The 70,794-nt window shown below is 48.9% G+C and overlaps 3 protein-coding genes across 10 annotated transcripts; 1 reads left to right on the top strand and 2 right to left on the bottom strand.

Annotated features, from left to right (window-relative positions):
• Positions 1-35,328: 35,328 nt before the first annotated feature.
• LOC125519995 (FAD/NAD(P)-binding oxidoreductase family protein) lies at positions 35,329-37,317 on the bottom strand. Its single transcript, XM_048684777.2, has 4 exons — positions 37,072-37,317; positions 36,643-36,968; positions 36,279-36,489; positions 35,329-36,171 (listed from the first exon to the last, which is right to left on the bottom strand). The coding sequence occupies exons 1-4, from the start codon at positions 37,315-37,317 to the stop codon at positions 35,650-35,652; spliced, it is 1,305 nt and encodes a 434-aa protein (XP_048540734.1). The 3' UTR covers positions 35,329-35,649.
• Positions 37,318-37,440: 123 nt separating this feature from the next.
• On the top strand, positions 37,441-41,037 carry LOC125519994 (pentatricopeptide repeat-containing protein At1g31430). 2 transcript variants are annotated; one of them, XM_087537879.1, is made up of 3 exons: positions 37,441-39,357; positions 39,457-39,531; positions 39,730-41,037. In XM_087537879.1, the coding sequence occupies exon 1, from the start codon at positions 37,454-37,456 to the stop codon at positions 39,035-39,037; it is 1,584 nt and encodes a 527-aa protein (XP_087394005.1). In that variant the 5' UTR covers positions 37,441-37,453; the 3' UTR covers positions 39,038-39,357; positions 39,457-39,531; positions 39,730-41,037. The 2 variants fall into 2 exon arrangements, with proteins under 2 accessions (XP_087394005.1, XP_048540733.2); XM_048684776.2 differs by having other exon boundaries at positions 39,457-41,037.
• Positions 41,038-41,187: 150 nt separating this feature from the next.
• Positions 41,188-54,458, bottom strand: LOC125519993 (protein argonaute PNH1). 7 transcript variants are annotated; one of them, XM_048684773.2, is made up of 23 exons: positions 54,268-54,458; positions 47,053-47,529; positions 46,752-46,963; positions 46,503-46,649; positions 46,250-46,383; positions 46,036-46,145; positions 45,757-45,863; positions 45,275-45,413; positions 45,019-45,135; positions 44,599-44,706; positions 44,437-44,508; positions 44,215-44,337; positions 43,947-44,106; positions 43,735-43,856; positions 43,494-43,631; positions 43,262-43,404; positions 43,117-43,179; positions 42,859-42,922; positions 42,648-42,783; positions 42,272-42,345; positions 41,815-41,909; positions 41,666-41,712; positions 41,188-41,553 (listed from the first exon to the last, which is right to left on the bottom strand). In XM_048684773.2, the coding sequence occupies exons 2-23, from the start codon at positions 47,455-47,457 to the stop codon at positions 41,384-41,386; spliced, it is 2,886 nt and encodes a 961-aa protein (XP_048540730.2). In that variant the 5' UTR covers positions 47,458-47,529; positions 54,268-54,458; the 3' UTR covers positions 41,188-41,383. The 7 variants fall into 7 exon arrangements, with proteins under 7 accessions (XP_048540730.2, XP_048540732.2, XP_087394002.1 ...); XM_048684775.2 differs by having other exon boundaries at positions 41,681-41,712; positions 54,268-54,457; XM_087537876.1 differs by having other exon boundaries at positions 46,503-46,963; positions 47,053-47,606.
• Between the last annotated feature and the right edge of the window lie 16,336 nt (positions 54,459-70,794).

Below are 70,794 nucleotides of genomic sequence, written 5' to 3'. Positions count from 1 at the left end.
CCACGAGGGTGGAGGGCGCGCCTGGGGGGGTAGGCGCGCCCCCCTACCTCGTGGCTTCCTCCTTTATTTCTTGACGTAGGGTCCAAGTCTCCTGGATCATGTTCGGTGAGAAAATCACGTTCCCGAAGGTTTCATTCTGTTTGGACTCTGTTTGATATTCCTTTTCTGCTAAACTCTGAAAAAGGCAAAAAACAGCAATTCTGGGCTGGGCCTCCGGTTAATAGGTTAGTCCCAAAAATAATATAAAAGTGGATAATAAATCCCAATAATGTCCAAAACAGTAGATAATATAGCATGAAGCAATCAAAAATTATAGATACGTTGGAGACATATCAAGCATCCCCAAGCTTAATTCCTGCTCGTCCTCGAGTAGGTAAATGATAAAAAGGATAATTTTGATGCGGAGTGCTACTTGGCATAATTTTAATGTAATTCTTCTTAATTGTGGTATGAATATTCAGATCCAAAAGATTCAAGATAAAAGTTCATATTGACATAAAAATAATAATAGTTCAAGCATACTAACTAAGCAATTATGTCTTCTCAAAATAACATGGCCAAAGAAAGTTCATACCTACAAAATCATATAGTTTAGTCATGCTCCATTTTCGTCACACAAGAATGCTCTCATCATGCACAACCCCGATGACAAGCCAAGCAATTGTTTCACACTTTAGTAATCTCAAACCTATAAACTTTCACGCAATATACGAGCGCGAGCCATGGACATAGCACTATGGGTGGAATAGAATATGATGATGGGAGTTATGTGGAGAAGACAAAAAAGGAGAAAGTCTCACATCAACGAGGCTAATCAATGGGCTATGGAGATGCCCATCGATTGATGTTAATGCAAGGAGTAGGGATTGCCATGCAACGAATGCACTAGAGCTATAAATGTATGAAAGCTCAACAAAAGAAACTAAGTGGGTGTGCATCCAACTTGCTTGCTCACGAAGACCTAGGGCACTTGAGGAGGCCCATTGTTGGAATATACAAGCCAAGTTCTATAATGAAAAATTCCCACTAGTATATGAAAGTGACAAAACAAAAGACTCTCTATCATGAAGATTATGGTGCTACTTTGAAGCACAAGTGTGGCAAAGGATAGTAGCATTGTCCCTTCTCTCTTTTTCTCTCATATTTTTTTGGGCCTTCTCTTTTTTTATGGCCTTTCTCTTTTTTTTAATTCCTCCCTTGGGACAATGCTCTAGAAAATGATGATCATCGCACTTCTATTGATTTACAACTCAATGATTACAACTCAATGCTAGAACAAAAGATGACTCTATATGAATTCCTCCGGCAGTGTACCAGGATATGCAATGAACCAAGAGTGACATGTATGAAAGAATTATGAACGGTGGCTTTGCCACAAATACTATGTCAACTACATGATCATGCTAAGCAATATGACAATAATGAATGTGTCATGATAAACGGAATGGTGGAAAGTTGCATGGCAATATATATCGGAATGGCTATGGAAATGTCATAATAGGTAGGTATGGTGGCTGTTTTGAGGAAGATATAAGGAGGTTTATGTGTGAAACAGCGTATCATATCACGGGGTTTGGATGCACCGGCGAAGTTTGCACCAACTCTCAATGTGAGAAAGGGCAATGCATGGTACCGAAGAGGCTAGCAATGATGGAAGGGTGAGAGTGCGTATAATCCATGGACTCAATATTAGTCATAAAGAACTCACATACTTATTGCAAAAATCTACAAGTCATCAAAAACCAAGCACTACGCGCATGCTCCTAGGGGGGTAGATTGGTAGGAAAAGACCATCGCTCGTCCCCGACCGCCACTCGTAAGGAGGACAATCAAAGAACACCTCATGTTTCAAATTTGTTACATAATGTTTACCATACGTGCATGCTACGGGACATGCAAACTCCAACACAAGCATTTCTTCAAATTCACAACTACTCAACTAGCATGACTTTGATATTATTACCTCCATATCTCAAAACAATCATCAAGCATCAAACTTCTCTTAGTATTCAGAACACTCATAAGATTTTTTTTACTAATCTTGAATACCTAGCATATTAGGATTATTTAAGCAAATTACCATGCTATTTAAGACTCTAAAAATAATCTAAGTGAAGCATGAGAGATCAATAGTTTCTATAAAACAAATCCACCATCGTGCTCTAAAAGATATAAGTGAAGTACTAGAGCAAAACTATATAACTCAAATGATATAAGCGAAGCACATAGAGTATTCTAACAAATTCTGAATCATGTATGGCTCTCTCAAAAGGTTTGTAAAGCAAGGATTATTGTGGTAAACTAAAAAGCAAAGACTCAAATCATACAAGACGCTCCAAGCAAAACACATATCATGTGGTGAATAAAAATATAGCTCCAAGTAAAGTTACCGATAGAAGTAGACGAAAGAGGGGATGCCTTCCGGGGCATCCCCAAGCTTTGGCTTTTAGGTGTCCTTAGATTATCTTGGGTGTGCCATGGGCATCCCCAAGCTTAGGCTCTTGCCACTCCTTGTTCCATAATCTATCAAATCTTTACCCAAAACTTGAAAACTTCACAACACAAAACTTAAAGTAGAGAATCTCGTGAGCTCCGTTAGCGAAAGAAAAAAAAAGACCACTTCAAGGTACTGTAATGAACTCATTCTTTATTTATATTGGTGTTAAACCTACTGTATTCCAACTTCTCTATGATTTATAAACTATTTTACTAGCCATAGATTCATCGAAATAAGCAAACAACACACGAAAAATAGAATCTGCCAAAAACAGAACAGTCTGTAGTAATATGTAGCTAGCGCAAGATCTGGAACCCCAAAAATTCTAAAATAAATTGCTGGACGTGAGAAATTTATCTATTAATCATCTTCAAAAAGAATTAACTAAATAGCACTTTCCAAATAATAATGGCAGCAGTTCTCGTGAGCGCTAAAGTTTCTGTTTTTTTACAGCAAGATATCAAGACTTTCCCCAAGTCTTCCCAACGGTTCTACTTGGCACAAACACTAATTAAACACAAAAAACACAACCAAAACAGAGGATAGGTAAATTATTTATTACTAAAAATGAGCAAAAATCAAGGAATAAAAATAAAATTGGGTTGCCTCCCAACAAGCGCTATCGTTTAACGCCCCTAGCTAGGCATAAAAAACAAGGATAGATCTAGGTATTGCCATCTTTGGTGGTTAATTCTTCAATGAGACATCTACCATCCTTAGGAATTTTTTTCTTTTTATTGATTATCAAACTTTTAGGCACAAGATCGAAAAAATTCATTTGTAACAAATGGTTCCTTAATGATAGCAACAAGATTGGGATGAATACTTATAGATTTGAGATCCGCAGTTTCCTTACTAGAGGATTCACCCTTATTTTTAGGAACATACATAAGCTTGGCGATTTTAGTAGGAGGACTTGGAGTATTCTTTATGGAAGAAAAAGCGGTTCCCAAGTTGGTAATGATATCTTCAAGTTTATCGATCCTAGTGGAATCCTGATTTATTTTCTCATTAACTATGGGTTCCTTCTCTTTAATATTTTTCAAAGTGACTCCTACTTTAGATCCATATTGAGAGATTCGGTTGTGGATCTTTTTATCCAAATTTTCAATTAACTCTACGGTGGCAACCTTATTTTCAATAATTTCGAGCCTTTGCATTACATGCTCCAAAGTTAACATAGTTCCATTAACCAAAAGAGGTGGTGAGCCAAACAAATCTAGCATAGCATTATAAGAATCAAAAGTATGGCTACCCAAGAAGTTCCCTCTGGTAATGGTATCAAGGATATATCTGTGCCAAGGAGTAGTGCCTAAATAAAAATTGCGAAGAAGAACAGAAGCAAATTGCTTCCTGGTAGATCTATTTTGAGCATTGCAAATTCTATACCAAGCGTATTTTAGATTTTCTCCCTCCCTTTGTTTAAAATTTAGAACTTCATTCTTGGGAGATAACGGAGAGGATAGTGTCGGATTTCGGGTTCCGACAGACCCTTGAGGTTCGAACACTGGGGTGCGCGCGGAGATTTCGCTTCCTACCTACCTGCACCCCTCCGCCTCGCTAAGATCTAAGCTATGGAAAGAACAACACAAGGGACACAAGGTTTATACTGGTTCGGGCCACCGTTGTGGTGTAATACCCTACTCCAGTGTGTGGCGTGGTGGATTGCCTCTTGGGCTGATGATGATGAATGATACAAGGAAGAACAGCCTCGCGAGGGTCTGTTCTTGGCTGGGGTGATGGACTGCTGGGAGGAGTTCAGCCACCCTTCTCTCTCTGATCGAAAAACCCCCTCCTCTGAGGGTGGCTGGTCCCATTTATAGAGGCCCTGGTCCTCTTCCCAAATATCGAGCGGGAAGGGAGCCAACAATGGCGGGCTAATTTGAAGGGGGACAGCTAGTACTAGATACCCTAACAAAAGTAGTCTTCGCCTGCACAAAGCTCCGGTGGTGACGCCGTCTTGGGCTCCACAATGACCTCTGTCTTGCAGTCCTCCTGGTCTTGGTCTTGTTGCACCGAAATGGCAACCTTTGCCTGATGCCTCGGTACTCCGCGGCTGCGCTTGCCCCTTTGCACCAAAGAGGAAAGGAGGACACTGCGCGGGCTGGCACCCGCCTGGCGCCCTTGGTCATCATGGCATGCGTCATGGGCACCTCGTGAGGTACCCCGCCTTGATCTCTCCGCCTCCTCGCGAGTCAGCCTGGTGAGGCCGTGGCTGAGGAAGCTCCGTGTCGTCCGCCCCGCGAGGCTTGGCCCCTCGCGAGGGTCTTGGGTCTGTGTTGACGAAGATGGGCCGTTCTGGGCCCCTTTTAAGCCACGCCGCAGGCCGCAGGCAGGCAAGTCTGGGGACCCCGTTCCCAGAACGCCGACAGTAGCCCCCGGGCCCAAGGCGCGCCCGGGCTTGGCCGTGCAGGGAGGCGGAAGGGCAAGGGCGAAGCGCCGCGGGCCCTAACAGCCTGCGGTCTTGGGCGCCGCGTGGCGGTTGATTGGACGTGGGCGTCTCCACTTCCCCATGGCGCCTCGGCAACTGCACGGACTGGACAAGTCCCTGCATGCAAAGCGGGTCATGATTACCTGTGATAGTGGGGGCCGACAGTTGGCCCTCGCCGGCTATAAGTACGGATTGGCGCGCGCCCTTCTAGTTCATTCCCCCTTGCTTCTCCTTCTTCTTCATGGCCCCGGCGAGGAGGTTCTCGGCCGCAGAGAAGGGGAAGGCTCACCGGGTAGAGCCTGCCTCTTCCCCGCCCAAGCGCGGCCGAGGGCGCCCTCGCAAGCATCCTGTGGCCTCCACGACAGCTCCCCGCGGCCGCGGAGACGATTCCCAGCATGGTGACGGTCGGACTGCTGCGGCCGGGGGACACGCTTTGGTCGCGCGTCCCCCTAGGCCGTGCTTTCGTGCTGCAGAGGTGCTGCCGGAGTTCGTCGTGTGGTCGGCGGAGCCGACTAGCACCCGGCTTCCACTTCCTCGATTCCTCCTCGGCGAGCTTCCGACCGGTGCCCCGGGCGGCCTCTGGCTCCAGGCTGACGGCTGCTGCAGCCGGGCCTCATGGGCTTCACTGGAGGTTTCCGTAGCTGGGAGCCTGGCCTTGGCCCGCGGTTGGCAGACGTTTGCCCGCGCGCGTGGCCTGAGGCGTCGGTGCACCCTGCACTTCAAGTTTGACGGCGATGCCACCCTCTATGTGAGGGTGTTTGGGGAAGATGGTCGCCGCGCGGGGTGCTGCCCTGAGGACGACGACCGCGGCCAGGAACCCAGCTCCGACGACGATGGAGAGGACAGCGCTCGCATGCCTGGCGGCGCTCAGGGTTCCTCAAGCTTCTCCGGTTCTTCTTCAAGCGGCGACTCTTCTAGCGGTGGCCGCGGTCAGCCTCCACACCGTCGTATCTGCTTGGGGGGTGGTGGCGTGTCTGCCCGCCGTCGCGCCTCGGTGAAGCGCGAGAGGGAGTCCGCCTGAGCCCCTGGGGCGGCTCGAGTCCTCCCTGCAGGCCGGTGTGAGGCGGGCTGCGCCTGACTTGTTCTTTCTTTTCCTTTTTCCTGCGCAAAAAGACAGTAGTGTGGAGCCCCGAGGGGGCGTGTTTGGGTTATTGCTGTTAATCATCATTTGCTTCCGTTATCGTGCCTTCCGGCTTCGTGCCCGCGCGTGGGTAGCTCCCGGCCCCAGCCGTGGGGGGCGACCGACCCAGGCCCTGTGTTCGTGTCGCGGTGCCTGTGGGGCACGGACCGGAGGGGTGCTCCTGCAATGGACCCAGGTCGCGAAACCCTTGAATGACTAGGGTAGGAACACTCGCGAGGGAGCTCGGCTGCCCCCTTCCCTCGCGAGGCCTTGCAAAAGAGAAATCGAGGCAGGAGAGCGAAAAGTCGAAGAACCACAAGCCAAAGACGGCAACAACTTCAATAAAACCTCAAATGAGAAGGAACAAGCCAACTGCGGAAAGCAAATGAAAAGCCGCGTCCGGCACCTAATCTAGTCTTAGACGTCTTCTCACCAGCGCGGAGCTAAGTGCTGCCACTGGGCGTGGGAGGGAGCCCCAGGGCCTGAGGCCGGCGCTCCTGAGACTCCGGGGCGTGTACAGCCCCAACTCATTATTACGTGAGAGTGTCACGGGCGGCGAGCTTCACAGGCGTTGGCCTTCTTCACAGGCTCCAGGCCTTTTCCAAAACACGATAGCTTCACAGGTATTCGCCTTCTTCACAGGCTCCGGGCCTTTTCCAAAACGCGACAGCTTCACAGGCATTCGCCTTCTTCACAGGCTCCGGGCCTTTTCCAAAACGCGACAGCTTCATAGGCATTCGCCTTCTTCACAGGCTCCGGGCCTTTTCCAAAACGCGACAACTTCACAGGCATTCGCCTTCTTCACAAGCTCCGGGCCTGTTCCAAAACGCGACGGCTTCACAGGCATTCGCCTTCTTCACAGGCTCCGGGCCTTTTCCAAAACGCGGCGGCTTCGCCTTCTTCACAGGCTCTGGGCCTTTTTAGGGGTAGAACCTCCGGAGGTGCTGGATGTTCCATGCGTTCTGGACTGGCGCCCCCTCCTGAGTCTCCAACCGCGCGGAGTCGGGCCTGGAAACATGAACAACTTTGAACGGGCCCTCCCACATGGGAGAGAGCTTGTGCAGCCCCTCCCTGGAGAGAAACCGCCTAAGCACGAGGTCTCCTACCTCGAGAGTTCTGGGGCGGATGTTGCGGCAGTGATATCGCCGCAGTGCTTGTTGGTACCTCGCCGCTCGCAGCACGGCTTCTCGGCGACGTTCCTCCCCCAGCATGAGGTCCATCCCCCGCATGGCGTCCTGCTGCGCCTCGTCGAACGCCAGGACCCGCGCGGAGCGACGTCTGACCTCGTGAGGGAGGACCGCTTTGGCTCCGTAGACCAGGAAGAACGGGGTCTCTCCAGTCGGCTTGGTCGTGGTTGTGCGGATGGACCACAACACGGACTGAAGCTCGTCGTACCAACCTCTGCCGCAGGCCTCCAGCTTCTTCTTGAACGTCCTGGTCTTGAGGCCCCTCAGGACCTCCGCGTTGGCTCGCTCGGCCTGGCCGTTGCTTCGGGGGTGCGCCACCGAAGCGTAGCATATCTGCGTTCCAAGGTTAGCACAGTATGTTTTGAAGAGGTTACTGGTGAACTGCGAACCGTTGTCTGTGATGATGCGGTTCGGCACCTCGAACCGGCTCACGATGCCCTTGATGAACTTGACCGCGGAGCCCGCGGGAATGGTGCGGACAGCCTCTACTTCAGCCCACTTGGTGAACTTGTCCACGGCGACGTAGAGGTAGCGGTAGCCCCCTGGCGCCCGAGGAAACGGGACCAAGATGTCCAGCCCCCAGACTGCGAATGGCCACGAAAGGGGTATAGTCTGCAGGCCTCCTGCTGGCTGATGGATCTGCTTGGCATGGAACTGGCAGGCCTCACAAGCTTTCACTAGTTCGACGGCGTCATTGAGCGTGGTGGGCCAATAAAACCCACTGCGGAACGCCTTGCCGACGAGGGTCCGTGATGATGAATGATGCCCACAGTCTCCGCCGTGTATATCTTCCAGCAGTTCCTTCCCTTGCTCCCTAGAGATGCAGCGCAGGGATACATCGTTTGGTCGCTTCCGGTAGAGCTCTCCGTCCTTGATGCAGTATGCCGTGGCCTGGCGTGCTACTCGCTCCGCTTCCTCCTCCTTCTCCGGCAGAGTCCCTTGTGTTAAGTAACTCCGGAGCTCCGTGATCCAACATCCCTCCTGAGGTTCCATCGTCAGGAGCAGGCGTGCTCCTGAGGCCGGGCCACAGGCCGGGGCTCCTGAGGCAGGTGGCTGGGGGAGCTCCTCCCGGGGCTGAGCCGTGTTTGATAATGACGGCAGGGCCGAGGGCTTGAAGAGCCGCTCTTCGAAAATGCCAGGCTCCTGAGGTAGCTGCCTGGACGCCCGTTTGGCGATGTCATTAGCCTCCTGATTGGTGCCACGGGGCACATGCTGCAACTCCAACCCCCAGAACTGCTTCTCCATCCTGCGGACCTCCGCAAGGTAGGCCTCCATGTGCTCATCCTTCGGCTCGTATACCTTGTTGGAGAAATTGACAAGGAGCTGCGAATCGCCCTTGATGGTGAGGCATTTCACCCCCAGGGTAGCTGCGGCCTTCAAGCCCGCTATTAATCCTTCATACTCCGCTATGTTGTTGGAGACCTTTTCACCTTGCTGGAAAAAGAGCTGCACAGCGCAGTAGAGCTTGTCCTGAGTGGGCGATATAAGCACCGCCCCAGCCCCAGCGCCATGCCTGGAGAACGCTCCATCGAAGTACATGACCCAGCCTTCTGGCGCCTCGCTTCCCGGGGAGAGGGACCGATCCTCGTCGACCTTGAGGCCTGGTGCCTCTGTCCATTCTGCCACAAAATCCGCCAACGCTGCTCCCTTGATGACTCTGGTCGTGCTGAATTCAAGCTGAAACGCTTGCAGTTCTATGTTCCACTCAGCGACCCTTCCAGCTGAGTTAGGGCTCCTGAGCACTCTCTCCAGGGGGTATGACGAGACGACCTTGATGGGGTGACCCTGAAAATAGTGCCGCAGCTTGCGCGAGGCCACCAGTAGCGCGAGGAGGAGTTTCTGAGGCATGGGGTACCGCGCCCTCGCATCCCGCAACACCGTGCTGACGAAGTACACCGGGTGCTCTATGAGGTTGGGTGCGTCAGTATCGGTGGCTCCCTTCGGAGACCACGGCGCCTCTTGAGGCGATGAGGCCTTCCGAGGCTGGCCATCTGGGGGAGGGGCCTCTTCCGCCTCTGATGCACTGCTCTGCGGCGGCTGATCCTCCTCAGCCGCGGTGGCGGTTTCTGTGGGTCTTCCTTGTTCCTGCTTTGCCTTGTTCCGGGCTGCTGTTGCGGTTTTGATTCGACGCTCCTCTCTAACCGCCACCAGGGCTGCGCTGGCGGAGTACGGAGTGGCGGCGAGGTAAAGCACCAGGAGCTCTTGAGGGCGCGGAGCCACCATGAACGGTGGGCTGGTCAGGTATCTCTTGAGATCCTGGAACGCCTTGTCGACCTCTTCAGTCCACTCAAAGGGCCCCTTTTTCTTCATTAGCTGGAAGAAGGGCAGCGCTCGTTCCCCCAACTTGGAGATGAAGCGCCCTAGCGCGGTCACGCGCCCAGTGAGCTTCTGCATTTATCTGAGGGTCTTCGGAGGGCTCATGTCTTCCACCTCCTTGACCTTTTCCGGGTTAGCCTCGATGCCTCGGTGGGACACGAGGAAACCCAAGAGCTTGCCCGTGGGGACTCCGAACACACACTTCTCTGGGTTGAGCCATTGGTTCACTGCGTTGAGGCTCGCGAAGGTTTCCTCCAGGTCTTGTATCAGGGTCCTGGCCTCCCGAGACTTTACCACAATGTCATCGACGTGAGCTTCAACATGCTTCCCGAGCTGCAGGCCCAAGGTGATGTGCATCAGCCGCTGAAAGGTCGCCCCAGCGTTACGCAGCCCGAACGGCATGCACGTGTAGCAGTACACCCCACACGGGGTTAGGAAGGCTGTCGTTTCGACGTCTTCTACCGCCATCTTGATCTGGTGATACCCAGAAAAGGCATCCAAGAAGCATAGCAGGTCGCATTCTGCGGTGGAATCGACGATCTGGTCGATGCGGGGAAGCGGGAACGGATCTTGCGGGCATGCTTTGTTGAGGTTGGTGAAGTCGACACACATGCGCTCCTTCCCTCCCTTCTTTGGCACAACGACAGGGTTGGACAACCAATCCGGGTATCGGACCTCGCGAATGACCCCAACGGCTTCTAATTTGTGGGTCTCTTGGACGATGAAGGCTTGCTTTTCTGTGGACTGCCGCCTGGCCTTCTGCTTCACACAGCGCACGTTGGGGCACACGTTGAGGTGAGCTCGATTACTCTCCTAGGGATCCCTGCCAACTAGTCAGGCTCCCAAGCGAATACCTTCTCGTTTGCGTGCAGGAACCCGACCAGGGCCTCCTCCTGCTCGGGTTCGAGGTTGGCGCCTATGGTGAAAGTGGCGTTGGTGGACCCGTACTCATCGACGGGTATCTGCTTGGTTTTTGCCTTGTCCTGGGTGAACAACTATTTCTTCTTGGCGGGTGCAGCCCCCTTGGGCTCGGGGGTCTCCAAGTCGGCGGGCCGCGCCGCCGCCGCCGTCTTGAAGGCGAGCTTGAGCACCCGCGGCGCGTCTCCGGTGTCCCCGTGCACGGTGAGGACACCGCTGCTCCCGGGCATCTTCATGAGGTTGTGCGCCGGGTGCGTCGCGGCCATGAATTGGGCCAGTGTTGGGTAGCCGAGGATGGCGTTGTAGGGGAGGCCGATGGGGGCGATGTCGAAGTTGACCAGCTCCGTGCGGAAGTTGTTGTAGGTGCCGAAGGTTACTGGGAGCCGGATCTATCCCAAGGAGCTGGATGATCCGCCCCCAATGCCTAAGAAGGGCTGGCTGGGTTGCAGCCGTTCCAGGGGTATGCAGAGGAGGTCGAAGGCCTCAACCGAGAGCACGCTGAGGCCTGCACCGCCGTCGATGAGAGTTCTGGTGACGGCCACCTGGCAGATGGTGGGGGTGCACAGCATGGGGAGCGCACCCGAGCAGGCCGAGTTGGGGGGTGGTCCTCCGAGCTGAAGGTCAGGCCGGCCTTGGGCGCCGCCCGGTCCGGGAGAGCCCCCTGCCGCATGGAAGCGGCGCTGACCCGGCGGATGAACGGCTTGACGTGGTGACTTGTAGGCGGCGCCTGCGAGCCGCCCAGAAGGGCCGCGACGACCGGGGGTGTTGCTGTAGCGCGATGGGCGAGGAAGAGGCCGCGGGGCTCTTCCCAAGAGGCCACGGAGGCTGCCGGCGGGTGGAGCAGCCATGTGCGCGGAGCGCAGGTGGGGGCCATGGAGAGCCAGTTGGCCATGACCCTATCGTCACCTCCAGCTTCGAGGAGGGCCTCCTCGCTCGCCGGCAAGAAGGCCAGTGGATCTGTCGCGCCGCCATAGCGCGGCGGCTTCGTTGGCTTGAACTTGTCCGGCCACCGTACCCATTGCAGGGCTGGGGCCAGGGCTCGGAGCCCCCTGGCCCCCGTGCTGGCACCGGCGGCCGGAGCGGGCGACGCGCTGCTCATCGCGAGGCAGGTCATGGCGGTGGCGGAAGAGAAAACTCCGGTGCACCCCCTACCTGGCGCGTCAAATGTCGGATTTCGGGTTCCGGCAGACCCTTGAGGTTCGAACACTGGGGTGCGCGCAGAGATTTCTCTTCCTACCTACCTGCACCCCTCCGCCTCGCTAAGATCTAAGCTATGGAAAGAACAACACAAGGGACACAAGGTTTATACTGGTTCGGGCCACCGTTGTGGTGTAATACCCTACTCTAGTGTGTGGCGTGGTGGATTGCCTCTTGGGCTGATGATGATGAATGATACAAGGAAGAACAGCCTTGCGAGGGTCTGTTCTTGGCTGGGGTGATGGACTGTTGGGAGGAGTTCAGCCACCCTTCTCTCTCTCTGATCGAAAAACCCCCTCCTCTGAGGGTGGCTGGTCCCATTTATAGAGGCCCTGGTCCTCTTCCCAAATATCGAGCGGGAAGGGAGCCAACAATGGCGGGTTAATTTGAAGGGGGACAGCTAGTACTAGATACCCTGACAAAAGTAGTCTTCGCCTGCACAAAGCTCTGGTGGTGACGCCGTCTTGGGCTCCACAATGACCTCCGTCTTGCAGTCCTCCTGGTCTTGGTCTTGTTGCACCAAAATGGCAACCTTTGCCTGATGCCTCGGTACTCCCTTTGCACCAAAGAGGAAAGGAGGACATTGCGCGGGCTGGCACCCGTCTGGCGCCCTTGGTCGTCATGGCATGCGTCATGGGCACCTCGTGAGGTACCCCGCCTTGATCTCTCCGCCTCCTCGCGAGTCAGCCTGGTGAGGCCGTGCGTGAGGAAGCTCCGTGTCGTCCGCCCCGCGAGGCTTGGCCCCTCGCGAGGGTCTTGGGTCTGTGTTGACGAAGATGGGCCGTGCTGGGCCCCCTTTTAAGCCACGCCGCAGGCTGCAGGCAGGCAAGTCTGGGGACCCCCGTTCCCAGAACGCCGACAGATAGAGGACTAGCCATAACGACAAGCAAGCAATCCAACACACAAGCAAACAAAAAGCAAGCGGGCAAAAAGAGGCAAATAGAGAAAGAGAGGGAGGATAGAGAGAGGGCGAATAAAACGGCAAGGGTGAAGTGGGGGAGAGGAAAGCGAGAGGAAAATGGCAAATAATGTAATGCGGGAGATAAGGGTTATAATGGGTACTTGGTATGTTGACTTTTGCGTAGACTCCCCGGCAACGGCGCCAGAAATGGCTTGTTGCTGGGAGTCAAATCTTGACTTGCGTGAACCTCCCCGGCAACGGCGCCAGAAATTCTTCTTGCTACCTCTTGAGAACTGCGTTGGATTTCCTTAAAGAGGAAAGGATGATGCAGCAAAGTAGCGTAAGTATTTCCCTCAGTTTTTGAGAACCAAGGTATCAATCCAGTAGGAGGCTGCGCGCGAGGCCCTAGTACCTGCACAAAACAAATAACTCCTCGCAACCAACGCGATAAGGGGTTGTCAATCCCTTCACGGTCACTTACGAGAGTGAAATCTGATAGATATGATAAGATAATATTTTTGGTATTTTTATGATAAAGATGCAAAGTAAAATAAAAGCAAAGTAAAAAAGCAAATGAAATAACTAAGTATTGGAAGATTAATATGATGAAGATAGACCCGGGGGCCATAGGTTTCACTAGTGGCTTCTCTTAAGAGCATAAGTATTTTACGGTGGGTGAACGAATTACTGTTGAGCAATTGACAGAATTGGGCATAGTTATGAGAATATCTAGGTATGATCATGTATATAGGCATCACGTCCGAGACAAGTAGACCGACTCCTGCCTGCATCTACTACTATTACTCCACTCATCAACCGCTATCCAGCATGCATCTAGAGTATTAAGTTCATGAAAATAGAGTAACGCCTTAAGCAAGATGACATGATGTAGAGGGATAAATTCATGCAATATGATAAAAAAACCATCTTGTTATCCTCGATGGCAACAATACAATACGTGCCTTGCTGCCCCTACTGTCACTGGGAAAGGACACCGCAAGATTGAACCCAAAGCTAAGCACTTCTCCCATTGCAAGAAAGATCAATCTAGTAGGCCAAACCAAACTGATAATTCGAAGAGACTTGCAAAGATAACCAATCATACATAAAATAATTCAGAGAAGATTCAAATATTGTTCATAGATAATCTTGATCATAAACCCACAATTCATCGGTCTCAACAAACACACCGCAAAAAGAAGATTACATCGAATAGATCTCCACAAGAGAGGGGGAGAACATTGTATTGAGATCCAAAAAGAGAGAAGAAGCCATCTAGCTAATAACTATGGAGCCGAAGGTCTGAGGTAAACTACTCACACTTCATCGGAGAGGCTATGGTGTTGATGTAGAAGCCCTCCGTGATGGATGCCCCCTCCGGCGGAGGTCCGGAACAGGCCCCAAGATGGGATCTCGCGGATACAAAAAATTACGGCGATGGAATTAGGGTTTTGGCTCCATATCTGATCGTTTGGGGGTACGTAGGTATATATAGGAGGAAGGAGTACGTCGGTGGAGCAACAGGGGGCCCACGAGGGTGGAGGGCGCGCCCCCCTACCTCGTGGCTTCCTCCTTTATTTCTTGACGTAGGGTCCAAGTCTCCTGGATCATGTTCGGTGAGAAAATCACGTTCCCGAAGGTTTCATTCCGTTTGGACTCCGTTTGATATTCCTTTTCTGTGAAACTCTGAAATAGGCAAAACAACAGCAATTCTAGGCTGGGCCTCTGGTTAATAGGTTAGTCCCAAAAATAATATAAAAGTGGATAATAAAGCCCAATAATGTCCAAAACAGTAGATAATATAGCATGGAGCAATCAAAAATTATAGATACGTTGGAGACGTATCAGGGGCCCACGAGGGTGGGGGGCACGCCTACCCCCCTGGATGCGCCCTCCTGCCTTGTGGAGTTCCAGACTTCGACTCCAAGTCTTCTGGATTACTTTCGGTCCAAGAAAGATCATCGCGAAGGTTTCATTCCGTTTGGAATCCGTTTGGTATTCCTTTTTGCGAAACTATAAAATAGGCAAAAAAATGGTATCTGGCACTGGGCCTCCGGTTAATAGGTTAGTCCCAAAAATAATATACAAGAGCATATTAAAGCCCATTAAACATCCAAAACATATAATATAATAGCATGGAACAATCAAAAATTATAGATACGTTGGAGACGTATCAGGCGCTTAACCATGCTAGCTGGAAGCACAATCCGAGTGGTTCTTCCTTTGCACACCTAGACGAACAAAGCGGAACGTAGGAGGCAAGCACAGGAGCCGGGCAACCCAACTATTGACCGAAGACACAATTCGAAACTGATGCATATAAAGCAATATCCGAGAACATTTTGCCGAGGACTCCTCGAAGTACCTTGGCTTTTGGTGGGTTCGGCTCAAGTCGCCGCCCCCGTTGATATTGTCAATGCTTAAAAAGTGTCCGGCAGTGTACTGCGGGACTTATGCTCGGACCCAACATTGAGGTGCAAGTCGGCAGTAAAAATGCCGAACTATGGGTCAAAAAATATTTCCCAAGCTGGATTGTTACGCAGGGTACCTCGGTCAAGAGGATGTCCCGCCTCATAAAATAAAAATAGACAAATAGATCAAAAGTGCCATAAGCTTAAAAAACCAAAAAACTTATGCGGGAACTTTTCATCCGAACTAAATCAAGTTATTTGGTGCCAATCCGAAAATTGGTCTCAAAATTTTTGTGATTCTGTCGTGCTCTAACATGACACATCCGATCTCTGGACTTCAAGTGGATCAGCCTTCGGCTTCAACCTCCCTATCCCGAAGGCGGAGTGCGTTTCCAAGGCCAGTTTAGCAAACTAAACTCGAGCAGCTTTAGAGAGAAACTAGGCCATCTGGCGATTGACCAGACACTCGAATCGAGAAAGGAGTGGTAGAAAAAGACTTTGCAACGACTTAAAAGAAGAATACTTATCATAAAACAGCTCATATAAATTTACGAGCTCCCAGTTAACTTGGGTAAGAGAAGTGTTTTTACCAAATACCGTATGTGAGCATGGTCGAACCGAACACAAATAAAAAATTTAAAAACTTTGAGCATAAAAGCGGCTTAGCTGGTTAATGTGTTCGGCATTGATGACGCAGTCCGAGCTTACGGCGGGACGAGGTCCCAGCCTCCAAGCCGGTCCCGAGGAGGCAGAGCGAAGAGCTCGACACTCCAAAGTGGCGACATAGCACGGCCGATGCAGGCCGGCAGTGTGATGCCGAAGTATCCGGCATGGGTTAATGAAGTTATGATGAAGCCCCAGGTCCAGCCGAGGTGACGTGGTATGTCGATACGCCGGGGTGACAACACTGCCCAATCCGGATCATCTACCTATGCACAGAAAATAGTGCAAGCTAGAGATAATAGTAGTAATAATATTATTTTTAAAAGTTGCATGATTAATAATTTATGCAAAGTGAGTAATAAAAGAAATATGGTCCGTGCACCGAGCACCCAACGAGGTAGGACCCTCTTGATGATGCTGAAGTCCCCGAGGCAACCGAACATGTCGGTATGGCAATTCAATCAACAAGTTGATCATGCGAGCCGATTTATGCCAATTGGGACGATGGCGTGATAACCCACAAGTATAGGGGATCGCAACAGTCTTCGAGGGTAGAGTATTTAACCCAAATTTATTGATTCGACACAAGGGGAGCCAAAGAATATTCTCAAGTATTAGCAGCTGAGTTGTCAATTCAACCACACCTGGAAACTTAATATCTACAGCAAGGTATTTAGTAGCAAAGTAATATGATAGTAGTGGTAACGGTAGCAAAAGTAATATTTTTAGGTTTTGTAGTGATTGTGACAGTATCAACGGAAAAGTAAATAAGCGAAGAACAATATATGGAAAGCTCGTAGGCAATGGATCGGTGATGGAGAATTATGCCGGATGCGATTATTCATGCAATAGTTATAACATAGGTGACACAGAACTAGCTCCAATTCATCAATGTAATGTAGACATGTATTCCGAATATAGTCATACGTGCTTATGGAAAAGAACTTGCATGACATCTTTTGTCCTACCCTCTCGTGGCAGCGGGGTCCTATTGGAAACTAAGGGATATTAAGGCCTCCTTTTAATAGAGTACCGGACCAAAGCATTAACATATAGTGAATACATGAACTCCTCAAATTACGGTCATCGCCGGGAGTGGTCCCGATTATTGTCACTTCGGGGTTGCCGGATCATAACACATAGTAGGTGACTATAGACTTGCAAGATAGGATCAAGAACTCACATATATTCATGAAAACATAATAGGTTCAGAGCTGAAATCATGGCACTCGGGCCCTAGTGACAAGCATTAAGCATAGCAAAGTCATAGCAACATCAATCTCAGAACATAGTGGATACTAGGGATCAAACCCTAACAAAACTAACTCGATTACATGATAAATCTCATCCAACCCATCACCGTCCAGCAAGCCTACGATGGAATTACTCACGCATGGCCGTGACCATCATGGAATTGGTGATGGAGGAAGGTTGATGATGACGATGGAGACGGATTCCCCTCTCCGGAGCCCCGAATGGACTCCAGATCAGCCCTCTCGAGAGAGTTTAGGGCTTGGCGGCGGCTCTGTATCGTAAAACACGATGAATCCTTCTCTCTGATTTTTTTCTCCCCAAACATGAATATATGGAGTTGGAGTTGAGGTCGATGGAGCGTCAGGGGGCCCACGAGGTAGGGGGCGCGCCCAGGGGGTAGGCATGCCCCCCACCCTCGTGGACAGGGTGTGGGGCCCCTGACGTGGATTCTTCTTCCAGTATTTTTTATATATTCCAAAAATAATCTCCGTTGATTTTCATGTCATTCCGAGAACTTTTATTTCTACACAAAAATAACACCATGGCAATTCTGCTAAAAACAGCGTCAGTCCGGGTTAGTTCCATTCAAATCATGCAAGTTAGAGTCCAAAACAAGGGCAAAAGTGTTTGGAAAAGTTGATACGACGGAGACGTATCAACTCCCCCAAGCTTAAACCTTTGCTTGTCCTCAAGCAATTCAGTTGATAAACTGAAAGTGATAAAGAAAAACTTTTACAAACTCTGTTTGCTCTTGTTGTTGTAAATATGTAAAGCCAGCATTCAAGTTTTTAGCAAAGATTATTAACTAACCACATTCGCAATAACATTTAGGTCTCATGTTTACTCATATCAATGGCATAATCAACTAGCGAGCAATAATAATAGATCTCGGATGACAACACTTTCTCAAAATAATCATAATATGATATAACAAGATGGTATCTCGCTAGCCCTTTCAAAGACTGCAAAACATAAATGCAGAGCACCTTTAAAGATCAAGGACTGACTAGGCATTGTAATTCATGGTAAAAGAGATCCAGTCAAGTCATACTCAATGTAAACTAACAGTAATGGATGCAAATGACAGCGGTGCTCTCCAACTGGTGCTTTTTAATAAGAGGATGATGAGTCAACACAAAAGTAAATGGATAAGCCCTTCGCGGAGGGGAGCATGGATTTGTAGAGGTGCCAGAGCTCGGTTTTGAAATAGATATGAATAATATTTTGAGCGGTATACTTACATTGTCAACATAACAACCGAGAGATCTCGATATCTTCCATGCTACACACATTATATGCGGTTCCCAAACAGAATGGTAAAGTTTATACTCCCCCTCCACCAACAAGCATCAATCCATGGCTTGCTCGAAACAACGAGTGCCTCCAACTAACAAGAGTCCCGTGGGAGTTTTGTTTGCAATTATTTCGATTTAATTTGCTTAAAGCATGGGACTGGGCATCCCGGTGACCAGCCATTTTCTCGTGAGTGAGGAGCGGAGTCCACTCCTCTTGAGAATAACCCACCTAGCATGGAAGATACAGACAGCCCTAGTTGATACATGAGCTATTCGAGCATACAAAACAGAATGTTTATTTGAAGGTTTAGAGTTTGGCACATACAAATTTACTTGGAACGGCAGGTAGATACCGTATATAGGTAGGTATGGTGGACTCATATGGAACAACTTTGGGGTTTATGGAGTTGGATGCACAAGCAGTATTCCCGCTTAGTACAAGTGAAGGCTAGAAAAAGACTGGGAAGCGACCAGCTAGAGAGCGACAACAGTCATAAACATGCATTAAAATTAATCAACACCGAATGCAAGCATGAGTAGGATATAATTCACCATGAACATAAATATCGTAGAGGCTATGTTGATTTTGTTTCAACTACATGCATGAACATGTGCCAAGTCAAGCCACTCAAATCGTTCAAAGGAGGATACCACCCTATCATACCACATCACAACCATTTTAATATCATGTTGGCACGCAAGGTAAACCATTATAAACTCCTAGCTAATTAAGCATGGCATAAGCAACTACAATCTCTAATTGTCATTGCAAATATGTTTCTTTCATAATAGGCTGAATCAGGAACGATGGACTAATCATATTTACAAAAACAAGAGAGGTCGAGTTCATACCAGCTTTCCTCATCTCAATAAGTTCATCATATAATCATCATTATTGCCTTTCACTTGCACGACCGAATAGTGTGGATAATAATAATAGTGCACGTGCATTGGACTAAGCTGGAATCTGCAAGCATTCAATTCAAGAGAGAAGAGAAGGTAATATGGGCTCTTTGTTAGATCAACAATAATGCATATGAGAGCCACTCAACATTTTCATCATGGTCTTCTCCTCTCGACCCCCAAAGGAAAGAAAAGAAACAAAACTATTTACACGGGAAAGCTCCCAACAAGCAAAAGAAGAATGGGAAATCTTTTTGGGTTTTCTTTTTAATTACTACTACAGGCATAGAAAGTAAACTAGCTAAAAGCTACAACTAATTTTTTTGGTTTTTCTTAAGGTTTTTCAAGGCACACAAGAAGAAAACTAAAAAGGAAATAAACTATCATGGATGATACAGTGAAAAAGTATGAGCACTGACAACTAGCATGAGTGTGTGAACATGAATGTAATGTCGGTGAGAGATATGTACTCCCCCAAGATTAGGCTTTTAGCCTAAGTTGGTCTATGCCCATGGATGGCCTGGTGGATATCCAAAGTTGAAGCTGGGGTCGTACTGAGATGCATCAGCTATTGCCTGACGAGCTGCAGCTTGGAGGCGAGCTGCCTCCGTCCTCCTCTCGTACTCGGTCGCCTCCTCCCTGGTTATGACATATCTCCCCTTTGCCTGAAAGTCAAAGAAGACAGGAGTAGGGAGAGCGACGTGATAGGTGCGTCGTCTATCAAAGATTAGTCGGTACTGGAGGAACTGATTGTTCCTCTCAACAAACTGATGACGAACCATGGCATTATAATCTAAATAAGCAGGAGGCAACTCAATATCATCTCCACGTATGGGTATCTCAAGAAAATCAGCTAAACGGGTTGCGTAAATTCCACCAAAGAAATCTCCATTAATTTTGTTATTATGCAACCTGCGTGCAACAATGGCCCCCAAGTTTTGTCTATCTCCTAATACAACACTCTTGAGAACACTAAGATCTGGCACACACATGTGACATGCCTTATCCTTACCATTTATGCATCTACCTATAAAGAGAGCAAAATAATATATGGCAGGAAAATGAATGCTCCCTATGGTAGCTTGCGTGATTTCCCTAGATTCCCCCAAAGTTATACTAGCAAGGAAGTCTCTATATTCAGATTTGCGAGGTTCACTAACATTACCCCACTTTGGGAGTTTACAAGCAGTGTTAAAATCTTCTAAGTCCATGGTATAAGATTTATCATAAAGATTAAACAGGACAGTTTGAGAATTGCGTGATGATGAAAATTCAAACCTTCTCACAAAGGAATCAGTGAGGTAGTGGTATTGATGGCACTTATTTGCCACGAAGCTCTCAAGATCGGCGTTACGCACATATGCGTCAAATTCCTCCTTGATTCCTGCTTGGACCATGAAATCTTTTGACGGCCATTCACAAGGTGGCACTTGAGCGTCCCTCGGTGGTTCATCGTCCGGCTCAAGCATCGCGGGCCTGGGTCCTTGCTTCCTTGAAGAACCACCTAGTTACATTTTCCTAAACATATTTCCTCCTCTGAATAATTTCTGAAATTTTTAGTAACTTCGAAATAAAAGTGAACCAAACTCAACAAAATTGATAGCAACTACTCCTACAAGTGCTTAGAGGCCATATCATGCATTAAAACTACTTTTACCACATAAATTTGACATGCAAGCTCAAGAACAGGGTCGCCTAAGCAGCAAAAATTTGCAATGAATAAAGCACTAGAACAAGAACTAATTGGACCATTGGAGGAGTCACATACCAAAGAACAATCCCCCAAAGCAGTTTTGTGAATGGAGCTTTGAGCTAGGAGATCGAAAATGGAAGCAAGATGAGCTAGAACTCGTGCTTGAGCTGGTTGGTGATTTTTTCGGGGAGGAAGGAGTGTGTGGTGGCTGGAATAAGTGGAGGGGGGCCACCAGGGGCCCACGAGGCAGGGGGCGCGCCCTGGACTCTCGTGGCCAGGTGTTGGCTCCCCTGATGTGTTCTCAGTGCCAGATATTCTCAAATATTCTAAAAAATCATATTAAATTTTCAGGGCATTTCGAGAACTTTTATTTTTTGCTTTATTTAATATAAATAATAGAAAGTAAAAAGAGGGTACAGAAGGTTGTGCCTTCTGTTGGGGAACGTTGCAGAAAACAAAAAATTTCCTACGGTTTCACCAAGATCCATCTATGAGTTCATCTAGCAACGAGTGATCGGATGCATCTACATACCTTTGTAGATCGCGAGCGGAAGCGTTCAAAGAACGGGGATGAGGTAGTCGAACACGACGTGATCCAAATCACCGGAGATCCTAGCACCGAACGGACGGCACCTCCGCGTTCAACACACGTACGGTCAGCGTAACGTCTCCTTCTTCTTGATCCAGCAAGAGGGAAGGAGAGGTTGAGGAAGATGGCTCCAGCAGCAGCACGACGGCTTGGTGGTGATGGAGCTGCAGTACTCCGTCAGGGCTTTGCCAAGCACTATGGAGGAGGAGGAGGTGTTGGAGAGGGAGAAGGAAGCAACCAAAGGTGTGTATGAAAAGCCCTCCTTCCCCCACTATATATAGGAGGGCCAAGGGGGGGGGGCGGCCCTAGGAGATCCAATCTCCTAGGGGGGGCGGCGGCCAAGGGAGGTTTCCCTCCCCCCCCCCCAAGGCACCTAGGAGGTGCCTTCCCCTCCTAGGACTCTTCCCCCTTGAAACCCTAGGCGCATGGGCCTCTTGGGGCTGGTGCCCTTGGCCCATGTAGGCCAAGGCGCACCCCTTACAGCCCATGTGGCCCCCCGGGACAGGTGGCCCCACCCGGTGGACCCCCAGGACCCTTCCGGTGGTCCCGGTACAATACCGATGACCCCGAAACTTGTCCCGATGGCCGAAACAGGACTTCACATATATAAATCTTTACCTCCGGACCATTCCGGAACTCCTCGTGACGTCCGGGATCTCATCCGGGACTCCGAACAACATTCGGGTTACTGCATATACATATCCCTACAACCCTAGCGTCACCGAACCTTAAGTGTGTAGACCCTACGGGTTCGGGAGACATGTAGACATGACCGAGACGACTCTCCGGTCAATAACCAACAGCGGGATCTGGATACCCATGTTGGCTCCCACATGCTCCACGATGATCTCATCGGATGAACCACGATGTCGAGGATTCAATCAACCCCGTATGCAATTCCCTTTGTCAATCGATATGTTACTTGCCTGAGATTCGATCGTCGGTATCCCAATACCTTGTTCAATCTCGTTACCAGCAAGTCACTTTACTCATACCGTAATGCATGATCCCGTGACTAGACACTTGGTCACTTTGAGCTCATTATGATGATGCATTACCGAGTGGGCCCGGTGATACCTCTCCGTCTCACGGAGTGACAAATCCCAGTCTTGATCCGTGTCAACCCAACAAACACTTTCGGAGATACCCGTAGTATACCTTTATAGTCACCTAGTTACGTTGTGACATTTGGTACACCCAAAGCACTCCTACGGTATCCGGGAGTTACACGATCTCATGGTCTAAGGAAAGGATACTTGACATTGGAAAAACTCTAGCAAACGAACTACACGATCTTTATGCTATGTTTAGGATTGGGTCTTGTCCATCACATCATTCTCCTAATGATGTGATCCCGTTATCAATGACATCCAATGTTCATAGTCAGGAAATCATGACTATCTGTTGATCAACGAGCTAGTCGACTAGAGGCTTACTAGGGACATGTTGGTGTCTATTATTCACACATGTATTACGATTTCCGGATAATACAATTATAGCATGAATAAAGACAATTATCATGAACAAAGAAATATAATAATAATGCTTTTATTATTGCCTCTAGGGCATATTTCCAACAGTCTCCCACTTGCACTAGAGTCAATAATCTAGTTACATTGTGATGAATCGAACACCCATGGAATTCTGGTGTTGATCATGTTTTGCCCTAGGGAGAGGTTTAGTCAACGGATCTGCTACATTCAGGTCCGTATGTACTTTACAAATCTCTATGTCTCCATCTTGAACATTTTCACGAATGGAGTTGAAGCGATGCTTGATGTGCCTTGTCTTCTTGTGAAACCTGGGCTCCTTGGCAAGTGCAATAGCTCCAGTGTTGTCACAAAAGAGTTTGATTGGCCCCGACGCATTGGGTATGACTCCTAGGTCGGTGATGAACTCCTTCACCCATATTGCTTCATGTGCTGCCTCCGAGGCTGCCATGTACTACGCTTCACATGTAGATCCCGCCACGACGCTCTGCTTGCAACTGCACCAGCTTACTGCCCCACCATTCAAAATATACACGTATCCGGTCTGTGACTTAGAGTCATCCAGATCTGTGTCGAAGCTAGCGTCGACGTAACCCTTTACGACGAGCTCTTCGTCACCTCCATAAACGAGAAACATTTCCTTAGTCCTTTTTAGGTACTTCAGGATATTTTTGACCGTTGTCCAGTGTTCCTTGCCGGGATTACTTTGGTACCTTCCTACCAAACTTACGGCAAGGTTTACATCAGGTCTGGTACACAGCATGGCATACATAATAGAACCTATGGCTGAGGCATAGGGGATGACACTCATCTCTTCTATATCTTCTACCGTGGTCAGACATTGAGCTGAGCTCAATTTCACACCTTGCAACACAGGCAAGAACCCCTTCTTAGACTGATCCATATTGAACTTCTTCAATATCTTATCAAGGTATGTGCTTTGTGAAAGACCTATGAGGCGTCTTGATCTATCTCTATAGATCTTGATGCCTAATATATAAGCAGCTTTACCAAGGTCCTTCATTGAAAAACTCTTATTCAAGTAGGCCTTGATGCTGTCCAAGAGTTCTATATCATTTCCCATCAAAAGTATGTCATCTACATATAGTATGAGAAATGCTACAGAGCTCCCACTCACTTTCTTGTAAACGCAGGCTTCTCCATAAGTCTGCGTAAACCCAAACGCTTTGATCATCTCATCAAAGCGAATGTTCCAACTCCGAGATGCTTGCACCAGCCCATAAATTGAGCGTTGGAGCTTGCACACCTTGTTAGCATTCTTAGGATCGACAAAACCTTCCGGCTGCATCGTATACAATTCTTCCTTAAGGAAACCATTAAGGAATGCCGTTTTGACGTCCATTTGCCATATTTCATAATCGTAGAATGTGGAAATTGCTAACATGATTCGGACGGACTTCAGCTCCGCTACCGGTGAGAAAGTCTCATCGTAGTCAACCCCTTGAACTTGTCGATAACACTTAGCGACAAGCTGAGCTTTATAGATGGTCACATTACCATCCGCGTCTGTCTTCTTTCTTAAAGATCCATTTATTTTCTATGGCTCGCCTTTCAACGGGCAAGTCAGTCAAAGTCCATACTTCGTTTTCATACATGGATCCTATCTCGGATTTCATGGCTTCTGGCCATTTGTCGGAATCCGGGCCCGCCATCGCTTCTTCATAGTTCGAAGGTTCACCGTTGTCTAACAACATGATTTCCATGACAGGGTTGCCGTACCACTCTGGTGCGGAACGTGTCCTTGTGGACCTTCGAATTTCAGTAGGATCTTGATCAGAAGTATCTTGATCATCATCAATAACTTCCTCTCTAGTTGGTGCAGGCACTTCAGGAACATTTTCTTGAGTTGTGCCATTTTCCGGTTCAAGAGGTAACACTTCATCAAGTTCTACTTTCCTCCCACTTACTTCTTTCGAGAGAAACTCTTTCTCTAGAAAGAATCCATTCTTGGCAACAAAGATCTTGCCTTCGGATCTGAGGTACAAGGTATACCCAACAGTTTCTTTAGGGTATCCTATGAAGACGCATTTTTCCGACTTGGGTTCGAGCTTTTCAGGTTGAAGTTTCTTGACATAAGCATCACATCCCCAAACTTTTAGAAACGACAACTTAGGTTTCTTACCAAACCATAATTCAAACGGTGTCGTCTCAACGGATTTCGACGGAGCCCTATTTAAAGTGAATGCGGCAGTCCCTAAAGCATAGCCCCAAAAGGATAGCGGTAAATCGGTAAGAGACATCATAGATCGCACCATATCTAATAGAGTGCGATTACGACGTTCGGACACACCATTACGCTGAGGTGTTCCAGGCGGCGTGAGTTGTGAAACTATTCCACATTTTCTTAAGTGTGTGCCAAATTCGTGACTCAAGTATTCTCCTCCACGATCTGATCGTAGAAACTTGATTTTCCTGTCACGTTGATTCTCAACTTCACTCTGAAATTCCTTGAACTTTTCAAAGGTTTCAGACTTGTGTTTCATTAAGTAGACATACCCATATCTACTCAAGTCATCAGTGAGGGTGAGAACATAACGATAGCCACCGCGAGCCTCAACACTCATTGGACCGCACACATCAGTATGTATGATTTCCAATAAGTTGGTTGCTCGCTCCATTGTTCCTGAGAATGGAGTCTTGGTCATTTTACCCATGAGGCATGGTTCGCACGTGTCAAATGATTCATAATCAAGAGACTCTAAAAGTCCATCTGCATGGAACTTCTTCATGCGTTTGACACCTATGTGACCAAGGTGGCAGTGCCACAAGTATGTGGGACTATCATTATCAACCTTACATCTTTTGGTACTCACACTATGAATATGTGTAGCAATACGCTCGAGATTCATTAAGAATAAACCATTCACCATAGGAGCATGACCATAAAACATATCTCTCATATAAATGGAACAACCATTATTCTCGGATTTAAATGAGTAGCCATCTCGAATTAAACGAGATCCCGATACAATGTTCATGCTCAAAGCTGGCACTAAATAACAATTATTGAGGTTTAAAACTAATCCGGTAGGTAAATGTAGAGGCAGCGTGCCGACGGCGATCACATCGACCTTGGAACCATTCCCGACGCGCATCGTCACCTCGTCCTTCGCCAGTCTCCGCTTATTCCGCAGCTCCTGCTTTGAGTTACAAATGTGAGCAACTGCACCGGTATCAAATACCCAAGAGCTACTGCGAGTACTGGTAAGGTACACATCAATTACATGTATATCACATATACCTTTTGTTTTGCCGGCCTTCTTGTCCGCTAAGTATTTGGGGCAGTTCCGCTTCCAGTGACCACTTCCCTTGCAATAAAAGCACTCAGTCTCGGGCTTGGGTCCATTCTTTGGCTTCTTCCCGGCAGCTTTCTTGCCAGGCGCGGCAACTTCCTTGCCGTCCTTCTTGGAGTTCTTTTTACCCTTGCCCTTCTTGAACTTAGTGGTTCTATTGACCATCAACACTTGATGTTCCTTCTTGACTTCTACCTCTGCTGATTTCAGCATAGCAAATACTTCAGGAATGGTCTTTTCCATCCCCTGCATATTGAAGTTCATCACAAAGCTCTTGTAGCTTGCTGGAAGCGACTGGAGGATTCTGTCAATGACCGCGTCATCCGGGAGATTAACTCCCAGCTGAGTCAAGCGGTTATGTAACCCATACATAGTGAGTATGTGCTCACTGACAGAACTATTTTCCTCCATCTTACAGCTGAAGAACTTGTCGGAGACCTCATATCTCTCGATTCGGGCATGAGCTTGAAAAACCATTTTCAGCTCTTCGAACATCTCATATGCTCCATGTCTCTCAAAACACTTTTGGAGCCCCGGCTCTAAGCTGTAAAGCATGCCGCACTGAACGAGGGAGTAGTCATCAGCACGTGTCTGCCAAGCGTTCATAACGTCTTGGTTCTGTGGGATGGGTGGATCACCTAGCGGTGCTTGTAGGACATAATCTTTCTTGGCAGCTATGAGGATGATCCTCAGGTTCCAGACCCAGTCCGTATAGTTGCTGCCATCGTCTTTCAGCTTGGTTTTCTCTAGGAACGCGTTGAAGTTGAGGACTACGTTGGCCATTTGATCTACAAGACATATTGCAAAGATTTTAGACTAAGTTCATGATAATTAAGTTCATCTAATCAAATTATAATGAACTCCCACTTAGATAGACATCCCTCTTCTAGTCATCTAAGTATAACATGATCCGAGTTAGCTAGGCCGTGTCCGATCATCACGTGAGACGGACTAGTCAACGTCGGTGAACATCTTCATGTTGATCGTATCTTCTATACGACTCATGATCGACCTTTCGGTCTTCTGTGTTCCGAGGCCATGTCTATACACATGCTAGGATCGTCAAGTCAACCTAAGTGTATTGCGTGTGTAAATCTGTCTTACACCCGTTGTATGTGAACGTTAGAATCTATCACACCCGATCATCACGTGGTGCTTCGAAACAACGAACTGTCGCAACGGTGCACAGTTAGGGGGAACACTTTCTTGAAATTATTATGAGGGATCATCTTATTTACTACCGTCGTTCTAAGAAAACAAGATGAAAAACATGATAAACATCACATGCAATCAAATAATAATAGTGACATGATATGGCCAATATCACATAGCTCCTTTGATCTCCATCTTGGGGCTCCATGATCATCTTGTCACCGGCATGACACCATGATCTCCATCATCATGATCTCCATCATTGTGTCTCCATGAAGTTGCTCGCCAACTATTACTTCTACTACTATGGCTAACGCATTTAGCAATAAAGTAAAGTAATTTACATGGCGTTTCTCAATGACACGCAGGTCATACAAAAAATAAAGACAACTCCTATGGCTCCTGTCGGTTGTCATACTCATCGACATGCAAGTCGTGATTCCTATTACAATAGCATGAACATCTCATACATCACATATATGTCATTCATCATTCATCACAACTTTGGCCATATCATATCACAAAGCACTTGCTGCAAAAACAAGTTAGACGTCCTCTAATTGTTGTTGCAAGTTTTACGTGGCTAAAGTAGGGTTCTAGCAAGAACGTTTTCTTACCTACGTGAAAGCCACAACGTGATTTGTCAACTTCTATTTACCCTTCATAAGGACCCTGTTCATCGAATCCGCTCCAACTAAAGTAGGAGGGACAGACACCCGCCAGCCACCTTATGCAACTTGTGCATGTTAGTTGGTGGAACCGGTCTCACGTAAGCGTACGTGTAAGGTTGGTCCGGGCCGCTTCATCCCACAATACCGTTGAAGCAATATAAGACTAGTAACGGCAAGAAATTTGACAACATCTACGCCCACAACAAATTGTGTTCTACTCGCGCAATAAGAACTACGCATAGACCTAGCTCATGATGCCACTGTTGGGGAACGTTGCAGAAAACAAAAAAATTCCTACGGTTTCACCAAGATCCATCTATGAGTTCATCTAGCAACGAGTGATCGGATGCATCTACATACCTTTGTAGATCGCGAGCGGAAGCGTTCAAATAACGGGGATGAGGTAGTCGAACACGACGTGATCCAAATCACCGGAGATCCTAGCACCGAACGGACGGCACCTCCGCGTTCAACACACGTACGGTCAGCGTAACGTCTCCTTCTTCTTGATCCAGCAAGAGGGAAGGAGAGGTTGAGGAAGATGGCTCCAGCAGCAGCACGATGGCTTGGTGGTGATGGAGCTGCAGTACTCCGTCAGGGCTTTGCCAAGCACTATGGAGGAGGAGGAGGTGTTGGAGAGGGAGAAGGAAGCAACCAAAGGTGTGTATGAAAAGCCCTCCTTCCCCCACTATATATAGGAGGGCCAAGGGGGGGCGCCGTCCCTAGGAGATCCAATCTCCTAGGGGGGGCGGCGGCCAAGGGAGGTTTCCCTCCCCCCCCAAGGCACCTAGGAGGTGCCTTCCCCTCCTAGGACTCTTCCCCCTTGAAACCCTAGGCGCATGGGCCTCTTGGGGCTGGTGCCCTTGGCCCATGTAGGCCAAGGCGCACCCCCTACAGCCCATGTGCCCCCCCGGGACAGGTGGCCCCACCCGGTGGACCCCCGGGACCCTTCCGGTAGTCCCGGTACAATACCGATGACCCCGAAACTTGTCCCGATGGCCGAAACAGGACTTCCCATATATAAATCTTTACCTCCGGACCATTCCGGAACTCCTCGTGACGTCCGGGAGCTCATCCGGGACTCCGAACAACATTCGGGTTACTGCATATACATATCCCTACAACCCTAGCGTCACCGAACCTTAAGTGTGTAGACCCTACGGGTTCGGGAGACATGTAGACATGACCGAGACGACTCTCCGGTCAATAACCAACAGCGGGATCTGGATACCCATGTTGGCTCCCACATGCTCCACGATGATCTCATCGGATGAACCACGATGTCGAGGATTCAATCAACCTCGTATGCAATTCCCTTTGTCAATCGATATGTTACTTGCCCGAGATTCGATCGTCGGTATCCCAATACCTCGTTCAATCTCGTTACCGGCAAGTCACTTTACTCATACCGTAATGCATGATCCCGTGACCAGACACTTGGTCACTTTGAGCTCATTATGATGATGCATTACCGAGTGGGCCCAGTGATACCTCTCCATCTCACGGAGTGACAAATCCCAGTCTTGATCCGTGTCAACCCAACAGACACTTTCGGAGATACCCGTAGTATACCTTTATAGTCACCCAGTTACATTGTGACGTTTGGTACACCCAAAGCACTCCTACGGTATCCGGGAGTTACACGATCTCATGGTCTAAGGAAAGGATACTTGACATTGGAAAAACTCTAGCAAACGAACTACACGATCTTTATGCTATGTTTAGGATTGGGTCTTGTCCATCACATCATTCTCCTAATGATGTGATCCCGTTATCAATGGCATCCAATGTCCATATTCAGGAAATCATGACTATCTGTTGATCAACGATCTAGTCAACTAGAGGCTTACTAGGGACATGTTGGTGTCTATTATTCACACATGTATTACGATTTCCGCATAATACAATTATAGCATGAATAAAGACAATTATCATGAACAAAGAAATATAATAATAATGCTTTTATTATTGCCTCTAGGGCATATTTCCAACACCTTCTAACTTCATCCATCTCATGTTCTTCAAAAGGAATCCACTAACAAGGTTGATCAAGTCTTGTTAACAAACTCATTCCGAATAACATAGAACCGGAGAAATTTCGAATAACACTAGGTTACCTCAACGGGGATATGCATGTCCCCAACAATAAGAATATCATATTTCTTCTTAAGAGTAGGAAGAGGAAATTCAAAACCTCCAATAGTGATTGTTGAAATTTTTCCAATAGAATTGATACTATGGACTTGAGGTTGTTTCCTTGAAAAGTGTACCTTATGCTCATTACCATTAACATGAAAAGTGGCATTGCCTTTGTTGCAATCAATAACAGCCCCTGCAGTATTCAAAAAGGATCTTCCAAGAATAATAGACATACTATCGTCCTCGGGAATATCAAGAATAACAAAGTCCGTTAAAATAGTAACGTTTACAACCACAACAGGCACATCCTCACAAATACCGACAGGTATAGCAGTTGATTTGTCAGCCATTTGCAAAGATATTTCAGTAGATGTCAACTTATTCAAATCAAGTCTACGATATAAAGAGAGAGGCATAACACTAACACCGGCTCCAAGATCACATAAAGCAGTTTTAACATAGTTTCTTTTAATAGAGCATGGTATAGTTGGTACTCCTGGATCTCCAAGTTTCTTTGGTATTCCACCCTTAAAAGTATAATTAGCAAGCATGGTGGAAATTTCAGCTTCCGGTATTTTTCTCTTATTAGTAACTATATCCTTCATATACTTAGCATAAAGATTCATTTTAAGCATATCGTCATACGCATACGCAAAAAGATAGGTCTAATCATTCCAGCAAAGCGCTCAAAATCCTCATCATCCTTTTTCTTGGATGGTTTAGGAGGAAAAGGCATGGGTTTCTGAACCCATGGTTCTCTTTCTTTACCGTGCTTCCTAGCAACAAAGTCTCTCTTATTATAACGTTGATTCTTTGATTGTGGGTTATCAAGATCAGCAACAGGTTCAATTTCTACATCATTATTATTGCTAGGTTGAGCATCAATATGAACATCATCATTAACATTATCACTAGGTTCATGTTCATTACCAGATTGTGTTTCACCATCAGAAATAGAAATATCATTAGGATTCTCAGGTGTGTCTACAACAGGTTCACTAGAAGCATGCAAAGTCCTATCATTTTTCTTTTTCTTCCTCTTAGAAGGACTAGGTGCATCAATGTTATTTCTCTAAGAATCCTGCTCAATTCTCTTAGGGTGGGCCTCAGGATACAAAGGTCCTGAGTTACTTTACCTCCTCTAGTTGCAACTCTAACAGCAAAGTCATTATTCTTACTATTCAATTCATTAAGCAAATCATTCTGAGCTTTAAGCACTTGTTCTACTTGAGTGGTGACCATAGAAGCATGTTTACTAATGAGTTTAAATTCACCTTTAACACTAGCCATATAATCACTCAAGTGTTCAATCATATAAGCATTATGTTTCAATTGTCTACCAACATAAGCATTGAAGTTTTCTTGTTTAACCATAAAGTTATCAAATTCATCCAAACATTGGCTAGCAAACTTAGCAGGAGGGATTTTAGCTTTATCATATCTATAGAGAGAGTTTACCTTTACTACCTGTGTCGGGTTATCAAGACCGTGTGTTTCTTCAATAGGTGATGAATTAAGACCATGTATTTCTTCAACAGGAGGTAAATTCTTAACATCTTCAGCTTTTATACCTTTTTATTTCATAGATTTATTTGCCTCTTGCATATCTTCAGGACTGAGAAATAGAATATCCCTTTTCTTTGGAGTTGGCTTAGGAGTTGGTTCAGGAAGTGTCCAATTATTTTCATTGGTGAACATATTATTCAATAGAATTTCAGCCTGATAAATTGTTCTTTCCCTGAAAACACAACCAGCACAACTATCCAGGTGGTCTCTGGAAGCATCAGTTAGTCCATTATAAAAGATATCAAGTATTTCATTTTTCTTGAGAGGATGATCAGGCAAAGCATTAAGTAATTGGAGAAGCCTCCCCCAAACTTGTGGGAGACTCTCTTCTTCAATTTGCACAAAATTATATATTTCCCTTAAAGCAGCTTGCTTCTTATGAGCGGGGAAATGTTTAGCAAAGAAGTAGTAAATCATATCCTGGGGACTACGCACACAACCAGGATCAAGAGAATTAAACCATATCTTAGCATCACCCTTTAATGAGAATGGAAATAATTTAAGGATATAATAGTAGCGAGTTTTCTCATCATTAGGAACAGGGTAGCTATATCATTTAATTTAGTAAGATGTGCCACAACAGTTTCAGACTCTATTAAAAGGAGGCCTTAATATCCCAATAGGAACTCAGGCTGGATTCATATTCGCGCAGAAAACATATCCGAAAAGTGATGCACTAATTGGAAGGTTCCCGGAGTTTGGACGGTCGGATCGAGCTAAAATTTTGAGAGGTGGTAGATATAGGAATTCCACAGCCGATCAACGGTTGGATCTTTCAAAGGATGTCCGAGCTAGATGTTGGACACCACGCTCCAAACTCGTCCAGATTCGACAGGGCTCCGGTATATCGGAGATTGGCGAAGATTGCTCCATCAGAACGCGACGAAATTTTACAGTGTTGTTGTAGACTCAATTCTGCACAATTCCACTAAAGGAATCGTCAAAGCGATGCTCGAGGAGGTGGTGGTGGCGGTTACAAGTTCGATGTTCGAAAAAAACAACACGGTCGCCCGAGGGCAATGTTGACGTTGAGCCCCCGAGCTACATGGATGATTCCTTCATGATCATGATAGAGATTGGAGTTGATGTTGATGAAGGCCCTTGTCCGAACATGATGATTGGAGGCAGGGCACAGTCCTTGGTCAAGCCAAGGTGACCAGTCGAGCCGGCGACGAAGATGCTGCTGTCGTAGTTGATTTGCAGGCGAGCCATTGATCTTTTGCCGATCACACAGCGAAACTCTCAATGAAAGCACCATTGTCGGTGTCAAAACCGGCAGATCTCGGGTAGGGGGTCCCGAACTATGCGTCTGTGGATCAACGGTAACAGGAACGAAGGAGACGATATTTTACCCAGGTTCGGGCCCTCTTAATGGAGGTAAGACCCTACGTCCCGCTCTTGTTTATATTGATGGAATATCAAGTACAGAGTTGATCTACCTCGAGATCATATGTTGTGGTCTAAAACCTTAGGGTATGATGAATAATGTCATGATCTATCGACTAGCCTGGCCCTGGCTTATATAATGTACCAGAGGCCTAGGATAACAAGAGTCCTAGTCGAATACGTTGGTGGAGAGGAGTCCTTGTCTTGATCACCAAGCCTTGTGGAATCTTCCTCGTGTGCGGCATGGGCTGCCCGAAGTGGCCCATGAGTGAACCGCCATGGGGGTCCTCGGCCCGATCCACCTGGTCGGGAGACGGCGTGGTGAGTACCCCCAAGTACAGGACACCGTCAGTGGGCGGCGAGAGCAGCGGGGCGGCGGGGGGTCAACGGCGTCGGGGGCGCAGGCCGGTGGGGGGTCGGAGTGGCGTGGGTGAGGTGAGGGAGAGAGAAAGAGGGGTGGGGCGCGGGACCGACCGTTTTTAGTTAGGTTTAATTTCTTTACCGTCTGCTAGCAAACGGCAAAGAGCGTAGCTAGTAGGGTGGGGTCAGGAGGGACGGCCATTAGGTTGGCTATTCTCTTTGTCGTCTTCTCGCGGACGGCAAACACACTCTTTGTCGTCAGTTTTCTGTATGCTGATGGCAAAGACCTCCTTTGCCGTCAGGTAGCAGACGGCAAAAAACTAGCTGATGGCAAAGATCCTGATTTCAGTAGTGAGTTTACCTTAGCCGCCAAGGGATAGGGAGGAGAGAAACCCTAGATCCTTCCAGTTGTGTTAATCGTAGATTACGCAACATACAAGTTGAGATCGTATGATTTTCTTTTACCTTGAAGTTAAACTAGCCCCATAGCCTAAAATCTTAGCAATAGTGGCATATTTGTGATTCCCTCAATACATGAAGAAAATCATATTTATGTGACTCCAAAGTTCATTTTTTCTAAAATATGCAAGAGCGTGCATATCATATATTGATAGAAGAAAAAGGTAAGGAGACCCCCACCAAGGTATGCAAAGACCTGATCTTACATCGCTGCTAATGCAGCCTCCACCTATACAACCTTACTGACTACTCGGTACTAGCCCACCTTGATAACCCACCGAAGAAGAAGTCCACCTCTCCTTTTAGAAGAGCTACAGTTCTCCAGGTTCTGCCCTCACGGGCTATGTTACTGATCACACGTTGAGGAGACGTTGAAGCTCCATCGAAGATGACGTTGTTCCTATGTTTCCATAACTCCCATAGCCCTAGTGTGATGATTGCCTTTAGGTCTTTTGGTGAGCATCTCTTGCAGCTCTTGGTGGTGCACCACTGCACCAACGTATTAGCTGCCGTGGACATTTGGTCGTGTTAGCTCCTGGTGGTGCACCACTGCACCAATGTATTATAAATTGTAGAAATGATATAATACATTAGACATTTCTTGGAAATAAATATGTATCTTGTCTTTTACATGAGTGAATGATCTATTTTATATGTACTAACCTATCTCACGAGTTTCTGTTAAATTTTGTGTGAATGAAGTTTTTAAGTTTTGGATGAGATAGCGATGTGAGGAGAATAAGGAGCGGCAAGAACCTATGCTTGGGGATGCCCAAGGCACCCCAAGGTAATATCTAAGGAAGACTCGAGATGTTAAGCTTGGGGATGTCTCGGATGTCATTTTTTCTTTTGTCTTTAAAAATGTCGGTATATCTTACTTGGAGCTATATTTTAATTCTTCACATGATATGTGTTTTACTTGGAGCATCATTTGCTTTTATTTGCTGGTCTTCACAATCATTGTTTTCTGATCACACATATTAATAGAGGCACACATTCACCTTACTTTTTAGAATGTTCATTTGTTGTGTTTTAAAAAAAGAATGTTCAATTGTTCTTCACTTATATCCATTTGAGTAGAGGCGTTTATAGAATTGCTATGGTCCTCCACTTCAATATGTTAGAGCACGGTGTTAAATTATATTTTTGTAGAAAAAATCAGGACTCTATTGCCTCACTTAAATCTTTTTAGAGAATTGAATAAGAATAATTTGCATGAATTATGTGGTTGGTCTAAAAATGATGGGTATATGTGAGTGGCATAATCTCATATAAACATTACGTGTGTGATAAGTAGATCATTAATCCAACTACATCTACTACTAATACTTCACTTCAAAACCGCTATGCAGCATGCATTTCAAGGTAATAAGTTTACAATAAACAAAGTATCGCAATAAGTAAAATGACATAATGTAGACATGAAGAAGTCAATCAATATGGCAAAATCTCGTCGTTTTATCCTTAATGGCAACAATACTATACATATTTTTGACGTGGCGGGCATTATACCGCGGTTGAAAATGATGACCTGCCTTGGCTCTGATTGCAGACTCTTGTGTTGCTGGGGTTTTCTCGGAAGGTTTACTCTGGTTCTGTAAGGCTGTGCTTGTACGGTCAAGGACCTTGTATTATTTGGTGATTTGAATACAAACATACTTTTGAAAGAAAAAAAATACACAAATGAGATATAGATTTGTGTCCATTCACCGGCAGTCCAGCATCACAATTCGTAACTCACAAACTACCGCCGTCAACAGTCGGCGCGCCGCCAAAATACGGCATGCCCCTCTGCCGCAACTGCAGAGCATCCTCCGCCGTTGCCGCCCACGCGTCGAAAGCCCCGGCGTCACCGTCCTCCACCGGCAGGCCCTGCTTCAGCCGCCCGAGCCTGCGGGCGTGCAGCACCTGCGCCGCCACGACCGGCAGCCGCGCGGCCTCGTACTCGGCCAGAGCGCGTGGCGGCGGCGTCTGCCCCCACCTCGCGAGGCACTCCCCGAGCACGCGGGCGTCGTGGACGGACATGTTGGTGCTCCGCAGCCCGTGCGGGGTGGTCGGGTGCGCCGCGTCGCCGACCAGCGCCACGCTGCCGCCCGCCCACGACAGCCGCGGCAGCGGGTCCGCGTCGTAGATCACGTTCACGAAGGGTTCCGCCGTCTCCCTGATCAGCCGCGCCAGCTCCGGCGACCAGACGCGCTCGGCGTCCTCCTGCATCCCTGCCAGCGTGGCGTCGCTCACCTTCATCGTCACCGAGCTCCCCTGTTAATTAGCCACAGCCCGACCGATCCCCCAGTCCGTCAGACAAAAAATCATCAATGGTTTCTCATGGTTAGCAACTGGGCAAGCAGACAAGGGATCGCCATTACCGTGAGCTCTGGCTCTGGGCCGTTGATGTACCACAGCCAGTTGAGCCTGTTCCCGGGCAACTCGTAGAGCACGGCGTGAGTCTTCTCGGCCAGATCGAAGTACAGGCAGCTGCCGAGCTCTGGGTACGCTCTTCGGATGCCGGTGATGATGCCAGAGCTTTCCTTCCCGGTGAAATCGAACACGCCTCGCCATGCGCAGTACCCGGAGTACCTGCACATTGGCCGCAAAAACAAGAAACGGTGTCGTCTGTGATGAACTTATAATGTCCTAAAGACGAGCTGATCAACTACTGAAAACGTGAGATTCTTTGTTGCCTCCTAAATTGCTGTCAGATCATAAGTGTCGAAGAGATTTGTAACTCACCTGAGCTTGAGGTCAGGGAGGAAGCGCCGGCGGATCGACGACGTGCAGCCATCCGCCGCGACCAGCAAATCCCCGGCGACCTCCACCGTTTCACCGGTTCCGAGCAGGCGAGCCGTGGCGACGACCCCGCCGCGTTTGCCACCACCGTCGTCCGAGTCCGACACCTCGAACGAAAGGAACTGGTGGCCCCAGTGCACGGTCACCGCGGCCGGCAGAGCCTCGTGAAGCCGCCGGTGCAGCTCGCCCCAGTGCGCCGCGCGGAAGTCGAACCCCTCGTCCCTCGTCAGCGTCCGCGCCGCCTTCGTCTCGCTGTCCGTTGCCCTGTTCTGCGATTGCGGCACAACAGGGGTGCTCAACCCATGCCCACACCGCAAGGAACGCAACGAAGAAGCAAAGCTTGCGATTTGCCGGGAGGACGGACGGGCTTACCAGGTCGACGGCGAGCGGCAGCGTGGCCGCGTCGAGACCCCACCCAGGGATCCAGCGGGCGAGGGTCTCCATAGACTGCGCGTCCAGGCCCAGCCCGGCGCCCGTGCCGCCTCCGGCCGCCGGGCCCGCCGCCTTCTCCAGCACCACCGCCTTCCACCCCGCCGCCGCCACCGCGTGCGCGCAGGCCAGGCCGGCCACGCTCCCTCCCACCACGACGGCCACCCGCCCACCCATCTCAGGAGCCATCGCTTCTCCCAACTCCGCGAGGGCCTCTTATCGCTCACTGCTATCTCTACACGGCACCTGGCTAAAAGTGTAGTATTCCATCTTGGCCGGCCCGCGCGCGCCTCCACGCGTCCCGCGTCGCCGCCACACGCCCAGGATGGCGACGGCGCGCCGCCGCGGCATGCCGCTGCGCGAGTGCAACCTGCTGATCAGGACCCTGGCGAGGCGCGGCAGCCACGCCGATGTCATGGCGGTCTACTACGACCTCCGCGGACGCGGTCTCGTGGCGGACAGCTTCACCTACCCGTTCGTGCTCAGGGCCATCGGGGTCCTCAAGGTACCCGTCGAGGGGCGCAAGGCGCACGCGGCGGCCCTCAAGACCGGTTTCCGGTGGGATGCCTACACCGCGAGCTCGCTCATGGACATGTACACGACGGTGGACCGTCCGGAAGTCGCGCGGAAGGTGTTCGACGAAATGCCGCAGAGGGCGCTGGTCGTGTGGAATATGATGATCAGGTGCTATGTCAGGAGTGGCCGAAACACAGACGCGGTTGCTTTGGCTGAGGAGATGGAAAGGGGCGGCCTCACACCCGACAGGGTGACGTTGCTGACCGCACTCACCGCCTGCTCCAGAGCCGGTGACCTGAGCTTAGGAAGGAGAATTCATGCCTACATGGATGGAGTCACTGGGTTCAGCCTCCCAGTTGCAAATGCACTGCTGGACATGTACACGAAGAATGCTTGCTTGGAAGAGGCAGTGAAGCTGTTCGAACAGATGCCAGCGAGGAACATCATTTCCTGGACCATACTTGTGTCGGGATATGCCTTGGCCGGACAGGTGGACAAGGCGAGATTACTCTTCCACCAATGCACAGAGAAGGATCTAATCATGTGGACTGCTATGATCAACGCGTATGCGCAACATGGATGCTTCGTGGAGGCATTGTCGTTGTTTCGAGACATGCTGATGCATCAAGTTGAGCCAGACAGGTTCACTGTTGTCACTCTCCTGACATGCTGTGCCAATCTTGGCGCGCTCGATCAAGGTGAGTGGATCCACCAGCTTGCTGAAGGTAAGAAGATGAAGCTTGATGCAGTTCTTGGCACCGCATTGATCGACATGTATGCCAAGTGTGGGTATGTAGAGAAGTCAGTGGAGGTCTTTGAACGAATGGAAGGCAGAGACACTACGGCCTGGACAGCCATTATCTGCGGCCTGGCCACAAATGGTCAGGCAAGTAGAGCCCTCGAATTGTTTGAGGATATGGAGAGAAGCAGCGCTAGGCCTGACAGCGTTACCTTCATTGGGGTGCTGAGCGCATGTTGCCATGGTGGCTTGGTTGATGAAGGGCGGAAACAGTTTCGTGCTATGAAGGAGGTTTATCGGATACGACCAAGAGTTGAACATTATGGTTGCCTTGTCAATCTTTTAGGTCGTGCTGGTCAACTTGATGAAGCTGAGAAGTTGATCAAGGGTATACCAATTGACAAGGACGCTATGCCGCTGTTTGGTGCACTCCTCACTGCTTGCAAGGCTCAAGGCAATGTCGAGATGAGCGAAAGGCTGACCAAACGAATAGGCAAGCAAGGCTACCAAATTCCCGATGTGGATTTGCTCATGTCTAATGTGTATGCAACTGCAAGTCGATGGGAGGATGTAGTAAGAGTAAGGAGCAAGATCGCACACCCCAGTGTCAAGAAAAATGCAGGGCGCAGCTTGATCGAGGTGAAGGGATACTGAAGATGGCAGTTAGCACTTGCACATCTAGTGCTTCAACATAGGAATGGCTAAAACATCCATTAGTCTGAGTAATTTTTCCTAGAGATCCATTGATCTGAGTTGATTGCATTGATATAACCAAAATATTATGGTCAATTTAGCTGCGGTGACTCGGTTGGTTAACAATTAAAAAGGTGCTCAAAATTCCACCTGTTTTTTACCTCCTTGAGACCCCGGGACTAAAATTTTCAGAACAGAGGTGTTCAATTGCACTGTCTTCTGCAGTTGGTTGATTTGATCCTTGATAACGATCACTACTTATTTTCAGGAACCGATCACAGGTATGATCCACAGTTTACTTGGTGGAGCTTGTTTCTTCCTATTGCTTTGTTTGCGAGCCATCTCTTCTATCTGTTATTAATTTGTTTGAACATTTTCAGCGAGACTTGTGAAATTACTATTTATTTAACTCCTGCAATGAAATGACATACATTTCTGGAAACGAAGAAATCAAGGTTAGTTACCAAGCCAATGGTATCTTTCATCTATTTCTGTTGCAGATGAATATACCTATGGGCTAATATGCACCTTGACACTCTCGATAATGTACCAAATTCTAGTGTGACCATTTGTAATCTTATGATGAGACCGTATGACTTTGGTCGTTTAATCGACTAGCTAATACTTGGCTTGCACTTGTTGATGGATTTCAGCCTGAACTGACCGACACCCAGAATTTCATTGACCCTAATGCAGTACATTATCTTCAGAACGTTGTTCAGGAGATCACATAAGTTGGCTGCCTCCCAACATCTTGAAAATATCTCTTGTAAGTTCATCCGCTAGTTACAAAATATCAATTCAAGCCACTGTTTGGGTTCGGTGAATTAACTAAACAAGAATTCAGTTTACCACATGAGGCAAAAATCAAGGCTTGTAGCCGGTGACAATATAGCAGTTTTCTGGCTGTATTTGCATTTTCAGTTGCGTTCATTTCATAGTTTTGGTGCTACTTGTGGAAGAAAATCAGAATGACACACTATAAACTGATAATCTTTCTTTCTCACGGAGGTAACCTGCTAGTACTGCCTATTACCTTCATTTTGTGTGGATATTTCAGCTACGCATAACCTTAATTATGAGTACAAAAAAGAAAGCCCCGTTAAGTCCGTTGATAACATCTAGGACATATTATGGTTCCAGCCCTAAAAATAGCAGTACAGATAGGCATAAAAAGGTTCTTAATATTTTTTGAAAATATGATGCAAAACCAACCTATCATATCATAGAATTTCACATCTATGAAAAGGAAACTTGGAGTAGCCCAGAAGGTACTATATGATAAATAAAAACCAGAAGGTACTATTAACTGAAATTATCGTTATACTCCTACATCTCATTATTCAGAATAATATTTTCAGGTTACTTTATTACATCATACCTTATCAAACAAAGAAAAAATCATGTTTTTTCATGATCACTAGCGCTGCTATTTCGACGTTGGAGTACAGTTCCACCTTAGGCTAGTATCGCTAGATATGTTCTTGTTCCAGGGGAAATACCCTTTGGCTCTCGCATGTATATACACCCTATATGGGATATTTTTTAAAAATAATTAAACAAGAAGTCAAAATAGTTCAAAAGTATTTTTAGATTAAACTTGACTTATTTGCGCACTAGTATATAAGTTTTCACCAAAAAAGAACCAATGTTGACTTCACAGCGAAAAAGAAAAAATTTATTTGCTATTATAGGTCACTATTCACGATATTTTGACCGAAAATTTGTCTTTTTCAAAAAGAAGTCAAAGAGGAATTTTCCTTTTGTGAAACTTTTCTCACTAGTACAATGAAGGTCAAGTTTATTTCAAAAATATTGTCAGAGATTTTTGACTTTTTATTGAATTGCTAAAAAAAATCCATATAGGGTACATATGTACCCAAGAACCAAACGTTCCCCTCCCTTGTTCCAGTCCATTTCAAACTCCAGCTTTGGAGAAGTGTAGTAGCTCCAACTTACATCTATACTCTTTGATTATGTTCTATTGAGATCTTTCGTATTATTGTCATGGGAAAGCATCAGAGCAGTTATATCAGATGCACTGGCCAGAAGCATGCAAGTCAGTTATGCTGGTGAGTTTAAACATTGCTGCTCAGGAACTGGATGACATCTGACCCAAGCAAGAACTACTATTATACATGCTTTCTGAATACTTTACAGAGGTAGTCGAGAGATTGTTCAGGGGTCCAAAATGCAGAAATGATCTTCTCTTCTCTTCCTTTCCGGGAGAAAGCTAACCTAACCCTCTAGTGCTAAATTCTACAGTGTTAGGCACATAACTGTGAGTAGTTAAAACTAGTCCCTCTGTCAACAGTAGAACATCACCCTCTTCACCTTCTCTTTCACAGCGGGCAAAGGCTTCACCGAGGTACCATTCGTCCCACTGGAGCTCTTCGACGTGTGGTTCTCCGACAGCTCCGGCTCCATGTAGAACCGCGCCCGGAACGCAGCCAGATGCGCGTAATACGCAGGTGGGACTGTTGGAGCAGCAAAGACAAAGACACCATGGTTCAGATTTGCGACATACGTAGGTACGAGAACTTACAATGTTTGCAGATAAACAGAGAAGCTGAAGAATGCTTCGGTTACCACGGAAGAACATACCGACGGAAACGGAGCGCGTGCACCGTGCGTAACTGCAAAATCAGCATAACAGAATCAGATCAGTCACTTCTTAGAAGATCCAGGTGTGAAGAGCAAGAGACAAAACATAACACAAAGCAGTCATCATGCCGTACGTGTAGCAAAGGTTGTTTGTCAACGTCTGCATTTCGTCTGCCGAGAAGTTGTTCTCATCCCAGAGGACATGGTAGTGAGCTGGCCTACTTGTTCCCTGGTGACAGAACTCACACATCAGTCATTTCATCAAATCACAAGAGGGTGGAGAATCTGGGGTAAAATATTCCCATACTTCTAGTACAACACTTTTGCAGGTACAGTACAATCTTTTCCAAAAGAAGTGGAAGTTTTCATGTGTTTGTACATTCACATGATCTAAATTTTTTGGCATACTGTCAGTTAGTTTATTCTTTTTACCATGTCTCCTCTGCTAGGTACTAGCTAGGCGCAGTGAGAGCTTTGTTGAAAAGAGAACACCAAGTCTATTCAAATGCTTGACCACAAGGCACGGGACCCGAGCAACGACAAATTCAGTGTATGTCAGCCTTCAGCAAGGGACCAGTACAATATTCTTACCTGGATTCCAGCGTGACTACAGAGGTAGAAATCAAACTCCGTTGGGTGGCATATCTTCGAATCAACAACAGTTCCTGTAATTTTTGCAAGCAATTAGTCCTTGTATTATTACCAAGACAATGGAATCACATATTACATACAGTATGCTATACCGGAAAAAATACAGTATCCTACAATGAGCATACCCAAATTTCCTTTCTGAAAATATTTAGCTTACCCAAATTGTGTTTTAATATTTTCAATAATAGCATGAAAAAAATGGTATCATATAAAAAAACAGTTAAATACTAAAAAGTTCACAATATGTTAGTGGACGTAATAATGTGCACTACATCCCATGGCTTCAAACATATAGAGGCCATGACTAGATGATTACCAGGTAAAATATTTCCACTTTTGTCCATGCTACTTCTGTCTTTGTGATTGTTTGCAAACAGTCTTGTATGGTGACGCTTTTGAACCACCACAAACGTTACAGGAGGTTGGTAATTTGGTTCTAGGGACGCACAAGCCTAGAAGAAAGCATTTGTTAGAAAATGTCTGAAGTGGTTAGAAGATCTACATTAGAAAACACAAGTGTATCCTACCTTACGGATAGCATCCAACTCATAAAGGAGAACTTGGTAGAATTGGCCTTCACTAACGCCATCCCTGGATGAAAGATGGTGTTAAAAAAATTGCGGGGAAGATATAGTGTTAATTTATAGAATTACCAGATAAGCTAGTTTAATTGCCACATAAAAAGGCCTTGAAATGTTCTTTTTACTCCGCTCTACAAAAGATGCCAAACCTAAACATTATTGTGTTTGACTATCTATTATCTTATAGCTTTTTCACTAGCTCACCGATAGAAAATTATCCTCAATGGTTTCTGTCCCGTGGCCTTCCTGAATGATATTAAGAGTTCCCTGCACAGCAAAATAAACACATCAAGTATCTCATTGAAAAAGTTATTTTACTAGTTTTCAAGAAGTGTTCCTTGATAAATACCTGACCATGCCTCCTGTTACGGTGCCTCTCTGAGGATCATGCCATGTTTTGTAAAGGTCCTGAATGAGCTCTTGTCGGTGTGCCTGTGCACACACCAATCCAGCATATTTTGTAACTTCCGGCCAGTCTTGAGAAGCCACAACCTGCAAGCAGCTAATTAGAAAAGGGCTAGATAATATATGTATGTATGGAGAGTGATGTGGAATAAGCAGAACAGGTCTCTAAGACTTACTGCAGCAATGGATGGACTAGAGTCCTCCCCAGTTTCAGGATGTGTTACATCTGCACCAAATATAATAGTTGGTATGTCACTGACCAACGGAATCCTCCAACTTAGCGCATCCACGAGCACGGTGTTTCTTCCTCCCATCTGAATTTAATCATATCAACATGTCATAAATTAGCATGGTAGCAAATTACTAGATTATTGGTCTACAGTATGTTTGTTGTAAATAAGGTGATAAAGTTAGTACCTTAACATTGATTTTTAGTGAGACATTTGCCAAATATTGCTTGCTGATCTTAAAAACATGTTTCGTTAAGCAACATTGCGATATCAAGCCCAAATCGGTTTCGCAGATACGCTTGATGTCACCTGCAAAAATAGAGTTTATGATTCAAACCAATATAAGAGAATTCAGAAGAAATGAGAATACACGGGGTAATTAGCATGATTGGCACTTACCATATAAAGCTCCATTATTGTCTGGGAGGATGGCCAAAAGAAGTTCAAGTTCTTTACCCTTGAGTTTGTGTAGTGCAACATTATACACATGCTTTAGTGCCTTCGCTACTTGATCTGGTCTAGCTGAATATATTGGAAGCACAGGTTCACTGTTGAATTCCTGCAATAACAGCAGAGATCAAACTAAACAACATGCTACGCATGAAAGTTTACAATGGCCTCTCGGCCATGTCAAAATTTTTTTTATCAGAAATGAGGGTTACACTACCATGCCCGAAATTTGACACATTTGTGCCAACTCTTGGCAGAATCCGCGTGCAGTGGTTTCTTGAACACTCCTTGAGAAGTTTATACAAGCCCAGTGACTTACCTTGCCCCCATTGATCACTTTCTGAAAAAGTTGAGTTTATTTTAGTTGTAAACAAAGTGTGATCCGCACCATGATAAATAGGACATGAGGCGTGCAACTACTGCAGAAATAGAATCTAACCTTGTTCACCATGTTCCATTGACCAACCTGTGGCAGGCACTCCTTTTCCTTTCCAGCATCATGATATTTCAGCTGTACTCCACAAAAAACCATGTCCGCATTATTAGCAAAGAGTATCAGCTAACTATAGACAAGAATAACACTGTACGATCATAATTGTACCCAAGGTGCAGGAAGGACCCGCGCTTCAACGGATGTTAGCTTCTCACTTATGTTGATCCCAAATTCCTTTGCGTAAGGATCTTGGTCATATCCGTTTTGATGAACTGTCTGAAAACAAATTCATTTAGACACCTGAGCTCTATTTACCAACAGCATTGATCAGCAAAATTCTTCCATGAAGAAAAACCCTAGTACTAGCATGTATTGCATGGGAAGTTTGGACCACAGGCAAATAAAAACAAGCACTTAAGGATAGGACAATTAATGAGCATGAGCATGCTGCATGCATGTGTGGCAATGCACAGGACTTGTTTTAACAAGACCATCAGCTTCGTTGGAACAAAAACCTAGCACATCTAACCCTACCCAACATGTAAATGTATATGCAGTTATTCATGTGATTAGGAGAAAACTCTGGACCTGTAGAATATCCATTTCCTTTTCTCTAGGCCTTTGGCATGTAACCTTTAGCAGTGATGTGATCTGCTTTTCGTTCAACCTCTTTGTGTATCTCTGACCCTCAACAATCTTGCAGGCCTGGTAAGAAAAGTCACAAAAACACAATCGACCGATGTAACACTGATACTAACATTACAATTCGTACCGAGGAAGTAAAAAACATTACTCCAATATACAAATTGGCCAGCTAACAGGACTTGCGATTTGCCAAGCTTACCTCCATTGGTAGATAGTTTGCCTTCTTTTGGTTTCCAACCATAAGGCAAGGAAGATGTGATTGCTGAATGGTAAACCCATACATTTCCTTGAAATACTCCACGACAGACTTCATATTCATTTGATCGTCAATTGGGAAACTGTCAAAAGAAGCAAAATCAACCACAGTTGGGCACTTTGTAGCAATCAGGCTCCCATGTATATATAATTAGGCTCACTCTATCTACGGATTAGATCCAATCAATATATTGAAGTACGCGGTTTGAATTTTAAGGTAGGAATCAAGAGGGTGTGCTATTAGGCCTTTGTGCTTGCTGAAAAGCTTGGTGTAGACATCTGCCAAACAATGGCACTTTTTTTTTTGTTTTTTTTTTTTTTGAAAAAGGGGAATGCCCCGGCCTCTGCATCAGAACGATGCATACGGCCCTAACCAAACAATGGCACTACATGGGAGCAACGGAATGAAGCACAGTCTAAACTTACATGAGTTCATGAGTTGGCTGTGCAGTCACCCCCGAAATGCGGTACTTCCGCCTCACATTTTCCCGGTGAGTAACCTCGACTTTGACGCCCCGCAACGCTTTCTTGATCTGCTTGGCATTTAGGAAAATATCTTCGTTAGGCAACGCGGCACAATCAGAAGGACATGAACGAACCAGCTAACAGTCTGTAACCAATACAGTAGCAAGCAAATAGCATCTGGCACATGGCCAGTGCAGCAGTACTATGCCAGATTCCTTGCTCCCCACAGCGACGATTTACCTTAATTCTGTTTGCATCCGACAATGGCCTTGACATGACATCCTTCCCTAGTATCTGGGCCACGAAGTCGATCACCGGCAGCGCCTCGATGAACGCGGTGGACGACATATCTGGCATCAACATCAGTCACCGTGTAAGCGAGCAGCAAGCACAGGGCCAGGGCAGGAGATCACATGCATGGGGGGGCACAAGATGTTCGAGCATCTCATCTCACCTATGTTGAGCGACAGGCCCATCTGTGTCGGCCGGAGGCTCTGGTAGAAGCCGCACCACGACTGCAGGCCGTCGCCGAGCCGCTGCGGCTTCCTTATGTCCGGCGAGTAGAACGACCGCCCTATCGCCACGTGCCTGCCATTGCACAGGAGACGCCATCAGCTCAGCTCCATCCAATAAGCTTGAATGAAATTGCAATGGATGATGCGTGCTGTGCGTCCTAATTTGAATGCAGGCGCCGAGTGAGTGAATACCTCTGGCTGGCGAGCTCCCGGAGGACGATGTCGAGGACCTGGACGGCCTCCTGCGGCGCGTCGGCCTGCCGGCCGGCGATGAACTGCCGGAGGTGGTGGAGGTCGGCGCGCGCGGCGAACTTGATGGCGACCCTGTACTCCCTCTCGCTGCAGCACCGTCGTCGACCAGGCAAGTAGCAAGACATGAGTTGGCTGCCATCAAGAAGGAGGGCGTAACAAGAGAAGAAATGCCGAAATGCGGGCGCGTACCGTGGGGGCACGCCGGTGCCGCTGTCGTGGTCGGTGAGGCGGACGACGAACTCGCGCGCGTCGAACGGGAGGGCGCCCGCGGTGTAGAGGCTCTTGCGGCCGTCGTAGGCCGGGAGGCGCATTCCGAGGTCGGACTCCCGGTAGAGGCGCACCAGCTCGGCGATGATGGCCCGGTTCACGCACCGGGAGGTCACCTCCGGCGTGATCTTGACCTGCAAGGACGCCAACAAAGCCAGCATTTTTATTCTTCCATCTCGACCGCGCTCTGGGAGCGGGAATGGCGGGGGGGACGAGCACTTACGTCGTACTGGGTGAGGTCCTTGTCGGGAATCTCGGCGAGGAAGTGGTTGGCCTTGACGACGCAGCGCGCGCCCACGGTCCCGAACCCCGGCCGCCGGCAGAAGGACAGCCCCTTGCCGGGCACGGGCGGGCCAATGACGGCGCGCGTGGCCGCCGCCGCCGCCGCCACGGGCCCCGGCGCCGGCCGCGGCTCCTCCGCGGGCCTGGCGCGCCCGCGGCCGCCGCGCCGCTTCCCGCCGCACCTCTTGGCTCCCTCTGGCGGCGGCGGCTGCGGCGGCTCCGCCTTGGGCTGCGCGACGCTGCTCTGCAGCGGCTGCTTCCTCCCACCGCCGCCGCCGCCGCCCCCTCTGGGCTGGCGCCGGGGCTGCTGCTGCGGCGGCGGCGTCATCTCCAGCACCTCCAGCATGTGAGCAAGCGGCTGGCGACGCGCTGGTTACCCGACAAGGCGGTCGCTGGCAGGACCGGAGCGGGCGGCCCCCTGCACGGCGCCTTATAATGTTACCACAGTAGCCTGCGCGATCAGCAGCAAGGAGCAAAGCAAGAAGAACCCACCCACTGTAAAAACGAAGGAGAGGAGCGGGGTAAGGAGGGAAGAGAAGAGAGAGGATGGGTTAATGGGGGCGCGCGGGACAGAAAGGCATTAGAACCGGCACGGCACTGATGCGGCAACAGCAGCAGGTTTGACCTCTTGTGGCCGCAGTCGCAGGCACGCAGGCAGGCACGCGTTCCCTTCCGTGATAAATACATCCTCTGCGGTGCGGCGCGCGGCGCTCCAATTAATCCATCCTCCGTCCGGGATGGGGTTTACAAAGGTGGCAGGCGTCGTAGAAAGAAAGGAGACGGTAGCATTTATTCGTAGCATGGGTATGGGCCGTGTGGATGGATTAATCGGGGCGCGAGATACTCTAGTGGGGAGGTGAGCTTCGGATGGATGGTGGCACCGGAGGAGTAGGTCGGATGATGGGGATTTTCATTGAAAAGTGCATCGCATGTTCGTGCGCCTGGCCGCTAGTGCCTTGTACTCTACTATTATTGTTGTTCATCGCACCCAGGAGCGGAGGTCGTAGACTGTTTGTTTATTTACAAAAGAATGAGGAGCTAGTACTTTGTGTCTTTATTGTTAGTAGTATATAATACTCCCTCCGCTCCTTTTTACTAGTTCACTTTGTGTCCTTGTTGAATAATCAATAAAGTGGCCGTATGCATCTCCCAGATGCAGAGGCCGGGGGTCATCCTCCTTTTCTAAAAAAATATATAATATTTATCTGGAGTCAAACCTTGTAAACTTTGGCCAAGTTTATAGAAAAAAATATCAACATTTCAAATATGAAATCAACAACATTAGATGCATCGTGACATTAGTTTTCATATTATATAAATTTAGCTTTGTAGATGTTGATGTTTTTTCATATAAATATGATCAAACTTTCCAAAGTTTGACCTCAGACAATTCTTATATGCAGAGGACCGGGGGAGTAAATAATCCTTCAAAAGGAGAGCGTGTGCTGCATGATGCGGTGGTGCGCATACTGTAAAAAACTGTGGGCTCTAATCCGTAGTGAATTGCCTGTAAGAGTAGCATTTCTCCTCTCACACTGTACTCCTGGACGTGCTTCTTTCTTACACAGCCCCAACTTTCAGATGGTTTTTGCACAGAATACTTGAAAATGGCACCAAATTAACATACGAGCAACATGAATTAACCGAATCGTTTGGAAGCCATACCACTACTACTTGTGGATTAGCAAGGGGTTCTCAGGTTGCTGGTGATGGTCCCGTGAGTGGCACTACCGTAAACCTGACGCTAGGCTACCCCTAAACAAACAAGGCAACCAGGGCTACTCTACTCTGCTCCACTAGTCGTACAAAGCAGCGGCAAACGTCGTCCACCAACAGCCTCGGTGGCCGCGCGTACGCTTTGGCAGCGTGCCGCCCGACAGCAAGGAAGAAGCCGCCCCGCTGTTCCAGAATAGAACCCTCAATCCTCATGGCCCGAACGCATTCTATATTCCTTCATCCGTCTCTGGCACGCGCACGGCCCCAAACACTGCCGCACGACGGCAGCGCCAGCCCAGCCAAGCCGGAGAATGAGCACACATAGGCATGGCCCGGCCTTCGGCGTTCAACGTCGTGGGCGCGGCCACGGCGGCGGGCGACGGCGCGCCGGCCGAGGCGTCGTTCCTGTTCCGCTCCGAGGGAGACAAAGCGGAGCGTTCGACCAGAGGCTACAGGCCGCGCGAGTGGAGTGGAGGAGGCAGCAGCGGGAGCAGCGGCTGCGGCACGAACCAACTGGCCCAGTGCCCACCCACCGTACCGCCCCGCGCCAGCCTGCCCCGCCGTCGCCGCTGCCGCTGTGCGTGAGTGGGGTTAATGCCTGTGCCTGCGCGCGCATGGCATGGCATGGCAGCGGCTGCGTGCGCGTGCTGCTTGCTTGCTATACTATTGCGTGCAGAGTTCAGGGCCAGGCCTCTGCGGCCCGGCTGCTGCGGCATGGCCTCGTTAGTGCGTTTTGTTTTGTTTTGGGCCCGTCGCCTCCTCCATTACTTATACTTGCTAGAAAGGCGCCATCACGCACTACGTCTACGGCGGCCGGGGCCCCGGAGTTTCTTTTGAGTCGGCCGGAGGGAGGATCGGAACAGATTCCCTGGCCGCCGTCTCCGCGATGGATTTGGATTACGGATGCATCGGCGGGAACGCGTTGGCATCGAGCTATTAGGGGAACTCGTACGGATTGAGCAGCGACATGGCGGCAACTTGGTACAGTACTACTAGACGTTTGGAATGTCTCGTGGAAACCGTTGCACTACTTGTACTACGTGATTAATTAAGGGCAGACACCATCTCGTAATGGCGTTACCCTAATCGAGGTCTAATGCTGAAGCGTCCGTGCCAGATTCCTCGTCACTGTCACGCACCTCTTGCCGCGCAGACTCGTCTCCCTCCTCCTCTGTGGAGGCCTGTTCTGGTCAATAAAGCTGTGCCGCGTCGCACGGAGAGATGCCGGGCATGGCGCAAGGCTGAGGCAGAAACAGAAACAGGAACAGGTGGTGATCGCGCCCATAATCTGCATGGTGCGGCGCCAGATTGTGCGGCGTGGGGACGCGCGGCAGGGCCATGCCGCGCCCGGCCCAGCCGAGTGCAACGCCCACTACGGCGTCGCGTCGCTCGATCGGGGCTCGATGGAGGAGTTGACCGGCGGGCGGGAGGAGATGCGATGCGACATCCACGCCGTGCGTACGGAGGTGGTGGGGAGCGGAGAAAAGCCATCATTGACGGTGTGGTGCAGGCAGCGCACCAGGTGTGGTACGCAGCAGTCCTGCCGCCGCTGATGGCGAGGGCAGAGAGAGTATCATGGCGGCGTTGAAGCTGGGAACGGGCCATGATGCTCGCTCGGCCCTGCATGCACACATGCACACATGCGTTCCCATCCGAGAGACGGAAGGGAGGAAGATTTTTTGGAAGCACCATGGCTAGAGCCTAGAGGAGCGCGCACGTGAATGGCATGCGGGTGCTACTGTGCCATGGTATTATCACGAGAACGGAGATGGCCTCGATCGGTCCGAAGCCGAGGCAAAACGCACGCCAACAGGGATACCAACGAACGACAGAGAGACAGGCCACACGGTGCCGTCCCGATCGCCGGCGTCTTTTGCCCCGGGCGTGGGCGTGGGCGTGGGCGGGACAGCGACGCGGCGTGCGAGCCGCGCCGGAGCCATGCGACCACCAAGCGGCGCGGGGAAAGGCAGCGGATGGAGGCGAGACAGCCAGCCCATGCGCTGCGTGCGCGCGCTCCCGGGGTGGAAGGGGCCCCGTCGGCGTGCGCGCTTGGCCGTTCGCCCACGCGGGGGCGCGTACGGGCGTGAACGCCGCAGACACACGGAGGCTGGCGGCACGCGCGCACGCGGGATGGTAATAGGTGCTGGTCCCGATCGAGACGGAGACGGGAGGAGCCATGCACGCACGCGCGCGTGGAGTGGGGGGAACGGAAAATGGTCCGGTTTTATGTTTTTGTCCCTCTTTTTCGGAGCAACGGTTTCTTTCACTTGTATAGATATAGACGACTACGGAGTACTTTTTTTCGTGCGCAAGGGGGAATATAGCTCGTCTGTCACTACGAACATATAATTGTGGTGTGCCACCCAGAGAAGCTAGATGAAGATGCCGTTGATTTTTGTGTTAAATAAGTGTGTGTGTGTGTGTGTACAACAGCGGTCGAATTTGTACTGGCATGTCGGCAAAAATATTTGTATTTGTGTCTTTGTTTTGATGTAAATGTCGGTACACCATAAAAAATGTGTTATACGGCTCAGAAAAAAATTATATTGACAACAAGACAAGCAACTATATAGAGATGCCGTGTTTGGTCCAAGATAGACTAGATGAAACTGATCGCCATGGTCGTGTGATGACAAGAAAGATTGTCTAGATTCCTAGCTGGCTCAGTATTCATTCCATGGCTTTTCATTCCCCGGTATAATGTCGATGGGTTCTTTTGCTCACCGCAGATCGATCTCACATGGTGTCGGTCATCTCCAATTTGTCGATAGCCTCGACTAGAGACCCTATTTTTGGTATTATTTTTCAATATGGCACGCAGCATTTGCCTTGTTTGCGTGAAACCTAACATTGAGTGGGTGGTTTTTACAGACGGGCTTAATTTGCAAAGCAAGCCAGAAAATGCCAGGCTCTGATTCGGCCTAGGACTTGAGAAAATATTATTTTTAATGTTAAATAACTCATTGTCGAGATTAAATGATAGAATCATATTCCTACTTCCATCTATAAATCCTAAAAGCATGTTTCTCGGTTCTTTTCTAGGGTTTCAGACTAGGTTTTAGCCCTAGATAGCGGGATTTTGAGACATGCCCGCCCAGTCGGGTTGTCCATGCCCCAGTTTAGTTTCCGCAACATTTTAATATTGCACAGGAAAACGTGTTTGTGTTGTGCATTATGTGTATATGTCAAGAGCATATGCGGTCTTAAAACACATAGCGCAATTCAAGTTCTATCACAAGCCATAAAAATGCCTAAAACACATACATACATGTTTGTTAAAATGTGTTTGCCAAGCGCATGAATTTTCTTTTAAAAGTCTCAGGCGCATCTTTTGTTCAATTTAGTTCTAGACTGTTTTGCAGAGTGATTTGTGGAGTATCGATGTCATTTTTTTTATCAAGTTTCATATTTTAAAATTCTCAGCCACCTATTATTATTATTTGGTTGTTTCATGTCTATAAGTTTTGCAGCACTCCTTTGTTCCAATTACCCTTTGGTGGTGGGACACGTAAGCGACCAAAAACTCCCGGAATCTGCAGCTCATCTATCACGCGTCTTGAAATACTTTTATTTCCATCCGAAATTACGTGTCCTAGATTTAGATACATTCGTATCTAGACGAATCTAAGACAAATAATTGACTGAGAGAGTATTATTCTCGTTTGTTTCTCTCGCCGGAGAAGTGTCCCCGGACGGACGGCCGAGTTATGAACACCTTTGGCGCAACCGCCCGATTTGGGTTAAAAAAAGGTACTGCTACGCACACCAAGCTTGCACGCATGAAAATGAAAGTGGGAGGCGTGCTGCCGCGGCGCGCACAAGCCCGGCAGAGCCGGCACGCGCATCTTCATCAAGCCACGCCAAGCAACACAGCACAGTGGCTGACGCACGCGGTGGGGCCGCCTGCCGCGGCCGTACGGGCAGCGCGACGCGTGCACGTAAAATCTACCCGTCACGTCGGTCGCCCGGCGGGGCGCCACCGCCGCCGCGCCCTCCCTGCCGGAGGAAGGAGCCGGGCGAGCGGTCGCGGTGATCGGATCGAACGTACGCACCGCGCCGGTGAGGTGACACCGGCCGGCATTCTCCCTACGGACGGACGGACGGATGGATGGACGGGCGACGTGCCGGCAGGCAAGCACCCACCGGTAGGATGATAGCTAGATAGGGCCACTCGCTGAGTCTCCACAGAGCTCCACTGCGTAGCAGCTGGCTGGCTCTATCTTTTTTTTACCCTGGTCGACGGGTGAAAGGAAGAGAAAAGGGCCGCAAATGCTCTGCGGAAAGAGGCTTTTGGCACGGACCCATGAAAGCTAGCCGGGTTGTTTTTTTCACCGCTGTCGTGGATAAAAGAGACCTGCTTGCTTTGAGACCTCATTTCTTTTTCTAAACGGAGATGCTATTCGTCTACGCTGTCGCCCACTCGCCCCAGCATGCGTGTGCTGTTTTTTGCAGCAAAATGAAATGTAGTTTTTTTTTACTTTACTGCTCATAATACTACCGTTTTCACCCTGGGGCTGGAATGAAGTGCGCTCACATGAGTTGGTAGACTAGAAAAAGAGTGGCAGTAGCAGAAAAAATCTACGGGAGATAGGGTGCCCACTCATTCGCCTACGTGGTGTCCACTCACTAGCCAGCCACATGTAACCTGCCAGGCTCAAGAATAATTTTCGTCGTCGATGGTGTGCTATCAAGTATCAATCTAGCATGGCAGGACAAGTAGATGAACACGGCCTACTGTGCTGCTTTCATGGAAGGGAAAAAGGACCGAGGATCAGCCAGCCTAGGGCGCCCTACCGCGGAGGCAAGAAGGAGAGTCGGAGGAAGACGACGAGCGGGAAGCCTACAAGCGACGCAATCATGAGTTGTTCCGCCCAAGTTTGAAGAAGTGGATCGCGTGCATGCTGCATGCATGCGTCCATTTAATGGCCGGCAGAGGATGGATGGAGAGAGAGAGAGAGAGAGAGGAGAGGCAGAAGAGACGGGCGTACATGGCCGTGATGTGTGACTGGGATCTCGACAGTGCGGTTTTGGCTCGACGCCATGGCCGCGCGGCTACGCTACGGGCCGACGGGAAAGCCGGTTTCCCCTCTCTTGCTGTTGCTGGCTAGCCGTGCATGCGGCCGGCCGGCCGGACGCCTCGGAAGCGCCGCCGACGGACCCGACCAAGGCCGCATGGCATCGAAAGGAAGGAGACGCAGAGCGAGCGTCCGAGCGAATCCGCGGCAAAGTGTGATGTGCGCCGGTACTTGCTGGATGAATGTGCAGCGGCGGAGCAGTGCTCCGTGCACAGTGCCGCTCCGCTGCAATGCTTGTTGGGCTGCGAGTACTGTAGTGTGTATTTACTGCTACGGTACGTTGTTGCTGGAAGAAACGTACGCGTAATAAATTGGATCGGAGGATGTGAGCTAGGCAACGACCACCGGAAGCTACCGTAGCGTACCTGAGCGATGCGTGGTGATAGAAGCCTCAGGGAAGCGCGCTCCTGGCTGCTATCCAAGCTAGCTTCCTCTCGGCTGCTCCCTTGGCAATGGCAACGGTGGGTAGTCGCAGTGAGCAACGGCTAAGTGTAGAGGATAGTAATAAGCAGGCAGGCAAAGATCCGGTCCAAAGTGGCATGAGGCGCCGGAGGGGCGCTGCGCTTATATAAAGCCGCGGGAAAAGCAAAACTAAAAGGCAAAGCAAAGCAAAGCTAGTAGCCGGGGGCCACGCCATTGCCATGCCATGCCATGCACGCAGCCTAGCCCGAGCTAAAGCAGAGCCAGTGCTCACGCACGCACAACACAAAAGCGGCGGCCGTCTTTTCACGCACCCCGCCCGCTTCCTTCTTTTTACCCCTGCGATTACTAATCTGCCTCTCCCTCTCTTTTACCTCTCGTCTTTAGGCGAGGCCTTTGGTGGAACGTAGAACGTTACGGTTTTCCTGATTTACCGCGTGGCTTTTTACGCACGGTGAAAACACGAGAAACACGGCGTGGCGACCTCTAAGTGTAGAGAACGTTTTCTTTTCATTTTTTGCCCCGGACAGATTATGTGTTGGGTAGACATTCCGTCGCCGGCCTCGAAACAAGGCGTGCGCCGGCCGGCGCGGCGGCGAGGCGTCGTGGTCGTACGTCGTACGTCGGTCCGAGCAAAGCGATCAAGGGGAAAAGCAGCGCATGCAAATGCACGCGACGGACCGAGAGCTACAAAGCGGCTTGCTCGCCGGCCGCCGCCCGAAAAAGAGACGGGGGCGCTGAGGGGGAAATCTCACGCACCTCTTTCGTTTTCTTTCGAGAGAGAGGAGAGAAAAGAAACTTGGCGCTGGCTTTGCGCGCGTTTTACATGACCGGGCGCGGTCACCGAGCCGGTGCGTTTTCTGTTGTTCCGGTGGGGTGGAGCAGCTGACTGACGGTGGATGGAGCCTCAGGAAACTGTTGACGGGCAGGGAACCACTGGACCACTGCTATTTAGCTGTAGCTTGGGGTTGGGGAGTTTCGTTTGAACCTGCGGACCGGTGATACAGTTTTGGGTTTCAATTTGCGCCGAACGATGCATGCGGAGGGAAGGCACAGTGGTGCAGTGAGGAGGCATACAGTGAAGTCCGCTTTGTACTCCCTGCGGCACTGTTCACGGCAAGTGCTGCGCTTGGTTTGTTTGCTTTGAGGTGAACGTACTTGGTTCGAAAACGAAATACCCATCTATACCCTGTTTGAAATTCCCATTTTTCCTTTTGACTTTTTTAAGAATCAAAAGTTGTGCATAGATTTATAGTAGATATTGTGAAGTAAAAACATGATTTTTAAAAATCTGGAAATTTAAAATGTTCATGGATTTAGAACAATGTTCTGAAATTGGAAAAAAGGGTTGCAAGTTTTAACATGCTCATGAACTTTAAAAATGTTCTTGTATTTGAATTTTTTTTATGATTTTTAAAATGGTCTGAATTAAATGTTAAAAAATAAAAAAAGGTAAATAACAAGGGGAAAGAGAATAAGAAATGGAAAAAAGGGAAATGATAATAAATACAAACAGGAAAAAAGCAAAAGAAAAACTGTTAAAACCTATAGAAAAAATGCAGAAAAGAAAGAGAAAACAAAATGTCAGTCAATACCTTCTAGAACCTTCTCAAAACAGCCGACCATTACGGCTATATGGATGTGTGTTACTCTCAACCAGCTACACACCCCCTTACAAGCAGGCCCCATAGCAATCCCCAGAGCTCCCGACTCACTAGAGGCTTCAAATCTTGGGAGTTTAGTTCAGGAACTTCTAAAATATTCATATATTTGAAAAAAGTGTTCACAGTTTCTAAAATGTCGATGAATTTAAAAAAATTAAACGAAAAATGAAAGGAGGGAAAGAGAATAAGAAATGAAAAATGGAAATGATAATAAACACAAAAACAAAAGAAAAACTGTTAAAATCTGTGAGAAAACACAGAAAAGAAAGAAAAGCAAAATGTCAGTCAATACCTTCTAGAACCTTCTCAAAACCGGCCAATCCATTACGACTATATTCGTATGTATGGATGTGCGTTACACTCAACCAGTGACAACCCCCCCCCCCCCCCTACAAGCGGGCCTACCAATCCCCACAACTCCCGACGCACTAGAGGCTTTAAATCTTGGGGGCTTAGTATCTAAATAGATAGATGATGCAAGAAAAAAAAGACTTAAGACACCAAAGAACTATGTTTTTATCCAAAAAAATTACTTTTGTGTACACCATCACCAGAAAGCAATATTTATGAAATTTGTGCATAAATTTTTTTAACAGAACCTCGTTGGAGGGTATGATGTTCCTATAGCAAAAAAGTACAGAGTGATCCGAACCAGATGATGGAGGTAGAGCAAGGTGTGCGTCAGACTGAGGCCACACCGCAACGTCGCCCTCGTGGATGAACGTCGCGTCAGCGGGAAGTGCGACACCAGGATGAGTCACCCATGGAGCTTTGAGTTAACCCGAATCTATGAGAAAAATTGTCACAAGGGGTCGCGCTCATGCCATGCTTCGCATGGGCTTCACCTGGCAGTGTCCTTCAACGGCGGCGATGGGAAGGAGGAGCGAAGAAGGGGGTGGTGCCGCGGGGGAGGAGCGGGTTTGAGTTGTGGTTTGATTGATCGGTGTTAAATATTTTATATCAGCACTGTAATGTTTCTTGTGTCATCCATGCATCTTCTTGTGAATGTTTTCCACGATCTTCTTGTTTCGGTCTTTTGTGATTTGAAAACACGGTAGCACCCCATGTTTGGGGGTAATTTAGCTTCAACAGCATGTGACACCCCTGGCTATCGCGGGGTCTTTTTTAACGGCCTTGGCAAGGCCATTATATGTGAACTTGATGAATGGAAGATAATTCTTTCAATTCATGCCGAAAGATATAACACATACTTTGAACATGTCTTCGAGAATTTGATTGTCTCTATCTACTTGACCACTAGATTGGGAGTCATAAGCCGTGCTAAAAGGAAAAATGAGTTCTCATAGCCTTCTGAAAGCATTCTATAGGGCTTGCAGTATTAGATTCTTTTTCTTTTTGAAATAGGGGTAAAAACTTTGCCTCATCACATTAATTAAGAAGAATTTACAAACAAAATGCAACCATACAATAGGGGCTACAACCAATTACTCTGGTGGGCTCGTGGCATCAAAGATCCTAGATCTTTAGCCCCTGTCTTCTCCCATACAAGAGCTTCCCTCTAAATCTTGGTAAGCACGGTTCCTAGCATGGATGAATTATTTCTAAAAACCTGGAATTTTCTTCTCGCACAAAATCTCCCACGATGTCAGTATCGTTAGGAATAGTAACTTAATATTACCTTGAGGCCAAAGCCAATATTTTTTTCCGAAACCGAGGCAAAAGATTTGCCTCATCTATTAAATAAGAAGAGGATAGAGTTTGTTACAAGGGCACACTTTTACACGGCATGGAAGATTACTCACACAAAATAATGTTCCCTAATTTTTTTGCTCCGGCGGTGATTCAAAGGTTTGCCTCGCAGATGATGTTGTTTAGCAAGATTGGTGGTGGAGCACTCTTGTTTCGGAAAATATGGGCATTCCGCTCGTTCCAAATGGTCCATGACACGGGCATGGTTAGAGAGGCCATGGCCTTCCTGTTGGGGACTCCGGCGCCGGTCCTATTTGTCCACCATTCCTTGACTGAACTCTCAAGATGCCACATAGAGGTGTCCATATAATGAAGCCCAAATTTTGCAATGACCAAGTTCCATAGCCTAATGGTGAAGCGGCATTTGAAGAAAAGATGCGGTCCACTTTCTTGCTCTGCTTGCAAAGGGTGCAAAGACCACAATTTGGCCATCCACGTTTTTTTAGTCTATCTGCAGTCCAAATTCTGTCTTGGATAGCCAACCAAGCGAAGAATTTAGCCTTTTGATGACGCCCAAGTTTTCCAAACCATTTGGTCCACGGGAGAGAGAACCAAGCCAACGAATTGGGCCTTGTAGACGGAGGCCAATATATATACAAGTACATGTGGGAGGCCAAAGGACAAAATACAAAACCTCAAAGGGCATCATAAATATAATTCTAACAAGTATAACAAGGGAAGCTAGTCCCTTACGAGTGCTTTCACTGACATTTATCATGGAGTGTTGTCAACCCTTTACCGAGTTGAAGTTGCTCCGGTCATCGATGTTCACTTGTTGCAAGTTGCAGCCCAAGCCATCTTTGAATGTCGACCCAAATGCCTAGTGTATCTACACATAAAAAGATGCACAGACATAGCCCACAATTTCATCATCTTCGTTGTAGCCGGTCTGCAATCCACAAACTATATTGTATGCCAGGCCAAACAAGAAAATTAAGCTTCGATGGTGCCCAGATATTCCAAACTTCCGGCTTCACAAGCGAGGCCCCAACATTTGTGTTGTCAAGTTGTGCCAAGTAGGCCGGAGAGGTGGTGCACTCGCCGGAGGTCGTGCTTTTCCAAACAATAGCATGTGTGACGTCGTCGTTACTCCTTGTAACTCCGACCAAAGATCCACAAACTCGATAAGGTGCTCCACTGTGAGATCTGAGCCTGAGTTTATGTGCTCAGTGGAGAGGTCATGCCCCAAGGCCTTCTCCAAAGATTTGCTCTTGCCTTTGAATGTGGCAAATATGGACGGAACAATTAATGTCTTTCGGTTTCGACCTTGAAGCGAAGGTGAGTGCCAGAATGGATTTGTCTTGCTGCCTTCCCGAATGGTGATCGTCGTCAAGTGATGGAAGAGGTTCGTATCCTTCTCGTCGCAGGGATGGCCAAGCCCCACCCACGGCGGCTCAGGTTTCTCCATGCAAGCCACAACCACCCCCTGTGAATATTTTTCAGGAGCTTCCTATCTCGGGCTGCGCTGATTTGAAAACACGTTGAGGTGATTTTGCCTCGGCAGCATGCAGTTGCACCCATAGCTACGTGGGGGTCGCGGTGACGGGCCCTGGCCGTTACAAGAGAAAAGACGATGATGGTGGGTATTTCGACCGGGGGCATCCGCATCCGGAGCCGGATCCTTTTGAGCACTCGGAGCTTGTACGAGCGAGCTTTCACGCACGCTAAAGAAGCTGAGCCACGCATGTCGATCTAAAGTGGCCCGGTCGGCAAAGCTACATTAAGGGCCTGTTTGGTTCCAATAAGTCACCTGATTTATAAGTCAGGTGACTTAAAATCAGTGACTTATAAGTCATGTCTGTTTGGTTGTCACCTGACTTATAAGTCACCTGAGCACACCTTTTCATCTTGTTTTTTAATGTAAAGATGGTGGGATCCATGCAAAAGGGGATGACTTATAAGTTTTAAGTTGGGATGGAGCAACTTATGACTTATAAGTTGGGGTGACTTATAAATTAGGTCTATTTGGCAAAATAAGTCACTTTTTGCACTTTTCGACTTATAAATTGGTGATTTATTTAAAACCAAACAGAGCCTAACCTAGTTCTCCCCGTCCCCTCCTCCATCTGGAGTTGTTCCCAGGAGTTTGGTCCATTTCAACAACTTGGGTGGTTCATATAATATCTGTAGGTCCGTGTAACAAAGCAATAAAGCTAAAATCTGTAGGTCCAGACACAAGCCTGATGTAGCAAGCGTAGCTTTGAATCATGCGGTGATAATTGTATCCCGCCGGTGCAGATTTGACAGCAGCTTAGCCTGAATATAAGTGTTCTCGGTGCTTAGAGCATCTATAATCGGATGTCCCAAACCCGCCTCAAACGCTCGGGCGGGCGGCCCGATCACTGACCGATCATGAAAAATTGATCCAGGTGGACGCTTTAAACGAACCTCAAACTCCCGGCTGACCGGCAACCCTCATATCCAGCTCAAATATGGACCGAGTATGGGATGTCTGCGTTGGACCTAGCCTACGCTGGTCTACCCGAACCCACATATATTTCTCTCCATCCGCTCGTCGGATCAAACTCTAGCCACTTCACTCTACTTCACTCCACTCCACTCTCCTCTGCCGCCCAAGCTCTCGTCCGGCATCTCCGACCTTCTCCAGCATGGCGGGCAGCGGATCTGACTTCGACCAGTCCGGATCCGTCGACCGGGTGTCATCCCATACGGGTTGAAAAAGGCAATGGCCGTCCGTATTACACTTCGCCGCTCTCGGAGGATAGCGCCCGACCGAAGGCACAATTTGTCCGGCGCGATTCCATAACGTTGGTGCATCGGGCACTCAGATCCTCCGGCCCTGGATCATCGCGGTCCCAAGAGCCTTCAAATATCCTCTTCCCTATTACCGCTTCGACGCAGTATGACTCCCACCAGGACCGGTGTGCCCCGCTGTGGGAAGGAGAGGGTAAGGCCGCATCAGCCGCCTCCGCTGCCGACATGACGGCAGCAGAGGGCAGTCGTAGAGCAGGAAGCCATCCGCTTCCGCGTTGTAAAGAAGCGGCAGCGGAGGAATACACGTGCCCTTGCCCAAGAGCAGAATCAGGCGGTCCGTGCAATGGCCGGAATGCCACCCAAGGAGGAGGACAACGACGGGTTGGACAGCTCGGGCGACGAGTAGATTCGGCTCGATCCCTACTGCGTCATCGACCGATACTTCCGCGACAAGGACGACAAGGGCAGCTGTGGATGATCTTCTCCACCATAGCCAAACATGCCAAATTTTGATAGTCTGATGGCATGTTAGTGATGTAGTAGTCGGACGATGTGTGTAATGCATCGACTAGCTGCATGCGTTTATATGGATTTGAGGTATGATAATTGAGGTGTCTAGCTGTGAGAAGGAAAATTTGACTATGGGAGTTTTCGAGATCGGATTTGTCAAATCCAGATGCTCTTATATACACTATATCTGCTGTAGAACTGAGGTCAGGTTTGCACTCCTATGATAGCACGATTTCTTCTTCTTTTACACTATCCCTACGTATTTTGAAAACGGAAAAGCTAATTTCCTGCCGACTGGCATTTAGCGAGATATCCGCACGACTCGGATGCCGTCCATCTTAAAATTGTGCGCTCGCGCGCGTCCAAGGCGGTAGACTTCGCGATTTGCGGATCTGCTGTTTTTTCTGCACGTACAGCTCTCGATGGTGCGTGATTTTCTCGAGCGATCGGTTGGATCCGTTTTTTTCGGGACTCGATGGTGCGTGATTTTCTCGAGCGATCGGTTGGATCCGTTTTTTTCGGGATGTGATGATGTTTGGCAATGCGCCAGCGCCTCCTCTGATTCTGTTTCTTCGATGACTTTTAAAGTGCTAAAAAATGAGGAGGTGGGGATTTGAACCTACAACCTCATGCTACACCACACCCATCCTTTACCACTTTAACTAGATCAAGTCCTTATATTTATGTTGAGGTTAGGTACTATTTCTAGATCTACTAACCTAACGTAAAGAAAAGCACAGTCCAAAGAAACACAACAATACCTTATTAACTTGTCTCCTCTTCTATGTTTGCACAACAGTTAATGCAATGCCCAATGTTTTCCGCACTTAAGTAGACTATTTTTACCAACTCATCTACAGTTGATGACACCGTGGTAATTTTGCCGACCAGGTGGGATACTCCCCGGTCACTTTTGTGTGAATATCAGGATAACTCTCATATCACAGACCTGATAACTTATATAACTCATTCCTGATAACTTTGGCGTAGGGATGGTTGTTGAAGAAATATCCCCCGTATCTTTTGATGTGAATAGCATGGTAACCCATACATCGGAGACCTGATAACTTATGCAACCCGATCATGATAACTTTGACGAATAGAGGTGATGAAATATACCCCCGATAACTTTTATGCGAATGTCACGGTAACTCACACATCGCTGACCTGATGACTTATGTACCTAGATCTTGGTAAATTTGGCGACTGGGTGGAGGGAGGCACGTTGATCAATACCCTCAGTTATTTTTTATGCGAATAGTTTGATAACTCACACATCGCAGGCCTGATAATTAATGAGAGAAAAAGATGTGGAAACAAATCTTGATGCTAATAGCTTCCATATTGCAGTTTTATAGCCTAAAAATTCATGCTGAAGCTAAGAATTGAAGACAAGACTTCAATATTGAGATCTTAACACAATAGCCAACTCACCCACTACTTGGCTCCTGACAAATTCAAATAAAATACCACTTTTTTACCATCCGAGGTGAAAAACTTGTTAAAATAAACCACCCGATAACTTTTGTGTAAATAAGATGATAACTTACGTGCAATTAACCTGATAGCTTACATATAAACGCATTGATAATTTTTCACCGTGGGCGAAAAGTTCTAGAAATATGCCCTGATAACCTAGTGCAAATAGCACGGTAATTTACGCATCACACACCCGATAACTTACATACAACACATTTTGATAACTCTTTACAAGTCATAGTTATGACGTTGGTCGTGCCAAAGTTACCAAGCAAAAAAAAAATATTATTGCTGGTATGACAGAAAAATAAAGGTTCAAATAACCTTGTTTATATACAATAGACAACAACTAAAGGTGGCTTAGTTGGTTATTGGCCTCAAAGTCTAATGAGTAGACTTGGGTTCGAGTCCCCTTTCTGCCACATTTATTTTCTTTTCATATTGTGTAGCCAAAAAACCAGAAAAACCATTAGGAATTTACTATTCATGTACACGGTTTTCGAGAGAAGAAAAAAAATCAATGGAACCGAGCGTGCAGGTCGCGAGAGGAAACTTCATAGCAAGCAGCTTAATTAGCCCTCGCTTTTTCATGCATTTCTGCTTCACACTTTTGGTCGACGCATGCATGCGTGCATGCGCTCCGCCAGGTGACTAGACGGAGCACCAGGGAGGGATAGCAATGACCCGATCGACACATGGTTTTAACCATGTCCCCGCAAAGATAAAGCGGGGGCATCTTAATCTTTGATCTTTGCCGGAAAGAAGACCTCTTTTTTAACCTGTGCCGAAAAGAAGACTTGTTTACTCACAAAAGATCAAGCAAGACTAGCTTTCTCAAAACAAGAACAAAAAAGCTTTCTCCGCGCGCATTAAATTGGAGACGTACGTAGTACGTCCTTTGCGATCCAGGCCGGCTGACCCACCACGCAGATCGATCTACGGAGTAGCATGCATGCATGCATGCACGCATGCACGCACAGTGTCCAGCAAAGGCAGGCTTCAATGCCCGCCCATGGCAGGAGCAGGAGAATTTATGATTATTCTTCACAAGATCCAAATCCTGCTCCCGCACCCTCATCATTGCATGCGCTCCCAGGCCCAAAGTACGCCTCATTATGTTTTATCATGCACTGGTACGTTGTGATCGCGATGATTAGGGGCGATAGAGTTTCAACAATAAGATCATGTACGCCCGGCACCCTAAACCCTCCTCGAATGCCTCGGCGGAATAAGTCCGCTCGGTCACTCATCGGTCAAACAAAAAAAATGATCTAGACGACGTCTTAAATGGGTCTTAAACGTTCAGACTAACCGGCACTCTTCATATCCAGTCTAAATATAAGACAGATATGGAAGCGCTTGGGCACACCCGCCACGTCGGCCTGACCGCTATGGCCTGCAATGACCCCACTCCAGCCCCACAAATATATGACGACCGACGAGCAAACCCTAGTCAAACTCACTCCGTACTCACTCGACCTCTCCACTTGCTTCACCCTGTTTGTTTCGGTCTATGGGTGTGGGCTTGGCCCTTGTTGTTCTGTTTTTTGCCCGGTTTTTCGTAATTAATTGGGCAATTCTTTTTTGCTTAATTAATAGATGAGGCAATCTTTGCCTCCGTTAAAAAAAATTCACTTCGTCTTCCCCTGCCCGCCATGCCCGACAGTGAATCCGACCTACCAAAGTGGCTCAAAGCGGCCAGGGATTCTGATGGCTCGTCGGCGCCCGACGATGAGGAGCTAGCGCTCCGCATTGCCCTCCGTTAGTCGTTGCTGGATCGGGCAGCAACTCATCTTCCGGGGAGTCGGCGACTGGCCGGGTGGGGAGCAGTAGCTCTGCAGCGCTCCGTGTTCGTCCGACGCGCTCCCTTTCGGTCCCTGCCAGGAGGCACCTAGCACCGCTCGCACCTGCCCCTCCGGGGCGCCACTGGGTGCTGTTGTCGGCGGAACTGCAGCCAGAGTCCGTGGGCCGCACGTATCGGCTCGCAAAGAAGCGGGCGTCGAAGGCGGCTAACAGCCGCGAATCCAAGGGAGGATCGAGTAGATCCGCACCACAGACACTTCCCCCGGACAGTGAAGATGACGAGGACCTCCGCACCGCCAGTCGCCGCTCGTACACGTCCGCGGACACAGACGCCCACTGTCGTCGCCGCAAAGATGCAAAGGCGCTTCGCGTGGCGCTGGAGGAGTCGGAGCGATTGGCGAGACAGCGGCGGAGAGAGACGCACGGCTCCAAAAGGAGCAGTACTGCGAAGCCCGTCGCATGGCGGGCATCATCATCTCATCCTCCCCCTCCTCCGCTTCATACAGCGACGACGACGATGACGCGTCTGGAGTAGCTGACGCCTATGCTGAGTCTAGTTGCCGAGACCTCAAGGGGAAGCGTCCGGCATGGAGGAAGTGGTGAAATCCCCTCTCCTGCCGGTTTTAGTTGATTTTAGGTACTGTAAGTGATGAACTCGGTCGATATTTTTTATATCAGACTATGTTATATATGCCGGATTGTTATGTTCTATGCTTAAGTACGTAGAAACACTGTTTCCATGGTTTTGTATAGATTTGGGGTAAGACATATGAGTGGTGCGGCTGTGGAACAGAAAAAATAAAGTCCACCCGATTACCTTCAGCAACGCATCCGCGGATGTGTAAAGGGTCAAATTAGGTGACTGCGGTTGTAGATGCTCTAATAAGGTGATGAAGAAAGATGAACCGTTGGCGTCCAAGATTTTGCTTTTCATCGGGCCATCCCATCCCACTATGGCCAGCTCTGGCTCATTGGGGCTGGGGTGGGGAGCAAGGCTGGGTTGCCCACCCAGTCCGGTCCTTTTCGACCAGTTCGCCTCACTCAGTGCTCTGCGCTCCTCCGCCGCTGCTGCTGCGCAATGATGCGCGCAGTGAGCGCCGCTGTCGAAGACGCAGACGACTTCTCGCTCCGACAGATCAATCCAGTCCTGGGCGCAATGATAGACTCGCTCCGGACACCGGAGTGGCATCCGATGCAGTGCAGTGCAGCAACCGGTCGTGCTCGTACGTGCGTGCGTGAATCGCTGGTGCGGCTAACGGCCGGCGATGTGACGGTCGCCCGCGGCTGGTGGCTGGCTCGCGGTTCAGTGGCATGGCGACGCCGGGGGTCCCTGGAATCTGAGGGCGGGAGGGAGGTGATTGCGAGTCTTGATGTTTACTCAACAGGGCGTGGTCACACGCCTAGTTTTCTAGTGTGGTCTGGAATCAATGATTGAATGGAGAAACCGTTCATGGAATGTTGAGGTGATGCACGCTTTTGTGGTGTGCCACCTTCAGTTGTCACTTGCTGTAGGTAGGGGCTCGCTGTGCTCGCTGTTGGATCTGATGAAACCCGGTGGAGTGGAGTGGAGGTTGTTGTCCAAGACAGACTACCGTGGAATGCCACTCAGGAAATTTCACTGTGCAATGTTACTGGACATTTAGATTAGGCATTAGGGTGTGGCTAGGTCTCAGTCGAATGAGACTTAACCAAGTCTAAGTCAGGTGATATAGTAAGTAAAAAGGAAAAAAACTAAAGATAAATTTTATGTACGAATCTCCATGTAAAATCAAAGGAGGATAGTATCCACTGAGACATAACAAAGTCTCAGTCGACTGAGACTTAACAAAATTGTTAGGTTACCTAGTTAATGCACAAAAGCGAAAGTATTGGCATCGACGATGTATGTTGGATCCGCCCAAAAATAATCCTGGAAAAAAACAGGAGGGCGCCCTTCAAAGATCAAACCGTAGCGGCTGAGTGTGTGGCCTGTTTATCTAAGAAGAATCGTGGGCTGCTTCTCGACGGTTATGGGCCGACAAAGAAAGCTGCAAGGCTCGCATGATGAAGAGTGAGACTTGCATGATCTGATGATCCTAGCACGCCTAGGGAGCAGTGGAACACATCAACCTTGGGGATTTCCATCACACGACGCAAGAATTAATGATTGGTCCTTGCAGCTTTCTTCCTTTTTCATTGAGCTCATTCATGGGCTCCTGGGGATCCTTGTCTCTGGAGGCAAAATTTCGTGTTTTGACCCTTTTGTGGTATAAATTCCGGAACTGACCCTTGTTTGATTTTTTTTTAAATCTAACCTTTTTCCTACCACCAGAGGGCTCGGGGATAGGCTTTGTTAGAAGGGAGAGGTTGGTGGAATAGTTGTTGTATTGCTTGAGCCTCGTGGGCATATATATAGGAGTACATGATCTACTTGGAGTACAAGGCAAGCCAGAATATTTTCTAGTCTAACCTATATTTCCTAATACAATCACGTTACTCAACATCCCCCCGCAGTCACAACGGTAGCGACGCAGACGGTGAGACTGGAGAAGAATCCGAAGGCAAGCCGACGGACACCCCCCACAGTCGTAACGGTCGACGCATCGCGGAGTCGTGGCTGGAGTGGAAACCGACGAGGTTGCTCAAGCTGGCGGTAGCCCTTTGTGTCGTTTGTCGATGTAGCCGAGAGCGTGGGTGGTGGAGCCATGGTCGAGGTAGCCGTGCGAAGAATGCCGTGGTCGATGTCGAGTCGGGGTGACCGGTGTCGAGGAAGTCGCCGTGGAGCCGCGGGCGCATGGAGGCGCTGAGTTAGCATGGCGCATTTGTGTCGAAGTAGTGGTGCGCTGGGAAGAAGATGTTGTTGACGACACGTCGCAGCGGGTTTGCCAAGCCCGGGGACACATCGTAGACGAAGGCACACACCGGTGTTGTCAGCACCGGGCATGCGTAGACGGACGAAGACGAAGTTGACGAAGCGCCGCACCAGGCTTGCCAGGCCCGGGGAAACGTCGTGGACGAAGGCACGCATCGATGTTGCCAGCATCGGGCATGCATAGACGAGGACCTGCACAAGTTGTACGTCATGTCGGAGGAGTCGGAGAGGCCAGCAGAGAAGGACTCGACGACGGTTGCGGCGTCAATCAACGCTGAGCCGATGTCGCCTGCGGTTGTCGGAGTAGACGAAGTGGTCGGGGTAGATGACGGCAACGCTGGCGACGGGCCGGTGCTGGACAAAGACGAAGGAGGTGGACAGGCGGCGGCGGCTACGTGGGTAGCGGCGGCGTCCAAAGAAGAGCGACGACGGCGGCCTGACGGTGGCAGCGGCGGCTAGGTTAGGAGCGCGGCAGCGGTGCTCGAAGTAGGCGAAGAACCCGACAACATGATGAAGACCGGCGCGGACGGTGACGTTCCCACGCCAAGGGAGGTGGCGCGACGCATACCACGGAAAGTCAACGCGCGTGGACGACGAAGTGAACGGTGGGCCACCGCGCTACGGCCCAAAGGGGCGACGCAGCGGCAGCGGGCAGGTCGGGGTGACGGCGGGAAGACCTCGGGGCGGCGGCAGGGACCGCGGGCCGCGGCACGACAACCTGAAGGGGCGGCGCAACGGAGGAGCACGGGTCGGTGCAACCACGGGGACGGCTTCTGGACGGCGGCGTGGACCAAGTGCCACGCTCGCTACGGCCTGACGGGGCAACGCAGTGGCGGCGCGAGGGTCGGTGCTGCCACGGGGATGACCTGGAGCGGACGGCCTCTGGGAGACGGTGGACCGCGGGCCGCGGCACTGCAGCCCGAAGGGGCGACGCAGCGGTGACGTGGGTCGGTGCAGCTGGGAGAAGAACCACGGGGCGGCGGCGCTGCGGCCCGACGGGGCGACGCAGCGGCAGCCCATTGCTCGATCGGTAGAGGGGCGCGCTGAACTCGAGACGGTCTTCATTGGGCCTGCGGAGACGCGCGCAACCGACGGGCCAGGTCGGTCGCACGGCGTAGATGAGGCGGATCGCGGCGGCGGGCGGGTGATCAATCCGATCGCGCACGAGGTTGGGGACGCCGCTCGGTGGAGGCGCGGTGGCGGCGGAGTTCGAGATGAAGCCGCCGGCGGCAGGCGGCAGGGCGGCTATGATTGGCCGCCACATGGCGCGAGGCCGCCGGGTTGGGTGATGCAGGTGTCCTGGTCGGAGCAGGGCGGTGACGGCCGGCGTAGATCGACGGGCGGGCCGTCGCGCGAACGGCGGCGGTGAAGGGCCGCCGCATGACGCGAGGCCGCCGGGTCGGGGCGACCGGCGGGCCAACACAAGGACGCCGCGCGAGGCCGTCGGGTCGGGGCGACCGATGGGCAGATGCGCGGACGACGCGCGAGGCCGTCGGGTCGGTGAAGAAGCCGGCCGATCGCGCCGGTGTTGGAGTAGAGGCGCACGAGATCGACGGCGGCGATGGGCGATGCAAACCGAATCACATAGACCGGAAAACCAAAAAAGAGACGCCGATCAAAGCGATCGGCGAAAGAGAGAAAACCCGGATCAAAGGATGGGGGAAAAAGGCTTGAATGACGATGAGTCCGGCGCGCAGTATTGTCTTCGGCATTGCAAGGCGGATTCCTCCTCCGAATACACCACGGAAGAATTTGAATACAAGGATAGTGTCCGACCCTGCAAAATAAGTTCCACATACCACCGTAGAGAGAATACTATTTTCGCAAATCTAATTTGCTGACTTGTTTTGGCAGCATGACGTTATGTCATGGCCCGGTGATTATTCGAATCGTTTCCTTTAACTAGCCCCGTACATAACGCGAGGAAGTTTTTTGACACGTCTTGTCAAAACAGAGATCGCGTCCCTTTATCACGGGATTCTCATCAATACGGGTGTGGGTAACCCAACCGCGCCATTGATTACGACGCTTGGGGGACGAGCGAGTTTTACTAGGCTAGTAGGGACGCTTAGTTTCATCCGCCCATATAAAGGGATAAGGATTCACCTTTTCATCCACGCCTTCTTCCTCCTTTGCTCATCCATTTTCGCACACTCGAGCTCTAGCACCCAAGTCCACACTTCCCACCTCAACCGTCTCCCACCATGTCCGGAGCGGGAGGCGGATGGATGGTCTGCTCCGTCACGGAGGGAGACATCAAGAAGCTGAGGAGAGCCGGATACCTGCCCGACGACATCGCGCACTGGCTCCCAGATGAGGGGCAGCTCATCCCCACCCCCGGGCCCCATGAGAGGGCAGTGTTCCTTACCCATTTCCTCCGCGGGCTGGGATTCCCTCTCCACCCATTCGTCCGGGGGCTCATATTCTACTACGACCTGGATTTCCACGATCTGGCCCCGAATTTCATCCTCAATATCTCGGCGTTTATCATCGTGTGCGAGGCCTTCCTCCGCATCAAGCCCCACTTCGGCTTATGGTTGAAGACCTTCAATGTCAAGCCGAAGGTTGTGGGCGGCCGCTAGGTGGAGTGCGGAGGCGCCATGGTGGGCAAGATGCCCAACGTTACATGGCTTGAGGGCTCCTTTATGGAAACCATAAAGGGGTGGCAATCGGGGTGGTTCTACATCACCGAGCCGCGTGACCCTGCATGGGCAGCGGCCCCCGAGTTCCGATCTGGCATCCCCATGCGGCTTACCTCCTGAAAAGAGAAGGGCCTGTCCTGGGGTAGTTCGGGAGAGCTGACCGGGCTCCAAACATGTATTCAAAACATGGTGAGCAAGAAGGTCAAACTTGTCAACGTAGTCCAGGTCATGCTCCACCGCCGGATCCTCCCGTGCCAACAACGGGACTTCAACTTGTGGGAGTTCGACCCCGCGCAACACCGAAATCTGAAAAGGCTCCTCGACACAACTCACGAAGATGCCTGGAGGGTGCTGTTCAAAAGCGCCGAGGTCCCTCCTCCCATTACTGAGGATCGCGGATTCAGCGCGAAGCGCCAAACCAGTGCGGTAAGCTGCTTTACCTTTCACAGGATACTTATCTTTTATAGATTGACTCCATGCGAGATCTAAACTCCCGTACCTTTGACAGGACTGGCAGGAGACGGCCGGACAGATCGACCGTCCGGCTCCTTTGCCCGAAGGCCCAGCGGACGCTCTTCTGGCGAAGATGCTGACTCCGGCTCCTTATATGGTGCCGGAGAAGACCAAGAAGGCCAAGGGAACCCGAAAGATTTCCCGACGCCAGGCGTCGTCGGACTCTCTGTCCGATGACTCTGCGGCGCACTCCTCCCCCGAAGACGAGGAAGAAGAAGAAGATGCTCCCCCTCCATCTGGGGGAGATAAGAAAAGGAAGGCCGCCCCAACTGGGGGGCCGAAGGGTCCAAGAAGGGAAGGACTCTCCTTCCGGACAGTTCCATCGCTGCCGATGAAGGCGAAGACGAGTGGTTGCCCAGGGCCAAGCCCCTGGGGAGACCGTAAGTATTCGTATACCAGAGTAACTCATAGCATTCCTTTGTCGCACTGCTTTCCCTAACGCCGAACATAATTATGCAGGCCGCCACGAGCCATTATCGATGTATCATCGGACGGCTCCCTGGGCTCGTCGGACATGGATAGCGATCCAGTCCCGACCGCCACCTCCCCTCATCCTGCTGATGATGCCGAGGTGCTGTCTCAAGA

Source organism: Triticum urartu, chromosome 7A (assembly GCF_056163025.1).
Source record: "Triticum urartu cultivar PI428250 chromosome 7A, HENAU_Tu73, whole genome shotgun sequence".
In the NCBI taxonomy this organism is placed as follows: Eukaryota; Viridiplantae; Streptophyta; class Magnoliopsida; order Poales; family Poaceae; genus Triticum; species Triticum urartu.
Note: the sequence above shows the minus strand (reverse complement) of the source record. Positions and strands in the feature narration are given on the sequence as shown.

What these genes read in the sequence shown, in the direction of transcription:
- LOC125519995 (XM_048684777.2), bottom strand. Translation starts at nt 37,317, where the DNA reads ATGGCTCCTGAGATGGGTGGGCGGGTGGCCGTCGTGGTGGGAGGGAGC. An exon ending in TGCCGCTCGCCGTCGACCTG is followed by an intron (nt 36,969 to 37,071) that starts GTAAGCCCGTCC and finishes CCGCAATCGCAG; the next exon opens with AACAGGGCAACGGACAGCGA. An exon ending in CTCCCTGACCTCAAGCTCAG is followed by an intron (nt 36,490 to 36,642) that starts GTGAGTTACAAA and finishes GCCAATGTGCAG; the next exon opens with GTACTCCGGGTACTGCGCAT.
- LOC125519994 (XM_087537879.1), top strand. Translation starts at nt 37,454, where the DNA reads ATGGCGACGGCGCGCCGCCGCGGCATGCCGCTGCGCGAGTGCAACCTG.
- LOC125519993 (XM_087537876.1), bottom strand. Translation starts at nt 47,457, where the DNA reads ATGCTGGAGGTGCTGGAGATGACGCCGCCGCCGCAGCAGCAGCCCCGG. An exon ending in AATGGAACATGGTGAACAAG is followed by an intron (nt 44,338 to 44,436) that starts GTTAGATTCTAT and finishes CAACTTTTTCAG; the next exon opens with AAAGTGATCAATGGGGGCAA. An exon ending in ACAAACAACCTTTGCTACAC is followed by an intron (nt 41,713 to 41,814) that starts GTACGGCATGAT and finishes CTGATTTTGCAG; the next exon opens with TTACGCACGGTGCACGCGCT.